The 72,089-nt window shown below is 42.5% G+C and overlaps 2 protein-coding genes and 1 pseudogene across 2 annotated transcripts; 1 reads left to right on the forward strand and 2 right to left on the reverse strand.

Moving 5' to 3' along the window:
- The first annotated feature begins 19,598 nt into the window (after window positions 1–19,598).
- Window positions 19,599–20,527, forward strand: LOC117508915 (annotated as a pseudogene).
- A 379-nt stretch (window positions 20,528–20,906) lies between these two features.
- her13 (hairy-related 13) lies at window positions 20,907–41,799 on the reverse strand. Its single transcript, XM_034167847.1, is given in 5 exon segments — window positions 20,907–21,548; window positions 37,999–38,013; window positions 38,016–38,079; window positions 41,154–41,240; window positions 41,415–41,799. Coding segments are annotated over 5 exon segments (726 nt in total). The 5' UTR covers window positions 41,508–41,799; the 3' UTR covers window positions 20,907–21,081.
- A 12,005-nt stretch (window positions 41,800–53,804) lies between these two features.
- her8.2 (hairy-related 8.2) lies at window positions 53,805–57,773 on the reverse strand. Its single transcript, XM_034167850.1, has 4 exons — window positions 57,602–57,773; window positions 57,418–57,513; window positions 57,245–57,323; window positions 53,805–54,469 (listed from the first exon to the last, which is right to left on the reverse strand). The coding sequence occupies exons 1-4, from the start codon at window positions 57,662–57,664 to the stop codon at window positions 54,108–54,110; spliced, it is 600 nt and encodes a 199-aa protein (XP_034023741.1). The 5' UTR covers window positions 57,665–57,773; the 3' UTR covers window positions 53,805–54,107.
- Between the last annotated feature and the right edge of the window lie 14,316 nt (window positions 57,774–72,089).

Genomic DNA, 72,089 nt, shown 5'->3' on the forward strand with positions numbered 1-72,089 from the left:
CTCAAAGTAGCGTGAATAATAGTCCACCACAATCAGATAGCTCTCCCCGTTTAGCTCACACAGGTCTGCAGCAATCTTCTGCCACGGCCCTTCTGGAAGAGGTGTAGTAATAAGGGGTTCACGTCTTTGCTTTGGCTTGTGTTCTATACAGAACTCACATTGCGTCACTGTTCGCTTAATGTCGCCACTGATGCCCAGCCACCACACTGGCAACTTGGCTCTCGCATGGCATTTCGTTAGCCCCTGATGGCCCCCATGAATTTGGTTGAGGATGTTGGCCTTCAGTGGTGTTGGGACTACAATTCGGTCCTCATACAGTACTAGTCCGTTTGACTCTGAAAGGTGACTCCTAGCGGTGTAGAACCCGGGAGAGGATGGGAACTCAGCCAATTTGCGTGGCCAACCACCCCGGATGCATGTGATAACAGTCTGAGATCCTGGTCATTTTGTGTAGCTTCTCGTATCTCGGAGAGTCTGTCCACTGACACCGGTTTGTTCGTCACCACCCCTCTGATGTACGCCTCCACTTCCAGGTCCATGTCTGACTCTGCTTCCTGACTTAGAGGGCTTCGAGACAGTGTATCGGCCATGATAATTTGTTTCCCAGGAACATGCACAGCCATCACATTGAACCTCATTAGGTGCATTAACAGTCTTTGGCACCACAGTGGTGCTTTGTCCAGATCATACACGTTAATTAGCAGTACGAGTGGTTTGTGGTCTGTCTGGAGGAGGAAGCTCTCCATCCCCTGCACATACCTTGTGAACCGCTTGCAGGCCCACACTGCTGCCAGGCACTCCTTTTCAATTTGCAAGTAGCGTTTTTCTGTCTCTGTTAAAGTACATGAGCAGAAGGCGACAGGTCTCAAAGTGCTGCTGTGGTCTTGCAGCAGTGCTGCTCCCAAGCCATAGCTGCTGGATCCGCACTCACAACTGTCTGGCAGCTTGGGTCATAATATGCAAGCGCAGGAGCAGATAGGAGCATAAGTTTTGCTTTTCCCAGTGCCTGTTCCTGGTGCTCGCTCTACACCCACACGTTCTCCTTCCTGAGCAGCTCATTGAGCGGGTGTAGTTTAGTGGACAGGTTGGGAAGGCACCTCCCCACGTAGTTAATAGCCCCAGCCCCAACAGCTGGCGCAACTCCCCGACATTGGTCGGTCTGGGCTTTTCCGTGATGGCCCTGACCTTGTTAGTGTCCGGCCTGATGCCACTTGCGCTAATTATGTGTCCAAAGTAGTGGAGCTCCTCCTTACCAAAGTGACACTTGGCTTTATTTAACTTCAGGCCTGACTGCTTTATAGTGCGCAGGATGGACTCTAAGCATTGGTCGTGCTCCTCCTCGCTCGATCCACACACCAAGATGTCGTCCATGACTACAACGACTCCATCATGGTCCTTGAGCAGTTCTGACATCAGCCACTAGAAGATCTCCGGCGCTGACGAGATACCCTAAAAAGCCTTCAGTTAATTCAAAATGCTGCAGCTAGAGTACTGACGGGGACTAGAAGGAGAGAGCATATCTCACCTATATTGGCCTCTCTTCATTGGCTTCCTGTTAATTCTAGAATAGAATTTAAAATTCTTCTTCTTACTTATAAGGTTTTGAATAATCAGGTCCCATCTTATCTTAGGGACCTCGTAGTACCATATCACCCCAATAGAGCGCTTCGCTCTCAGACTGCAGGCTTACTTGTAGTTCCTAGGGTTTGTAAGAGTAGAATGGGAGGCAGAGCCTTCAGCTTTCAGGCTCCTCTCCTGTGGAACCAGCTCCCAATTCAGATCAGGGAGACAGAAACCCTCTCTACTTTTAAGATTAGGCTTAAAACTTTCCTTTTTGCTAAAGCTTATAGTTAGGGCTGGATCAGGTGACCCTGAACCATCCCTTAGTTATGCTGCTATAGACGTAGACTGCTGGGGGGTTCCCATGATGCACTGTTTCTTTCTCTTTTTGCTCTGTATGCACCACTCTGCATTTAATCATTAGTGATCGATCTCTGCTCCCCTCCACAGCATGTCTTTTTCCTGGTTCTCTCCCTCAGCCCCAACCAGTCCCAGCAGAAGACTGCCCCTCCCTGAGCCTGGTTCTGCTGGAGGTTTCTTCCTGTTAAAAGGGAGTTTTTCCTTCCCACTGTAGCCAAGTGCTTGCTCACAGGGGGTCGTTTTGACCGTTGGGGTTTTACATAATTATTGTATGGCCTTGCTTTACAATATAAAGCGCCTTGGGGCAACTGTTTGTTGTGATTTGGCGCTATATAAAAAAAAATTGATTGATTGATACCGAATGGCAGGCGGCGGAAACAAAACCTGCCCATTGGTGTGAAGAATGTAGTCAGTAGCTGGCTACCTGGGTCCAAGGGAATCTGCCAGAAGCCACTAGATGCATCCAGCATGGAGAACACCTTGGCTCCGGCCAACTTTGGAGTGATGTCGTCGAATGTCGGCAACATGTAGCACTCCCGCTTAACTGCCTTATTTAAGCGCTTAAGGTCGACACACATGTTCAGCATTCTTTTTAGTTCAGCCTCCACTTTGGGTAGGAGGGGAAATGGCACACGGCGGGGTGTCGCCGTGGCGTAGGGCTCAGCATCAGCCCTCAGTTTAATTTTAACTGGGTCACAGTCCATCAGCCCTATGTCTCCAAACATGTCGCTGAGCACTTCGGTGCTAACTGCCCCAACACGCACTACGAGGCCCATTTGTTTGGCCACGCATCTCCCCAGTAAGTTTTGTGTGAACGGTCCTTGAATGACTATTATCCAAAATGAGTATTTTTGCCCTTTATACTGGTGGCTAGGAATTTACCAATGCACGTCACTTCCCCTCCCGGGCTGCTGGCATTGGGTCTGGTCCTAACCAGTTTCTGGGGCAGGCTGTGGAATGTGCGCTGAGACATTATGATAATGTCAGCCCCAGTGTCAATTTTAAATTCCACCGGGCTGCCATTTACCGGCAGTGTTACATGCCATTCATCGTCTGACCCAGGTTGGTCTATAACTGTGGCCTCCTGATCTACTATGGCGCCCAGGAAGAACGTATCGTCACCCCCTGTGGCTTCTGGTGCTGCTGTTGCCACAAGTTCATTCACCATCTTGGTTTTACATGCAACTTGGAAGTGTCCGATTTTGTTGCATTTACGACATCTTTTATTTTTTGCTGGGCATGTTTCATTCCTCCTGTGCTGCCTGTTACATTGAGTGCACGTTCCTGTACATCATATCTGTTTTTATTTTTGTTTTGCCCCAGCCATCCACTTTTGTTCTTTTTTGTTTTATGTTGCTGCTCCCCTCGTCTCACTGCATCCACTGAGCATTCAGCCCTCATAGCTGTATTTTGTTGTTTTTCTTCTTACTTATAAGGTTTTGAATAATCAGGTCCCATCTTATCTTAGGGACCTCATAGTACCATATCACCCCAATAGAGTGCTTCGCTCTCAGACTGCAGGCTTACTTGTAGTTCCTAGGGTTTGTAAGAGTAGAATGGGAGGCAGAGCCTTCAGCTTTCAGGCTCCTCTCCTCTGGAACCAGCTCCCAATTCGGATCAGGGAGACAGACACCCTCTCTACCTTTAAGATCAGGCTTAAAACTTTCCTTTTTGCTAAAGCTTATAGTTAGGGCTGGATCAGGTGACCCTGAACCATCCCTTAGTTATGCTGCTATAGACTTAGACTGCTGGGGGGTTCCCATGATGCACTGAGTGTTTCTTTCTCTTTTTGCTCTGTATGCACCACTCTGCATTTAATCATTAGTGATTGATCTCTGCTGTCTTCCACAGCATGTCTTTTTCCTGACTCTCTCCCCTCAGCCCCAACCAGTCCCAGCAGAAGACTGCCCCTCCCTGAGCCTGGTTCTGCTGGAGGTTTCTTCCTGTTAAAAGGGAGTTTTTCCTTCCCACTGTCGCCAAGTGCTTGCTCACAGGGGGTTGTTTTGACCATTGGGGTTTTTCCATAATTATTGTATGGCTTTGCCTTACAATATAAAGCGCCTTGGGGCAACTGTTTGTTATGATTTGGCGTTATACGAGGTCTATTAGAAAAGTATCCGACCTTATTATTTTTTTCAAAAACCATATGGATTTGAATCACGTGTGATTACATCAGACATGCTTGAACCCTCGTGGGCATGCGAGAGGTTTTTCATGCCTGTCGGTTACGTCATTCGCCTGTGGGCAGTCTTTGAGTGAGGAGTCGCCCACCCTCTCGTCGATTTTTTTCATTGTTTAGGAATGGCTCAGAGACTGCTGCTTTGTTTGAGAACATTTTTTTCAAAACTGTAAGGCACAACTGAGTGGACACCATTCGATAAATTCAGCTGGTTTTCGGTAAAAATTTTAACGGCTGATGAGAGATTTTGGTCTGGTAGTGTCGCCGTAAAGACGGCCCACGGTGCCTGACGGCGATCTGCGCTTCGAGGCGGCAGCGTCTCACCGTTTCAAGTTGAAAACTTCCACATTTCAGGCTCTGTTGACCCAGTAAGTCGTCAGAGAACAGAGAACTTTCAGAAGAAGTCGGCATGAGGAGTTTATTCGGACATTCCATTGTTAACGGACATTTTGTAATGAAAGAACGTGTGGGCAGAGTCGCATGTCGGGCCGGACCCGACCGCGGGGGGTCGCGACAGGAAAAACACCTCCGTTGGAAACCTTAACGGACAAGTTGGAACATGCCCAAGCTGTTAAACAATTTCTCAGTTACTCACTTGTTGAAAGCCATCAAAAGCCGCCTGAATTTTACAAATGGTTTTCAACACGGAGGTGTTTTTCCTGTCGCGGCGCACACAGATTCACCGAGTCGTCACGGAAACGACTCGGCGAATTTGCGCGCACATCTTTCATTAAAAAACGTCCTTAAACAGTGGAATGTCCGCATAAAGTCCTCATGCCGGCCTCTTCTGAATCTTCTCTGTTCTCTCACGACGTCCTGGGTGAATTAAGCCTTAAATTAGGATGTTTTCAGATCGAAACAGGCCGACGACGGCGCCTGGAAGAGCTGCGCGACGTCCTGCTCCGTGGGAAGTCCTTACACCGACAGAAACACCCCATAATCTCTCATCAGCCGTTAAACTTTTCACAGAAAACAGCTTAATTTCTCGAATAGTGTCCACTCGGATATTCCTCACAGGTCCAGAAAAAATTTTGATAAAGCAGCGCGCTCCGTCTCGAGCAGCATGTGAAACAAAGGAATTCAGCCGAGAGGGCGGGACCACATCTTACTCAAGGCCTGCCCACAGGGAAATGACTTCACCGACACGCGTGAAAAAACTCACGCATGCGCACGAGGGTTCAAGCATGATTGGTGTAATCGCACGTCATTCAAATCCATATAGTTAAAAAAAAATAAAAGGGTCGGTTTATTATCTAATAGACCTCGTATAAATAAAATTGATTTGATCTGATTTGATTTGTTCATTCTGTCTTGCGATCTGAATGGCTTTCTCAAGCGTCAGGTCCGGTTCCATCTGTAACTTTTGAGACACATCACAGTCCAGTATGCCTATGACAATTCTGTCCGGAATGTTCTCATCTTTAGCTTGGCCAAACTCACAATATTGGGCCAGCTCATACAGGCTTCTTACGAACGCCTCCACAGTCTCCCTGGGGTGCTGTGTGCGTCTGTGGAAGCACGCCCGGTCATGAATCACATTGTGTTTTGGCACAAAATGTTCATCAAATTTGCCCATTACCACGTCAAAGTCATTCTCCTCTTCCTCACTCTCGTACGTAAAGGACTCGTAAATGGGCTCCGCTTCCCTCCCCATTGCATAAAGAAGGGAATTTATTTGTACAACATCAGGCTCTTTATCAAGTTTGGTCGCCACACGGAACCTGCTGTAACGCTGCTTCCACGTCGGCCACTCCACCGGCTTTGCGAAGTCAAACTGCTCTGGTGGTCCAAATTTTGCCATCTCCGTCGGGCGTCCTGTTCGTCAGGCTTCTGCCACTATGTCACGTTAATGAAACGCAGAAAGGAACTGCTCAATAACTCCTTTTATTTGTGAACTTCACGGAGGAGTCACATAACATATCCTCTTAGCATGGCACCACTAACAACAACCCCGGGCGAGCCGTGATGTCGTAATCATCGCGACTGCGGTGGTGTCTGTCTAACACACATATACACACACACATCTCTCCACAAACCCTACCACATTTCTCCATGTATTGTGGAGTTGCATCACAAAGGTCATCCAGTGTAAAACTTGTGCCAATTCAACATGCAGATCCACCTTGGATTTGCTGTGGTGACCCCGAGTGCAAACAAGGCAGCCGCCGAAAGGACTTACCATAACACTGAAAGGCCCTTTTGATCTATATTTTAGCTTATGAAAAGTCACTTCTAACAGGACTTGAAAATTTTTTCCAAAGTAAAAATTTGTGGAATTGCAAACTAGTGTTGGTGGAGGTTTGCACAGAGCAAACCTCCTGCTCTAGTTTCTCTTTGTGAGACATGAGCTGAAAAACTCTTAGCCCACGGTGACATGGGTAGATGCAGAAAATTTTAATAATTTGAACAAACAGCTCTTATCATCTGGAACATAGAATGTACATAACAGCAGGAATCCACCAGGACAAACTGGATTGCATTTACAGTTGCATGTAAAAGTTTAGGCACCCCTGATGATTTGACGTGATTTTACTTTATAAATTATTGGTTGTTGGATTAGCAATTTCAGTTAAATATATCATATAGCAGACAAACACAGTGATATTTGAGAAGTGAAATGAAGTTTCTAGGATTTACAGAAAGTGTTCAATAATTCTTTAAACAAAATTAGGCAGGTGCATGAATTTGGGCACCCCAACAGAAAAAATACATCAATATTTAGTAGATCCTCCTTTTGCAGAAATAACAGCCTCTAAACGCTTCCTATAACTTCCAATCAGAGTCTGGATTCTGACTGAAGGTATTTTGGACCATTCTTCTTTCCAAAACATTGTTGGTTTCTCAGCATGGACTGCCCACTTAAAATCACACCACACATTTTCAATTATATTCAGGTCTGGGGACTGAGATGGCCATTCCAGAATGTTGTATTTGTTCCTCTGCATGAATGCCTTACAGACAGCAGAAGGCAGAAAAGTGCTTCAAAAAAACTTTTTTTCGGCATTTTTTGTTACAAGCAGGCATCTATGCTAGATCAAGTCCTTATATAGATGCCAAAATAAAACAAATTTTTTGGCCATTTTTGGGCCAAAACCCCCATTTTTGGGTCAAAATTCAAAAATGGTCCAGTCCTTTTGATATGCATATCAGATTACTCGTCTTGATGAGTAGAGTTCAAAAATATATAGTTTGACCTATTTTTGACCTTGCGTTATGTCACAATGACCAAAAATGTGGAAAGGTCAAGGTCAACGCACTTTCCGTGAAGGATCAAATTCATAAAATCTGTTATGATGGTCTGATTATGACAATTTTGGTGTCTAATTATATGTTTTCTTGCACAGGAAAACCAATAAGACAACTTACATCGACCATTATGCCAGTCTTAGCTATGAAAATACAATTATGTCAGATAAGATGGGTCAATTGATTAATTGATTAATTTTATCCAACTTCAAAATGGTTATGACATCAAAATTGATCATAATTGGCCTCTTTTACATCAAGCATATTAATTAACTATAAAAATTGCATAAGTATGTTTTTTGTGAATATAAAGAAAATCAGAATACAAAAGCAAAGAAGACAGAGACATTTTAGAGTGCACTATGGCTAATTTATTAAAATCATTTTTTTTATGATTCATTGTTTCCATTACACAACATACACTTGATACCTCAAGTATCAGAACCATTCAAAATAAGTTCAATACACCCACTGGCATTATTATTATTATTATTTTTTTGTTATTAGTACCAAATTGACAAATTTTAGTTACCTTAAAGGGGCATTCCATAAAAAATTAAACTGATTACCACCCATGTTATGGAAAAACATATATTAATATGATTTTGGTAAAACTATGATTTGATGTGATTTGACATCATTTGAAGTATATTTGGGTGTAAATAGAGGGAAAAAGGGTACAAACAACAACCAAAACAAGACATCTTAGGGCAAAAAATATCAATTTTCTTAGAATCACATTTTCTGATTCATTAACTTTACACATCATAATTTTCAAGTTCAAGCATCAGAGCCATGAGCTATAAATTGTGTTGTTAATGTAAGTTCCAAGAGGTACCTTTTTTCTCTTGTAATAAATATAGATCCAAAACTGCATAATTCTGAAATTAGATTACAAATAAACGCATTCAAAGGACATTCTATATAAATTCCAAACTGAAAATACTGCATTTTAAGTGTTTTGTTGTATTAGCTACTTAAAGCAATCAACCTGGGTTTAAACAGCCTTCTGCACGGCACCCACAGGCACCCATGCAACACTGACCACTCTTAAAGCACTTACAGGCTGCAGTCTTGCATTTTGCCTCACATTCCTTTTTCCCTCTGTTTACACCCAAATATACTTCAAATGATGTCAAATCATAGTTTTACCAAAATCATATTAATATATGTTTTTCCATAACATGGGTGGTAATCAGTTTAATTTTTTATGGAATGCCCCTTTAAGGTAACTAAAATTTGTCAATTTGGTACTAATAACAAAAAAAAAATAAATAAATAATGCCAGTAGGTGTATTGAACTTATTTTGAATGGTACTGATACTTGAGGTATCAAGTGTATGTTGTGTAATGGAAACAATGAATCATAAAAAATTATTTTAATAAATTAGCCATAGTGCACTCTAAAATGTCTCTGTCTTCTTTGCTTTTGTATTCTGATTTTCTTTATATTCGCAAAAACATACTTATGCAATTTTTATATTAATTAATGTGCCTGATGTAAAAGAGGCCAATTATGATCAATTTTGATGTCATAACCATTTTGAAGTTGGATAAAGTTAATCAACAGACCCATCTTATCTGACATAATTGTATTTTCATAGCTAAGACTGGCATAATGGTCTATGTAAGTTGTCTTATTGGTTTTCCTGTGCAAGAAAACATATAATTAGACACCAAAATTGTCATAATCAGACCATCATAAACAGATTTTATGAATTTGACCCTCATGAAAAGGTCTGGGCAGCTCTGCTGAGCTGCTGCCCCTGCGACCCGACCTCTGGATAAAGCGGAAGAAAATGGATGGATGGATGGATGAAAAGTGCGTTGACCTTTCCACATTTTTCGGTCATTGTGACATAACGCAGGGTCAAAAATAGGTCAAACTATATATTTCTGAACTCTACTCATCAAGACGAGTAATTTGATATGCATATCAAAAGGGATTGGGACCATTTTGAATTTTGACCCAAAAATGGGTTTTTTTGGCCTAAAAATGGCCAAAAATGATTTTTATTTTTGGCATCGCCCTGATGTGAAACCTTACTATATAAGGACTTGATCTAGCATAGATGCCTGCTTGTAACAAAAAAATGCACTTTTCTGCCTTCTGCTGGCTGTCTGTTAGTAGATTTTGAGCAGTGTTTAGGGTCGTCGTCTTATTGAAAGATCCAGCCCTGGCACAACTTCAACTTGTTACTGATTCATGAAACATTGTTCTCAAGAATCTGCTGATATTGAAATCCATGTGACCCTCAACTTTAACAAGATTCCCAGTACCTGCACTGGCCACACAGCCACACAGCATGATGGAACCACCTCCAAATTTTACTGTAGGTAGCAAGTGTTTTTCTTGGAATGCTGTGTTCTTTTTCAGCCATGCATACTGTCCCTTGTTATGTCCAAATAACTCAATTTTAGTTTCATCAGTCCACGGCACCTTATTCCAAAATGAAGCTGGGTGTCCAAATGTGCTTTAGCATAACTCAAGGGACTCTGTTTGTGGCGTGTACACAGAAAAGGCTTCCTCTGCATTACAGCATCATACAGCATCTCTCTGTTCTCACCATCCTTCGCTTCAGCTTATCTGAGATTTTGCTTGGCCTGCCACTTCGGGCCTTAACTAGTACTGTGCCTGTGGGGTTCCATTTCCTCACTATGTTCCTCACAATGGAAACTGACAGCTGAAATCTCTGAGATAGCTTTTTGTATCCTTCCCCTGTCGAGGGCCGAGACACTGCAGGTTTTCCGTGTAACCAATCACCTCAGCAGGTGGGTTGCTGATGAGCTTCTGCTCTGAACATAAACACCTGGTTGTCAATGAAATCACCTGCTGAAACACCTGATCTTTAATGAAATCACCTGCTGAGGCGATTGGTTGCATGGAAAACCTGCAGTGTCTCGGCCCTTTATGGCACATGATTGCCCACCCCTGCCCTAAACCATGATGTTGAACAATCTTTGTTTTCAGGTCATTTGACAGTTGTTTATAGGCTCCCATGTTGCCACTCATTCGAGGAAGATGCAAAGAGGAGAAACATTTGCAAATGACCACCTTAAATACCCTTTCTCATGATTGGATTCACCTGTGTAAGGAGGTCAGGGTCAATGAGCTTACCAAACCAATTTTGTGTTCCAGTAATTAGTGCTAAATGTATTTAAATCAATAAAATGACAAGGGTACCCAAATTTATGCACCTGTCTAATTTTGTTTAAAGAATTATTGCACACTTTCTGTAAATCCTATAAATTTCATTTCACTTCTCAAATATCAGTGTGTTCATCTGCTGTATGAAATATTTAACTGAAATTTCTGATTCAGACAACCAATGATTTATAAAGGAAAATCATGAAAACTATCAGGGGTGCCCAAACTTTTGCATACAACTGTAACTTTGATGCATTGCAGCAATGTATTTTCTTTTGTAAAAGCTTAAATGCAATGTTGCATGAACAACTCCACTGTGAAGAAGCCATTTTTAGAAGCAGCATCATGCAACATCACAAAGGAATGATTCCAGTTAGTTTCACACACTGACCAACCAGCCCAGTCTCACGTTTTATTTTTCATGCCACCATCACAAAAGCACCCAATTTTGTGACCATCACCAATCAGCCATATCATTGTGATCACATGCCTAATATTGTGTTGGCCCCTCCCCCCTTTTGCCACCAAATCAGCTCTTTCCGGTTGAGGCATCGTAGCTAGTAGACTTCTGAAGGTATTCTGTGGCATCTGGCACCAAGATGTCAACAGCAGGTCCTTTAATTCCTGTAAGATGTGAGGTGGGGCCTTCACTGATCGGATTTGTTTTCTCAACATATCCCACAGTTATTTGATTGGATTGTTCACCTGTTTTTCTTCCTTACAACACTAGTGGTAGCTACTGATCAACACAGACTGGAAGCATTCCCTAAAAGCTGCAGTTTTAGCGATGCTCTGACCTTATCGTTTAGCCATCCAAATTTGGCCCTTGTCAAAGTCACACAAATCTTTATGCACCCCCATTTTTCCTGCTTCTAAGTCAGCAGATTTTAAGATAAAATGTTAACTTTTTGATGAATACGTCCCACCTACTGACAGGTGCCACCACAACGAGAAAATTAGTGTTATAGGTGTCAGCTGTCTGTGGTCACGATGTTATGGCTGCTTAGTGTATATTTAATTTAAATTTAATTTTACCAGGTTAGTCCCATTGAGATTGAGACCTCTTTTGCAAGGGAGACCTGGATAAATATAAAGTTTCCAATTCCCCTAACCTGCATGTGTTTTAATGTGGGAGGAAACCAGAGCACCCGGAGAAAACCCACACACACACGGGGAGAACATGCATATGAAGGGTTATATGGAAGGTTTATTATCATAATCATAAAACCTGATGCTGGATCTTTAAATCAAAGTATTCTTAATGATATTTTTATATTCTGCCAACAAAAGTAACATGGGTGGTCATTTTTTGAAGGACTGACATTTTAAACGTTGATTTAATGGAGAACTCAACATTGTTCAGTCTGCTGTCAGACAATCTTTACATTTTGAAGGAGCAAATAACAAGCCGAGGTTGTTGAGAAGGAAGAGCAGGAGGGTGACTGGAGTTGGGTGTGAATGTTGAAGGAAACACATTGAAATTAAAGGAGTGCCAGACACAGAGATCAAAGCTTTTTGTCAGCCATTTGACAGAAGAGTGTCAAAGCCCACAGGACTGAAAGGACCCTTAAATTCTTCAAAGGAGCCAAATGCACTGAGAGCTGCTGGTCCTCGTAGCTCCTGACCAACACCAGAGCCATGTCAGTAACTGCAGCCTGAGGAGAACTTTAGAGTGAGGTCCACACAAAAGAGTTATTGTCCACTATGTTGCTTGTCATGTCCACTCACATCCTACAATGAAAGAACAAGTGGAAAAGATCTTTGGACACAAACAAGGTACAAAGAGGTTGATTATTAAGGCCGTCTGACACTTGCACGACTTTGATTTGCGCACCTGCACGCACTCTGCCATGCGGGAGAGTAAACTCATCTCAAACTTGTAAAGCATTGTAAACTGTGCGTGGCTTCGTGCAAGTGTGCAAAGAAAATTTTGAAATGCTTAAAATCTCCATCACGCATTAATTATGTGAACTTCACGTGAACATTGTGCAAACAATTCAAAAACATTGCACGTGAGTGATTGCGTCAGTGCTCCGCATCACAGCGCAACTTGTCTGTACAATTATAACGAGATGTTATACCTATCATAAACATAATTTTACAGCAGCTCACAAGAAGGAATAAACATGCAACTGTTTTACCAAGCCATTACAGTGTAAACTTTATAAATAATAACCTTTTAGACTGTTCCAAATATGTTCTCCATCTCATGCAGCATACAAGAGAGAAAAAAGCTCCAAATGAAATGGCCCTCTGTGAGTCTGGAAGAAATTAGAGGCATTTTCAACAGCCAAACTCTAAGAGAAAATGATTAATCCACTACGAAATAATTTTATATACGGAGTGTTTATCGCACAAAGCGCAGCGTCCAGTGGAACAAAGCACGGTGTCCAGCTGGAAACACAGCGGGTGGGGTCGTCACGACAAAGTCAATCAATCAATCAATCAATTTTATGTATATAGCGCCAAATCACAACAAACAGTTGCCCCAAGGCGCTTTATATTGTAAGGCAAGGCCATACAATAATTACGTAAAAACCCCAACGGTCAAAACGACCCCCTGTGAGCAAGCACTTGGCGACAGTGGGAAGGAAAAACTCCCTTTTAACAGGAAGAAACCTCCAGGAGAACCAGGCTCAGGGAGGGGCAGTCTTCTGCTGGGACTGGTTGGGGCTGAGGGAGAGAACCAGGAAAAAGACATGCTGTGGAGGGGAGCAGAGATCAATCACTAATGATTAAATGCAGAGTGGTGCATACAGAGCAAAAAGAGAAAGAAACACTCAGTGCATCATGGGAACCCCCCAGCTGTCTATGTCTATAGCAGCATAACTAAGGGATGGTTCAGGGTCACCTGATCCAGCCCTAACTATAAGCTTTAGCAAAAAGGAAAGTTTTAAGCCTAATCTTAAAAGTAGAGAGGGTGTCTGTCTCCCTGATCTGAATTGGGAGCTGGCTCCACAGGAGAGGAGCCTGAAAGCTGAAGGCTCTGCCTCCCATTCTACTCTTACAAATCCTAGGAACTACAAGTAAGCCTGCAGTCTGAGAGCGAAGCGCCCTATTGGGGTGATATGGTACTATGAGGTCCCTAAGATAAGATGGGACCTGATTATTCAAAACCTTATAAGTAAGAAGAAGAATTTTAAATTCTATTCTAGAATTAACAGGAAGCCAATGAAGAGAGGCCAATATGGGTGAGATATGCTCTCTCCTTCTAGTCCCCATTAGTACTCTAGCTGCAGCATTTTGAATTAACTGAAGGCTTTTCAGGGAACTTTTAGGACAACCTGATAATAATGAATTACAATAGTCCAGCCTAGAGGAAATAAATGCATGAATTAGTTTTTCAGCATCACTCTGAGACAAGACCTTTCTAATTTTAGAGATATTGCGTAAATGCAAAAAAGCAGTCTACATATTTGTTTAATATGCGCTTTGAATGACATATCCTGATCAAAAATGACTCCAAGATTTCTCACAGTATTACTAGAGGTCAGGGTAATGCCATCCAGAGTAAGGATCTGGTTAGACACCATGTTCTAAGATTTGTGGGGCCAAATACATAACTTCAGTTTTATCTGAGTTTAAAAGCAGGAAATTAGAGGTCATCCATGTCTTTATGTCTGGTAAGACAATCCTGCAGTTTAGCTAATTGGTGTGTGTCCTCTGCTTCATGGATAGATAAAGCTGGGTATCATCTGCGTAACAATGAAAATTTAAGCAATGCCGTCTAATAATACTGCCTAAGGGAAGCTGTATAAAGTGAATAAAATTGGTCCTAGCACAGAACCTTGTGGAACTCCATAATTAACCTTAGTCTGTGAAGAAGATTCCCCATTTACATGAACAAATTGTAATCTATTAGATAAATATGATTCAAACCACCGCAGCGCAGTGCCTTTATACCTATGGCATGCTCTAATCTCTGTATAAAATTTTATGGTCAACAGTATCAAAAGTAGCACTGAGGTCTAACAGAACAAGCACAGAGATGAGTCCACTGTCTGAGGCCATAAGAAGATCATTTGTAACCTTCACTAATGCTGTTTCTGTACTATGATGAATTCTAAAACCTGACTGAGACTCTTTAAATAGACCATTCCTCTGCAGATGATCAGTTAGCTGTTTTACAACTACCCTTTCAAGAATTTTTGAGAGAAAAGGAAGGTTGGAGATTGGCCTATAATTAGCTAAGATAGCTGGGTCAAGTGATGGCTTTTAAGTAATGGTTTAATTACTGCCACCTTAAAAGCCTGTGGTACATAGCCAACTAATAAAGATAGATTGATCGTATTTAAGATCGCAGCATTACATAATGGTAGGGCTTCCTTGAGCAGCCTGGTAGGAATGGGGTCTAATAGACATGTTGATGGTTTGGATGAAGTAACTAATGAAAATAACTCAGACAGAACAATCTGAGAGAAAGAGTCTTACCAAATACCGGCATCACTGAAAGCAGCCAAAGATAACGATATGTCTTTGGGATGGTTATGAGTAATTTTTTCTCTAATAGTTAAAAATTTATTAGCAAAGAAAGTCATGAAGTCATTACTAGTTAAAGTTAAAGGAATACTCGGCTCAATAGAGCTCTGACTCTTGTCAGCCTGGCTACAGTGCTGAAAAGAAACCTGGGGTGTTGTTCTTATTTTCTTCAATTAGTGATGAGTAGTAAGATGTCCTAGCTTTACGGAGGGCTTTTTTATAGAGCAACAGACTCTTTTTCCAGGCTAAGTGAAGATCTTCTAAATTAGTGAGACGCCATTTCCTCTCCAACTTACGGGTTATCTGCTTTAAGCTGCGAGTTTGTGAGTTATACCACGGAGTCAGGCACTTCTGATTTAAAGCTCTCTTTTTCAGAGGAGCTACAGCATCCAAAGTTGTCTTCAATGAGGATGTAAAACTATTGACGAGATACTCTATCTCACTTACAGAGTTAGGTAGCTACTCTGCACTGTGTTGGTATATGGCATTAGAGAACATAAAGAAGGATCATATCCTTAAACCTAGTTACAGCGCTTTCTGAAAGACTTCTAGTGTAATGAAACTTATTCCCACTGCTGGGTAGTCCATCAGAGTAAATGTAAATGTTATTAAGAAATGATCAGACAGAAGGAGTAGTTTTCAGGGAATACTGTTAAGTCTTCAATTTCCATACCATAAGTCAGAACAAGATCTAAGATATGATTAAAGTGGTGGGTGGACTCATTTACATTTTGAGCAAAGCCAATTGAGTCTAATAATAGATTAAATGCAGTGTTGAGGCTGTCATTCTCAGCATCTGTGTGGATGTTAAATCGCCCACTATAATTATCTTATCTGAGCTAAGCACTAAGTCAGACAAAAGGTCTGAAAATTCACAGAGAAACTCACAGTAACGACCAGGTGGATGATAGATAATAACAAATAAAACTGGTTTTTGGGACTTCCAATTTGGATGGACAAGACTAAGAGTCAGCTCTCAAATGAATTAAAGCTCTGTCTGGGTTTTTGATTAATTAATAAGCTGGAATGGAAGATGCTGCTAATCCTCCGCCTCGGCCCGTGCTACGAGCGTTCTGGCAGTTAGTGTGACTCGGGGGTGTTGACCTCATTTAAACTAACATATTCATCCTGCTGTAACCAGGTTTCTGTAAGGCAGAATAAATCAATATGTTGATCAATTATTATATCATTTACTAACAGGGACTTAGAAGAGAGAGACCTAATGTTTAATAGACCACATTAACTGTTTTAGTCTGTGGTGCAGTGTGAAGGTGCTATATTATTTTTTCTTTTTAATTTTATGCTAAATAGATTTTTGCTGGTTATTGGTGGTCTGGGAGCAGGCACCGTCTCTACGGGGATGGGGTAATGGAGGGGATGGCAGGGGGAGAGAAGCTGCAGAGAGGTGTGTAAGACTACAACTCTGCTTCCTGGTCCCAACCCTGGATAGTCACGGTTTGGAGGATTTAAGAAAATTGGCCAGATTTCTAGAAATGAGAGCTGCTCCATCCAAAGTGGGATGGATGCCGTCTCTCCTAACAAGACCAGGTTTTCCCCAGAAGCTTTGCCAAATATCTATGAAGCCCACCTCATTTTTTGGACACCACTCAGACAGCCAGCAATTCAAGGAGAACATGCGGCTAAACATGTCACTCCTGGTCCGATTGGGGTGCAAAGTGTGTGCAAGTGTGCAGATCAAAGTCGTGCAAGCGTCAGGGCACCTTTATTCTTAATTTTTCAGTCAGGACACAGACTGAAATGTTTAAATGCTTAAGACTGAGACAGTTACACTCATGTAGGATTAAGAACTCAAACCAGGAGCAGTACGTAGGAACCATTTCCAAAGTGGAAGTGACTTAAATGAGACAAGCAGATGAAAGATATTAAAGTCCACTTTAGTGGAGCCTGAAATCATATTACAAGATTCTTACAAGTGTAGTGGGATGAAAGTCCCGGGTCCCAATTGAAAAGACATTCCCGCTAGCTTGGCTAACGGGGAGTTCCCCTTTGGCTGACCTGGTAGAGGAACGGTCTTTTGTGCAAGCCGCGTGGGTTCGACCCCCACCGTCGTCCCGGCCACGAAGGTCCTGCTGCTTCACAAGTATGAATATGGGAAGTATAAAATAATATTTTACAGTCAGGTAAGAAGGAAATCATGAAAGAAGGAAATGCTTAGGACACCACCTTCCTCTAAACTATTGTTTAATACTTTGTTGTGGGGGTCCATGTCTTAATTTAGTGGGTCAGCAGCTCCTCGCCCTCTGCAACCGAAAATTCCATCCATGTATCATCTTTACATGAACATTTGACACGTTTTTCCACCATAATAGCGAGTGATTGTGAACATATGTTCTTGACACATAACGCTTATGTATTTTCCTTTTACCATACCATACCAACTTTATTTGTAAAGCACCTTAAAGCAGTCAGCGCTGACACAAGGTGCTATACACTACAAACATAATACAAATTAAACCACAATATCATAAAAAAGAACCACAAAATAAAACTTACAGGCAATTAAAAAGTATCAAACTAAGCCTTGTTGGTTTCAAAAGCCAAGGAAAAAAGACAAGTTTTAAACAAACTTTAAAAATAACCAATGATGGTGTCTCCCTAACACCCAGAGGCAAGCTGTTCCACAGTTTGGGAGCAACAACAGAAAAAGCCCTGCACCACCACCAAGCTTTCCTTTTTACGACCTTGGCACTCTTCAGAAATTTGTAGAAAAAAAAAAAAAAAGGTTCTCTCATTTTAATGCAATTGTGAAAGATCAGTACACTTTTAATAGAACTAAAGTTGTAAAACACCATAAGAGCTGACCTCCATCATCTATCTGGGCACTTTAAGTTGTAGTTCTCCTACACAGGATCTAACAGCTCTTTGTTAACTTTTGTAGCTGAGGTGAGACCAAAGACACCTGGTGACGCTTTCATGTGCGCACACACACAAGTGTGAACTCTGTGAGGCAGTGTCGACAGAAACAAGGGGAGTAGAGTCTGACACCTCTGCTTTTGTTGAGCAATTGTGCATTTTAAAATCCGTCAGCACATTCTCAGACTGCTGACACACAAGTCTACAAAACTGTGTAACATCAACAATCACAAAAGTCCAGAACAGGTAGATCCTAAGTTTGCAAAGCATTAAGTATTGTTAACTATTCTATATCTTTAAGAATTTGTTTGTTTTCGCTGACTGATGACCATGAAATCACCTCACACAACACATTTATCACTTTATTTTATTTAGCAAATTCAGACATTTAACTAGAAACATTTCTACATTACACAACATGGACATTACGAAGGAGGCTATGAGTCAAACTGCTGCTCTATAACAATAGAAATCTTCAAATGCATCTTATATTAATCAGAAAAATTGCCAAGCTTCTCAGCTTCTAAAAGAGCTTTTTTGTGTCAAATCTCATACAAACCCTATATACACATGATGTTAATGACATGAAAACATAAATGTTTCTGTACGCTTTTCTCATGTCCTTTCTTTTGTTCTAAGTAAATGTTTAAAGGAATGGTTTCTTCTGTCTTTGGGTGCAAGAAAAGGCAAAAAATTTTAATTCAAGAGGACTCAAACTACTTAGAAAGAAGAGGAGAACTTTCAGGAGGCATCAAACCTGCGTCCCCTTTAGGGTAAAGAAAAACACACTGTTCTTGGTGATGCAAGTTGAATAGAACTTCTGAAGAAATGTTTAAATGCATGACCCAAATAACCGGACTCAAGTCATTGAAGGGTTAATTAAAAATATTAAAAAAATAAATAAGAAAAATAATGCAGTGGGAATGATGTCATCTCAGAAACTGCTGATTGTACATACTTAATGTTGTGCCAAATTATTTCCCAGATACAAGTTTCCATACACGCTGCTTCTGATATCATTAGATCGAGAGATCACCATGTTTGGCAAGGAAGGTGCCTTCTGGTTGGCATGATGAGCAAATCATTAATCTCAGTAGTCTTCAATATTCTCTCATTGTCAATGTGCTGCCAAAAAGGACCAACCTTCAGCATGTGGCTGCACAGACTGGCATGGAGAAAAAAAAACAGGAGTATTTCATTTTATAGCTTTCCATCAAACTCAGAAAGGTGAGCTAATGATAATGTGGCAGAACACTGGAACCACCTTCTAAATGCTTAGAATATTTGCCCCCCCCCAAACAAAAAAAAAATAGAGGGCACATTTCTCATTTTAACATCAATTCAGTGGAATAGGATTCCACTGAGTACATTATTGTGTGTATCCATATTCCTGTGTGTTGTTCACATCACTGTTTCTTAGAGAAACTAGTGTCTTCTTCATATGTGATCATTTGTTCTTTCTCTGCTTGCTAAGATTGACCAGATTTCATTAACTTTGACTGGGCCTGTATTTTAGTTTAAAGAAATTCATAAATGCACTTCTGTGTTCCCATAGAAGTTCTTTTGGTTAATTTCAGCTCTGTTTCAAATTGATTTGTGGTATTTGGTCATCTGCTACCTTGACATGGTCACCAATTTTGCTTGTTCATTGTGTAGTTTGTGGAAGAAAAGACAGTTGCTAAATTATTCACAGATTGTACGGATCCTGCATGACCGTCTCAGGTACTGCCTGAACCAGCATCTCCTACTCCCATGGAGATTTCTGGCTGTGAACATGCTGACCTCTGTCAAGCATTTTCACATGTTTTGCTCCACACCCACATAAAAGATGTGGATGCAGATGACTATGACAATCCAATGCTCTACAGTGAATATGTGAAGGAAATCTACAAACATCTCCAGCAGCTTGAGGCTGAGCAGAACATCAGACCAAATTATCTTCAGGGGCAGGAGGTGACTGGCAACATGCGTGCAATTCTCCTTGACTGGCTTGTGGAAGTGAACCTCAAGTTTGCCTGTTGCATGAAACTAATGTACATAACAGTAGGCATGAGTGACCATTTTCATCAGGACCACCCAGTCCCCAAGAAGCAGCTGCAGCTGGTTGGTGGAACCGCCATGTTCCTTGCCTCCAAATATAAGGAAATATATACCCCAGAGATTTCAGAGTTTGTCGATGTTGCTGACAGAGCCAACACCACTGGTCAGATCAGAGACAACTCTTTGTGTGCTGAAGTTCAATCTTGGTCATCCTCTTCCCCTTCACTTCCTGAGAAGGGCTTCAAACATTTATGAGGTGACTGCTGAGGCAACACAACCTGGCAAATACCTCCTGTAACTCACCATGGTGGACTATGACATGGTTCATCTGCCACCTTCCGTGGTTGCAAGTGCTACACTAACACTTGCCCTCAAGGTTTTGGAAGCTGGTTAGTGGGATGCAATGCTGCAGCACTACATGGACTACACTGCAGAGAGTTTGATTCCTGTGATGGCACAAATCACTAAGAACATCATAAAAGTGGATGAGGGCCTGACACAGCATATGGATGTTAATGTAAATACTCCTCTTCAAAGCACATGAGGATCTCCACATCTCACAGCTGAAGTCTCCAACAGTGAAGAATCTTGCAGTGCAGACAACAACATCTAGCTACATGTCCCCTAGTTTTTTTTTTTAATTAACTCATTTTTAAATGTAACTGGAGGCTCAGCACAGTGAGGACCAAGTTGATGGCTTTCATATTTTAATTTTGCACTGTTGCCTCACAGCATAAGGTCATGGGATTGGTTCCCACCTGTAGCCTTTCTGGGGATAGGTTGTATGTTCTCCAACGTGTTTGTGTTGTTTCCTCCGGGTGCTTGGTTTCCTCCCTCATCTAAAGACATGCAGGTTAAGTGAATTGGAAAATTTATAATTGTCCAGGTCTCCCTTGTAAAAGAGGTCTTGATCTCAATTGGACTAAATAAAAAATTAAAATACTCATTGCACTAAACTGTATTCAGAGGTCATAAAGCCAGAGTCAAAGCAACGCAAAATCCAAGTGGAGCTGAACTGAATTTGGTCAAGCGAGGCTTTTGTCAGGGGAAAAGTGTTCTCTATGCTTCCTATACAAACAACAGAAATACAAGCTACATAATTAGATACATTAAAGTGTTCAAACATTTAGAGCGAAGTTTCCTCTTATGGCCCAGAATGGATCCCAGTGTCACATCTTGTTTAAAGCCCAGTCTTCTACCAGGGTCTCCACATGGACCGAGCGAAGGTTGTGGTGGAAGCGCTCGGGTTCTCCCGGCCCTCCGAGCCCTCTGTGGAGCTTTGGTGGTGCTCGCTGTCTGTCTCATCCAGGTCGGAGCACAGGTCCTCGCTGGATATGGCGGAGGGAGCTGGTGAGGGGGCTGAAGATGAACCACCAGACACACTCCTACCTCCAGGTGAAGCTACAGTCTTGCAGAGTGCCTCGCCACCTTCAAGCCAGGTGCTGCCATTGCTCCCAGTTGTGTCCGTGATTAAATCCATCAGCACATCCTGGAGATGGTCCTCGTTCAGGGGCATGCACTCCAGAAGGTGGTTGAGGAGCTCTGCTGCCACTGTGGCATCTATCCCAGGACAGTTAGAGACAAACGTGTGGACCTCGTGCATGCACTGGATGTATCCAGCTGCAAACCTTTCGCTGGCCTCTCGGCTGAGTGTGTCTGTTTCTGTAGAAGGGGAGAAAAATGTTATTAACACTGCTGCAACAATCCTTACTGCAGCAAGATGGGTGTTATTATCAGTTATCCCAATAATGCACGACTGAATAACTTATCTACTTGGTTCTTTTGTCTTAATTTTAAAATTACAAGTTACAAAGTGAGTTCACTCACATGAGAAGCATTGACACTACAGAATGTATGGTTATGATAACATCTGCAGCCTAAAATTACAAGCCTGCAGCCTTCTGGTTATACAACCCCAATTCCAATGAAGTTGTGACATTGTGTAAAATGTAAATAAAAACAGAATACAATGATTTGCAAATCCTCTCCAACCTATGTTCAATTGAATACACCACAAAGACAAGATATTTAATGTTCAAACTGATAAACTTGATTGTTTTGTGCAAAATATTTGCTCATTTTGAAATGGATGCCTGCAACACATTTCTAAAAAGTTGGGACGAGGCAACAAAGACTTGGAAAGTTGATGAATGCTCAAAGAACACCTAATTGGAAACAGGTGAGTGTCATGATTGGGTATAAAAGGAGCATCCCCAAAAGGCTCAGTCGGTCACAAGCAAAGAAAAGCAAAGCAAATCACCACTTTGTGAGCAAACCGCGTGAAAAAACATAGTCCAACAGTTTAAGAACGTTTCTCATGTTCAATTGCAAGGAATTTAGGGATTCCATCATCTATAGTCCATAATGTAATCAGAAGTTTCAGAGAATCTGGAGAACTTTCCATACATAAGCGGCAAGGCCAAAACCAACATTGAATGATCGTGACCTTCGATCCCTCAGTCGGCACTGCATTAAAAAACGACATCATTGTGTAAAGGATCTTACCCAGTGGGCCTCAGGAACCTTCAGAAAACCACTGACAGTTAACACAGTTCGTCGCTGCATCCTACAAAAGCAAGTTAAAACTCTACCATGCAAAAGCGAAAGCCATACATCAGCAACATCCAGAAACACCACCGCCTTCTCTGGGCCCGAGCTCATTTGAAATGGGACAGACGCAAAGTGAAATGTGCTGTGGTCCTGAATGAGTCCACGTTTCAAATTGTTTTTTGGAAATCATGGAGGTCGTGTCCTCCGGACAAAAGAGGAAAATGAACATCCAGATTGTTACCAGCGCAAAGTTCAAAAGCCAGCATCTGTGATGGTATGGGGTGTGTTAGTGCCCATGGCATGGGCAACTTACACATCTGTGATGGCACCATCATGCTGAAAGGTACATCCAGGTTTTGGGAGCAACACATGCTGCCATCCAAGCAACGTCCTTTTTCAGGGACATCCCTGCTTATTTCAGCAAGACAATACCAAGCCACATTCTGCACGTGTTACAACAGCGTGGCTTCATAGTAAAAGAGTGGCGGGTACTAGACTGCCTGCCTGCAGTCCAGACTGTCACCCATTGAAATGTGTGGCGCATTATGAAGCACAAAATATGACAACGGAGACCCCGGACGTTGAACAACTGAAGTCGTACATCAAGCAGAATGGGAAAGAATTCCACCTACAAAGCTTCAACAATTAGTGTCCTCAGTTCCCAAACGTTTATTGAGTGTTGTTAGAAGGAAAGGTGATGTACACAGTGGCAAACATACCACTGTCCCCAGCTTTTTTGAAATGTGTTGCAGGTATCCATTTCAAGTGAGCAAATATTTGCACAAAAATAATAAAGTTTATCAGTTTGAACATTAAATATCTGGTCTTTGTGGGTATTCAATCAAGCAATCAATCAATTTTTTTATATAGCGCCAAATCACAACAAACAGTTGCCCCAAGGCGCTTTATATTGTAAGGCAAGGCCATACAATAAGTATGTAAAACCCCAACGGTCAAAACGACCCCCTGTGAGCAAGCACTTGGCTACAGTGGGAAGGAAAAACTCCCTTTTAACAGGAAGAAACCTCCAGCAGAACCAGGCTCAGGGAGGGGCAGTCTTCTGCTGGGACTGGTTGGGGCTGAGGGAGAGAACCAAGAAAAAGACATGCTGTGGAGGGGAGCAGAGATCGATCACTAATGATTAAATGCAGAGTGGTGCATACAGAGCAAAAGAGAAAGAAACAGTGCATCATGGGAACCCCCCAGCAGTCTACGTCTATAGCAGCATAACTAAGGGATGGTTCAGGGTCACCTGATCCAGCCCTAACTATAAGCTTTAGTAAAAAGGAACGTTTTAAGCCTAATCTTAAAAGTAGAGAGGGTGTCTGTCTCCCTGATCTGAATTGGGAGCTGGTTCCACAGGAGAGGAGCCTGAAAGCTGAAGGCTCTGCCTCCCATTCTACTCTTACAAACCCTAGGAACTACAAGTAAGCCTGCAGTCTGAGAGCGAAGCGCTCTATTGGGGTGATATGGTACTACGAGGTCCCTAAGATAAGATGGGACCTGATTATTCAAAACCTTAAGTAAGAAGAAGAATTTTAAATTCTATTCTAGAATTAACAGGAAGCCAATGAAGAGAGGCCAATATGGGTGAGATATGCTCTCTCCTTCTAGTCCCCGTCAGTACTCTAGCTGCAGCATTTTGAATTAACTGAAGGCTTTTTAGGGAACGTTTTAGGACAACCTGATAATAATGAATTACAATAGTCCAGCCTAGAGGAAATAAATGCATGAATTAGTTTTTCAGCATCACTCTGAGACAAGACCTTTCTGATTTTAGAGATATTGCGTAAATGCAAAAAAGCAGTCCTACATATTTGTTTAATATGCGCTTTGAATGACATATCCTGATCAAAAATGACTCCAAGATTTCTCACAGTATTACTAGAGGTCAGGGTAATGCCATCCAGAGTAAGGATCTGGTTAGACACCATGTTTCTAAGATTTGTGGGGCCAAGTACAATAACTTCAGTTTTATCTGAGTTTAAAAGCAGGAAATTAGAGGTCATCCATGTCTTTATGTCTGTAAGACAATCCTGCAGTTTAGCTAATTGGTGTGTGTCCTCTGGCTTCATGGATAGATAAAGCTGGGTATCATCTGCGTAACAATGAAAATTTAAGCAATACCGTCTAATAATACTGCCTAAGGGAAGCATGTATAAAGTGAATAAAATTGTCCTAGCACAGAACCTTGTGGAACTCCATAATTAACTTTAGTCTGTGAAGAAGATTCCCCATTTACATGAACAAATTGTAATCTATTAGACAAATATGATTCAAACCACCGCAGCGCAGTGCCTTTAATACCTATGGCTGCTCTAATCTCTGTAATAAAATTTTATGGTCAACAGTATCAAAAGCAGCACTGAGGTCTAACAGAACAAGCACAGAGATGAGTCCACTGTCCGAGGCCATAAGAAGATCATTGTAACCTTCACTAATGCTGTTTCTGTACTATGATGAATTCTAAAACCTGACTGAAACTCTTCAAATAGACCATTCCTCTGCAGATGATCAGTTAGCTGTTTTACAACTACCCTTTCAAGAATTTTTGAGAGAAAAGGAAGGTTGGAGATTGGCCTATAATTAGCTAAGATAGCTGGGTCAAGTGATGGCTTTTTAAGTAATGGTTTAATTACTGCCACCTTAAAAGCCTGTGGTACATAGCCAACTAACAAAGATAGATTGATCATATTTAAGATCGAAGCATTAAATAATGGTAGGGCTTCCTTGAGCAGCCTGGTAGGAATGGGGTCTAATAAACATGTTGATGGTTTGGATGAAGTAACTAATGAAATAACTCAGACAGAACAATCGAGAGAAAGAGTCTAACCAAATACCGGCATCACTGAAAGCAGCCAAAGATAACGATACGTCTTTGGGATGGTTATGAGTAATTTTTTCTCTAATAGTTAAAATTTTGTTAGCAAAGAAAGTCATGAAGTCATTACTAGTTAAAGTTAATGGAATACTCAGCTCAGTAGAGCTCTGACTCTTGTCAGCCTGGCTACAGTGCTGAAAAGAAACCTGGGGTTGTTCTTATTTCTTCAATTAGTGATGAGTAGAAAGATGTCCTAGCTTTACGGAGGGCTTTTTTATAGAGCAACAGACTCTTTTTCCAGGCTAAGTGAAGATCTTCTAAATTAGTGAGACGCCATTTCCTCTCCAACTTACGGGTTATCTGCTTTAAGCTACGAGTTTGTGAGTTATACCACGGAGTCAGACACTTCTGATTTAAAGCTCTCTTTTCAGAGAGCTACAGCATCCAAAGTTGTCTTCAATGAGGATGTAAAACTATTGACGAGATACTCTATCTCCCTTACAGAGTTTAGGTAGCTACTCTGCACTGTTTGGTATATGGCATTAGAGAACATAAAGAAGGAATCATATCCTTAACCTAGTTACAGCGCTTTCTGAAAGACTTCTAGTGTAATGAAACTTATTCCCACTGCTGGGTAGTCCATCAGAGTAAATGTAAATGTTATTAAGAAATGATCAGACAGAAGGGAGTTTTCAGGGAATACTGTTCAGTCTTCTATTTCCATACCATAAGTCAGAACAAGATCTAAGATATGATTAAAGTGGTGGGTGGACTCATTTACTTTTGAGCAAAGCCAATAGAGTCTAATAATAGATTAAATGCAGTGTTGAGGCTGTCATTCTCAGCATCTGTGTGGATGTTAAAATTGCCCACTATAATTATCTTATCTGAGCTAAGCACTAAGTCAGACAAAAGGTCTGAAAATTCACAGAGAAACTCACAGTAACGACCAGGTGGACGATAGATAATAACAAATAAAACTGGTTTTTGGGACTTCCAATTTGGATGGACAAGACTAAGAGACAAGCTTTCAAATGAATTAAAGCTCTGTCTGGGTTTTGGATTAATTAATAAGCTGGAATGGAAGATTGCTGCTAATCCTCCACCCCGGCCCGTGCTACGAGCATTCTGACAGTTAGTGTGACTCGGGGGTGTTGACTCATTTAAACTAACATATTCATCCTGCTGTAACCAGGTTTCTGTTAGGCAGAATAAATCAATATGTTGATCAATTATTATATCATTACCAACAGGGACTTAGAAGAGAGAGACCTAATGTTTAATAGACCACATTTAACTGTTTAGTCTGTGGTGCAGTTGAAGGTGCTATATTATTTTTTCTTTTGAATTTTATGCTTAAATAGATTTTGCTGGTTATTGGTAGTCTGGGAGCAGGCACCGTCTCTACTGGGATGGGGTAATGAGGGGATGGCAGGGGGGATAGAAGCTGCAGAGAGGTGTGTAAGACTACAACTCTGCTTCCTGGTCCCAAACCCTGGATGTCACGGTTTGGAGGATTTAAGAAATTTGGCCAGATTTCTAGAATGAGAGCTGCTCCATCCAAAGTGGGATGGATGCCGTCTCTCCTAACAAGACCAGTTTTCCCCAGAAAGCTTTGCCAATTATCTATGAAGCCCACCTCATTTTTTGGACACCACTCAGACAGCCAGCAATTCAAGGAGAACATGCGGCTAAACATGTCACTCCCGGTCCGATTGGGGAGGGGCCCAGAGAAAACTACAGAGTCCGACATTGTTTTTGCAAAGGTTACACACCGATTTAATGTTAATTTTAGTGACCTCCGATTGGCGTAACCGGGTGTCATTACTGCCGACGTGAATTACAATCTACAAATTTACGCTTAGCCTTAGCCAGCAGTTTCAAATTTCCTTCAATGTCGCCTGCTCTGGCCCCCGGAAGACAATTGACTATGGTTGCTGGTGTCGCTAACTTCACATTTTCTCAAAACAGAGTCGCCAATAACCAGAGTTTGATCCTCGGCGGGTGTGTCGTCGAGTGGGAAAAAACGGTTAGAGATGTGAACGGGTTGGCGGTGTACACGGGGCTTCTGTTTAGGGCTACGCTTCCTCCTCACAGTCACCCAGTCGGCCTGCTTTCCCGGCTGCTCGGATCTGCCAGGGGGAACTAACGGCGGCTAAGCTACCCTTGGTCCGCACCGACTACAGGGGCCTTGCTAGCTGTAGAATTTTCCACGGTGCGGAGCCGAGTCCTCCAATTCGCCCAGCCTGGCCTCCAAAGCTACGAATAAGCTACACTTATTACAAGTACCATTACTGCTAAAGGAGGCCGAGGAATAACTAAACATTTCACACCCAGAGCAGAAAAGTGCGGGAGAGACAGGCGAAGCCCGCCATGCTAAATCGGCTAAGAGCTAGTAGCTACGCTAAGGCTAGCGGATTCCTAAAAACACGCAAAGTGAATAATGTGTAAATAATTTAGAGGTGATTCAGCAGAAGGAGTGCTTTAGTTAAGGCACGTAAGATTACACTGGAAACAAATCGTAATCTAGATAACTAGATCAATCTAACTGCGCAGATTAAACAGCTAACAGATACAGAAAACACCGCTGTGCTCCGGAACAGGAAGTGATACAATACCGCAGTGAGAGCCAACCACCAGTAGAGGCAAAGCAAGTATTCAACTGTATATAGGTTGAAGAGGGTTTGCAATCATTGTATTCTGTTTTATTTACATTTATACAACTCCCAACTTCATTGTAATTGGGGTTGTACGATACATATCTGAAATTCCAATACGACATTAACAGGGATTCTGGTGTTTTCAATTTGGGCACTATTTTTACAATATTCTCACTTTTACAACATATTCATTTTTACAACATATTCTCACTCTCAACTCGTCACATATTATGTTTGGTCAGTGCCCCTTTGTGTCATTTCGTCACACAAAGGAAAACATGTTTTGGTCATGGTTATAGTTAGGGGCAGTGGTGGGCACAGTTCAGCTAATCCGATAACAGATAATTATCGAAGCTAATGTTTTTGCTAGCGGATTAACTTTTCAGATAAGTTTTAAAACCATCATTGGACCAATTATTTTGCCGATAAATTTAGTTCCAATAACTTTCACTCCGATAACTTTTTTTGGGCTGGTAAAGTGAACAAAGTTTAACGGTCAAAAACGCTTGTAAACCCTAAAATCAAGCATTTTAGTCTGTCTGTTGTGTATTTGCAGCAGACTGGCTGCCTGTTGCTTGCTGATGATGTCATCATTAAGCGCAAAACATGACTGACCGGTCAACGCAGGGAGCATTGTGGGTAGTGTGGTTCAGGTTCACTTTGGACGTTATAGTGAGTGAGTCTGCTCGACACAAAAACAAAACGGACTAATTTTAACATGATTTTATTTTATTTCGTTGTGGCTGTAATTTAATCACCAAGACTCGGTGGGGGAGAGGAGCTTTCACGGCGCAGCTGTGTGTACAGAGGGACTTTTCTTGATGTTTAGACACTGCTTTGGATTTTTTTTAAAAGGACTCTTATGTAGATTATTTATTCAGATGAATCCCACTGAAACTAACATGTAAGAATTTATATTTCCTACCTGTATTTTACTCTGCCGATCAATGCATTAATGGACGTATTTTGGTTGTTTAAGCCTCAGGGTTCAAAGCGTGTGAAAAAAGCAGCACCTTTTTAGTTCATAAATGACGGTGTATCTAATACTGAGATAAACTGTGACTTCTAATACTGTGTTTTACTGCTTTTGAAAGATGATGACAGTGTTTGGGGTTTTATTTTTTTATTCATTCATTTTTCATTGTGTTCTTATGTGTTTGTGAGCCTTGAATTTACCCAGCAGTGAAAAGTGAAAGTGAAACTGTTTTATCAGAAGCCGACAGTGTAATCTGATGTGGCCGAGTCCAAATCAATACTAAAAGTTATCGGTTATCTGTATAAAGATCAATTTTTTAGTAGTTTATGTTGTGTGGGCCGCTGAAGAGGAGGTACTGCTGGCCCACCACCACCAGAGGGCGCCCTGCCTGGAGTGCGGGCTCCAGGCACCAGAGGGCGCTGCCGCCTCACAGGAGCAGCCAGGGTGACAGCTGTCACCCATCACCTGAGACAGCTGACAGCAATCATCAGAGGGGTATATCAGCAGGACGGCATCTCCACCTCATTGCCGAGATATCGTTTCTACCGAGGAGGTAACGTATCCAGCCGACTATATCAACCTTGAATACTTTTTGCCTTTATACAGAGAGAGAGAAGAGCAGCAGGAGACAGTGTTGGATAAGTACTCACACTCCTGCACTTCAGTGTTTACTTGACGAGAGGGGGAGGTGGTGTTACCACCGTCCGTGTTGCTGGGTGCAGCGCACCCACCTCTGACTGTTTTTGTTCCTCGCCAGCAGTACCAGATCCGACAAGCGGGGCAGTGGTCACCTGGGAGTTCGGGACTTGGCGGCTCCAGTATTCCCGGGGTTCGGTGGCGGTGGAAATCGAGTGGTTCCGGTTCGACTTGGACAGACATCTCCTACCTTCGAGCCTGCCCACACGACACCATTGGAATTCGGCTTGTTCCCGAAATTGTAATCTGTTGTGTTTGTTGTGCGAGTTTCACAACAGTAAAGCTTTGTTATTTGACTTACTCCTTGTCCATTCATTTGCGCCCCCTGTTGTGGGTCCGTGTTCCTACACTTTCACAACAGGATATCTCGGCCACGTCATGGATCCCGAGGGGCGTCAACCGGCTGTTGAACGGCTAATGGAAGAACAGGGCGCACAGGCGTCCGCAGGAGGGGTGATCGGTGAGTTGCAGCGGATCCTCACCGCTTTCATGACTCGGTTGGATTTGATGACCGAGCAGAACGTCCTCCTGAACCGCAGGGTGGAGGCTCTCGCTGCGCAGGTGGAAGCGCGCCCTCCGGGCGCCGCTGCGGCTCTCCCTCCCGTCGACCCTGTGCGTAACAGTGACGTTCCACTGGTCGTTCAACGACCCCTCCCACCTTCCCCTGAAGCATACATAAGCCCCCCAGAGCCGTACGGAGGCTGTGTGGAGACGTGCGCGGATTTCCTTATGCAGTGGTCGCTCGTCTTCGCACAGCGTCCCGTCATGTACGCGACCGACGCTAGCAAAGTAGCTTATGTGATAAATCTGCTTCGTGGTGAGGCACGCGCTTGGACTACAGCGCTCTGGGAGCAAAATTCACAGCTCCTTCAGACATATGATGGGTTTGTGAGGGAGTTCAGAACAGTGTTCAATCACCCAAATAGAGGAGAGACCGCTTCAGCCGTGCTGCTGTCAATGAGACAGGGGCGCTGGAGCGCAGCTGCCTATGCAGTCGACTTCCGCATCGCGGCTGCGAGGTCCGGCTGGAATAGCACTGCCCTCCGCGCCGCCTTTGTAAACGGACTGTCGTTGGTCCTCAAGGAGCACCTGGTGGCTAATGACGAACCGCGGGATTTAGATGGGCTCATCGATCTTGTCATACGATTAGACAATCGGTTAGAAGAGCGCCGTCGGGAACGAGACGAAGGGCGTGGCCGGGCACGCGTCGTCCCTCTCCCTTCCGGTTCCGACCGCGTTCCGCCCTCCCCACGCTCCACGGCCCCTGCGCTCCGTGCGGTTACAGCCCCCCCTGCTGACGAAGCTATGGACACGAGTAGGGCAACATTTAGGGCACCGGTTACACAAAGGAGGCTGGCCCACGGGGCGTGTTTTGTTTGTGGCTCGATTGAGCATCAATTAAGAGACTGCCCCGAGCGGTTAAACACCAACGCCCGCCCCTAGAAACTGGGCTAGGGGTGGGCCGAGACATTCACGTGGGACACACCCACATCGCCACACGACTCCCAGTTACCATCCTGTATGAGGATTTAACCCTGAAGGCCCCAGCACTGGTGGACACGGGCTCAGAAGGGAATTTGCTAGACAGCAAATGGGCCAGGGAGATAGGGTTCCCTCTGGTGGCGCTTACCTCGCCTGTGCAGGTACGGGCGCTAGATGGCTCCCTACTCCCTCCAATCACTCACAAGACACCACCAGTAACTCTGGTGGTGTCGGGGAATCACCGGGAGGAGATCGAGCTTTTGTGACTCCGGCCACCTCCCGTGTGATTTAGGGTTCCTTTGGATGTTGAAACACAATCCCCGGATCGATTGGCCGTCCGGGGTAGTGGTTCAGTGGAGCGAGACCTGCCATCGGGTATGTTTAGGTTCCTCGGTTCCTCCCGGTTCCCAGGCCAGGGAGGAGGTCAGAGCCCCGCCCAATCTAGGGACGGTTTCCGGTGCAGTACCATGACCTTGCGGAGGTGTTTAGCAAGGATCTGGCGCTCACCCTTCCCCCGCACCACCCGTATGATTGTGCCATTGATTTGGTTCCAGGTGTTGAGTTCCCGTCCAGTAGGCTGTACAACCTCTCACGACCTGAACGCGAATCAATGGAGACCTACATCCGGGACTCTTTGGCTGCCGGGTTGATCCGGAATTCCACCTCCCCGATGGGTGCGGGTTTCTTTTTTGTGGGGAAAAAGGATGGCGGATTACGTCCATGCATCGATTACAGGGGGCTGAATGAAATCACGGTTCGTAACCGATACCCCTTACCCTTGTTGGATTCGGTGTTCACGCCCCTGCATGGAGCTAAGATATTCACCAAGCTTGATCTTAGGAATGCGTATCACCTGGTTCGGATCCGGAAGGGAGACGAGTGGAAGACGGCATTTAACACCCCGTTAGGTCATTTGAGTACCTGGTCATGCCGTTCGGTCCTTACAAACGCTCCCGCGACGTTCCAAGCATTGGTTTAATGATGTCTTGCGGGACTTCCTGCACCGATTCGTCTTTGTATATCTTGACGACATACTCATCTTTTCTCCGGATCCTGAGACCCATGTTCGACATGTACGTCAGGTCCTGCAGCGGTTATTGGAGAACCGGCTGTTTGTTAAGGGCGAGAAGTGTGAGTTTCACCGCACCTCTTTGTCCTTCCTGGGGTTCATCATCTCCTCCAACTCCGTCGCTCCTGATCCGGCCAAGGTTGCGGCGGTGAGAGACTGGCCCCAACCCACAAGCCGTAGGAAGCTGCAACAGTTCCTCGGCTTTGCTAATTTCTACAGGAGGTTCATTAAGGGCTACAGTCAGGTAGTTAGCCCCCTGACAGCCCTGACCTCACCAAAAGTCCCCTTCACCTGGTCGGATCGTTGCGATGCCGCGTTCAAGGAGTTGAAACGGCGCTTCTCGTCTGCACCCGTTCTGGTGCAGCCCAATCCTAGTCGCCAGTTAGTGGTTGAAGTGGACGCCTCGGACTCAGGGATAGGAGCTGTGCTGTCCCAGAGCGGGAAGACCGATAAGGTCCTTCATCCGTGTGCCTATTTTTCCCGCAGGTTGACCCCGGCCGAACGGAACTATGACGTCGGCAATCGAGAGCTCCTTGTGGTGAAAGAGGCTCTTGAAGAGTGGAGACATCTGTTGGAGGGAACGTCTGTGCCATTCACGGTTTTCACTGACCACCGGAACCTGGAGTATATCAGGACCGCCAAGCGGCTGAATCCCAGGCAAGCCCGCTGGTCACTGTTCTTCGGTCGTTTTGACTTCCGCATCACCTACTGGCCCGGGACCAAGAACCAGAGATCGGATGCCTTGTCCCGGGTACACGAAGACGAAGTCAAAACGGAGTTGTCGGATCCACCGGAACCCATCATCCCGGAGTCCACTATCGTGGCCACCCTCACCTGGGACGTAGAGAGAACCGTCCGGGAGGCCCTGGCACGAAGCCTGGACCCCGGGACTGGACCGAAGAACAGACTTTACGTCCCACCAGAAGCTAGGGCTGCAGTCCTGGACTTCTGTCACGGCTCTAAGCTCTCCTGTCATCCAGGGGTGCGAAGAACCGTGGCAGTTGTCCGGCAGCGCTTCTGGTGGGCGTCCCTGGAGGCCGACGTCCGGGATTATATCCAGGCCTGTACCACCTGCGCCAGGGGCAAGGCCGACCATCGCAAGGCTCCGGGACTGCTACAGCCGCTGCCCGTGCCTCATCGCCCCTGGTCCCACATCGGCCTGGATTTGTCACGGGCCTCCCGCCGTCCCAGGGAAACACCGTCATCCTCACGATAGTGGACCGATTCTCCAAGGCGGCCCACTTCGTGGCCCTCCCGAAGCTCCCAACAGCCCAGGAGACGGCAGACCTCCTGGTCCACCACGTCGTCCGGCTGCATGGGATTCCATCAGACATCGTCTCCGATCGCGGTCCCCAGTTCTCCTCGCATGTCTGGAGGAGCTTCTGCCGGGAACTGGGGGCCACGGTCAGTCTCTCGTCCGGATACCACCCCCAAACCAACGGGCAAGCAGAGCGGGCCAATCAAGAGATGGAGCAAACCCTGCGCTGCGTGACAGCCGCGCACCCGGCGGCCTGGAGTACCCATCTGGCCTGGATCGAGTACGCCCACAACAGCCAAGTGTCGTCAGCCACCGGCCTCTCCCCCTTTGAGGTGTGTTTGGGGTATCAGCCCCCGTTGTTTCCGGTGGTTGAGGGAGAGGTCGGTGTGCCCTCGGTCCAGGCCCACCTACGGAAGTGCCGTCGGGTGTGGTGTGCCGCCCGCTCTGCTTTGCTGAAGGCCCGGATGAGGACAAAGGCCCATGCAGACCGTCGGCGAACCCCGGCCCCTACATATCGTCCCGGGCAGGAAGTGTGGTTGTCCACCAAGGACATCCCACTACAAGTGGCCTCCCCGAAATTGCAAGATAGATACATAGGTCCTTTCAAGATCCTCAAGGTCATCAATCCCGCCGCAGTGAGGCTTCAGCTTCCGGCCTCACTGCAGATCCATCCAGTGTTCCACGTGTCGAAGATCAAGCCCCATCACACCTCGCCCCTATGTACACCCGGTCCGGCACCACCTCCTGCCCGGATCATCGATGGCGAGCCGGCTTGGACTGTGCGCCGGCTTTTGGATGTCCGACGGATGGGCCGGGGCTTTCAATATTTGGTGGACTGGGAGGGGTACGGTCCTGAAGAACGCTCCTGGGTGAAGAGGAGCTTCATCCTGGACCCGGCCCTCCTGGCCGACTTCTACCGCCGCCACCCGGACAAGCCCGGTCGAGCGCCAGGAGGCGCCCGTTGAGGGGGGGGTCCTGTTGTGTGGGCCGCTGAAGAGGAGGTACTGCTGGCCCACCACCACCAGAGGGCGCCCTGCCTGGAGTGCGGGCTCCAGGCACCAGAGGGCGCTGCCGCCTCACAGGAGCAGCCAGGGTGACAGCTGTCACCCATCACCTGAGACAGCTGACAGCAATCATCAGAGGGGTATATCAGCAGGACGGCATCTCCACCTCATTGCCGAGATATCGTTTCTACCGAGGAGGTAACGTATCCAGCCGACTATATCAACCTTGAATACTTTTTGCCTTTATACAGAGAGAGAGAAGAGCAGCAGGAGACAGTGTTGGATAAGTACTCACACTCCTGCACTTCAGTGTTTACTTGACGAGAGGGGGAGGTGGTGTTACCACCGTCCGTGTTGCTGGTGCAGCGCACCCACCTCTGACTGTTTTTGTTCCTCGCCAGCAGTACCAGATCCGACAAGCGGAGGCAGTGGTCACCTGGGAGTTCGGGACTTGGCGGCTCCAGTATTCCCGGGGTTCGGTGGCGGTGGAAATCGAGTGGTTCCGGTTCGACTTGGACAGACGTCTCCTACCTTCGAGCCTGCCCACACGACACCATTGGAATTCGGCTTGTTCCCGAAATTGTAATCTGTTGTGTTTGTTGTACGAGTTTCACAACAGTAAAGCTTTGTTATTTGACTTACTCCATTGTCCGTTCATTTGCGCCCCCTGTTGTGGGTCCGTGTTCCTACACTTTCACAACAGTTTATCAATTTAGCGTCATAAAAGTTAACTTTTCAGTTATCGGATTAATGGTTATCAAAGCTAACTTTTGGTTAGCTGTGCCCACCACTGGTTAGGGGTAGCAATTCCCCCATGTGTCACATAGTGAGGCAGCGGGGCTACCCAACTCACCACATGTTAATGTTTAGTCCAACTTAACCTTTTGCATCAAAATGTGATGAGGTGTGTTTCAGACTGCATGATTTTTATATGTTTTAGATTTGATCTTTTTAATCAGGACAAAAACCATTTTAATTGGTTCAGTGTTGATTTAGAAAGCAAACACAGTCTGGTTACATAATGCTGTGCTATCGTACAAGGCAAACTACAACCCCAAAAACAGAAAAAGTTATGGGAAATGCAAATAAATAAAAAAAAAAAATGAATAAAGTGATTCTTATATTTCCTTTGGTTTCTATGTATTTAATGTCAAACTTTCATGGTTATGGTCATACGAGTAATGGGTGAATTGTGTTGAGTTCAGCAATTACTATGGCAACACACCCTAAATGTCCAAGTATCTTACAAATAATTTGGCACTGAAATGAAGACTGTACAACCAGCAGACAGACATGTAGATGGTTGAAATATGATACACTGGATGTAATTTTGTTGAGTTGAATTTAGTTTCAACACTTGAATTGGAAACGCCAGTTTTTACTTTTGCAGTGCTACAAGTCAGCGTTTGGAGACGATTGGGTAGATCTTTGCCGTTACAGTTCTATATCGCCAATATAAAGCCTGGATTGGAAACAGAGTTCACCCTGTTGGCCAAGAATGGTATTCATCCTATTGAGGTGTCAAATCCCACAAAATCTAACAAAATTTCAGAGTTCGCTGCTCTGCGAGATGTCAATAACATTGAGAAATGCATTGAAAAGCTCTGACAAGGCTGCACTCTAACCGCTGCACACGGACAACAGCATTAACATTGCAACATAAACCTCTTTGTATATAGTGCTTAAAGCTCTTGTGAATATATTATCTGGGTCTTTACACTTTGTTATTGTTTATTTTATGTAGCCATGCATGAATCTCACATTGGTTCTACTTTATTTTCAATGGGGATCGCTGTGAGGTGCGACCACTTCCTGTTCATGTCATTCTGGGGGAAAGTAAAGCTTGTATATATATATATATATATATATATTATTTATATAGCACCAAATCACAACAAACAGTTGCCCCAAGGCGCTTTATATTGTAAGGCAAAAGCCATACAATAATTACAGAAAAACCCCAACGGTCAAAACGACCCCCTGTGAGCAAGCACTTGGCGACAGTGGGAAGGAAAACCTCCCTTTTAACATGAGAAACCTCCAGCAGAACCAGGCTCAGGGAGGGGCAGTCTTCTGCTGGACTGGTTGGGGCTGAGGGAGAGAATCAGAAAAAGACATGCTGTGGAAGAGAGCAGAGATCAATCACTAATGATTAAATGCAGAGTGGTGCATACAGAGCAAAAAGAGAAAGAAACATTCAGTGCATCATGGGAAACCCCCAGCAGTCTAAGTCTATAGCAGCATAACTAAGGGATGGTTCAGGGTCACCTGATCCAGCTTTTTCAAAAAGGAAAGTTTTAAGCCTAATCTTAAAAGTAGAGAGGGTGTATGTCTCCCTGATCCGAATTGGGAGCTGGTTCCAGAGGAGAGGAGCCTGAAAGCTGAAGGCTCTGCCTCCCATTCTACTCTTACAAACCCTAGGAACTACAAGTAAGCCTGCAGTCTGAGAGCGAAGCGCTCTATTGGGGTGATATGGTACTATGAGGTCCCTAAGATAAGATGGGACCTGATTATTCAAAACCTTATAAGTAAGAAGAAGAATTTTAAATTCTATTCTAGAATTAACAGGAAGCCAATGAAGAGAGGCCAATATGGGTGAGATATGCTCCCTCCTTCTAGTCCCTGTCAGTACTCTAGCTGCAGCATTTTGAATTAACTGAAGGCTTTTCAGGGAACTTTTAGGACAACCTGATAATAATGAATTACAATAGTCCAGCCTAGAGGAAATAAATGCATGAATTAGTTCAGCATCACTCTGAGACAAGACCTTTCTAATTTTAGAGATATTGCACAAATGCAAAAAAGCAGTCCTACATATTGCTTAATATTCGCATTGAAGGACATATCCTGATCAAAAATGACTCCAAGATTTCTCACAGTATTACTAGAGGTCAGGGTAATGCCATCCAGAGTAAGGATCTGGTTAGACACCATGTTTCTAAGATTTGTGGGGCCAAGTACAATAACTTCAGTTTTATCTGAATTTAAAAGCAGGAAATTAGAGGTCATCCATGTCTTTATATAAAAGAGGGTCTGAAATTCAGTTTGCTTTTATTAAATTCCACGCAGCTTGAAGGTAGCAAACACGGAATATTGTTTTAGCAAGCTTTTCAGCGTCTCATGCATGCAGTCGCTTACAAATGTTATGAAAGGCATAAAAATTTGCATTTTGATAGTATATTCATTTGCTGCTGTCGTGATGTGATTTCTCTATGTTGTTTTGAATGTAGTGCCTCTCTGGCGCACAACGGATTGGGTTGAGCTGGATCATCTCCTGACATCAACACATAATCATCAGCAACAGATACCAGGAATACTGGAAAATATATCTGTTTAAATCCTTCAGGATAGAGAGTGTTCTTGAGCAAGACCCTTCCTAGCCCCCACCCCACTACACACACACACACACACACACACACACACACACACACACACACACACACACACACACACACACACACACACACACACACACACACGTGGTGAAAAAAAGCAGTAGAAAGATGTTGTCTCAGCCTGCATCCAAATGTGGACATAACAGTGTCAGGTTCAAAAGGCAAAAACACGAGCAGCAGAATGTTAGAAACTGTGCACACCTTGGGTCCGGTTCTCAGGATGTCCTCCACTTTTTTCACCGTCATCTCCAACACCTCTGCATTCTCCATCTTAGAATGAAGCTGTGGACATGACAAATGGAGCTCCATCAGTATACAGCAGGCTTACTCACCACTGACAGCACACTGGGCTCACACCGACCTCCTCGTCCACCTGCAGGCTGATGCAACACTTGGTTTGGTTGCAAAGTTAAAAAAAAAAAAAAAAGCAACAATTTTCTTAAAACAAAATGTCAAATCTAGGATTGCATCTCAGATGTACCTTCTGGCAATTTGTAGCTGAACTTTCAGGTCATCTTTTTAATAAGGTCCTCCTCTATACAACTTCATCGTGAAGATGTATAACTGGTGATACAAACTGCAAAGCTTGCACTATGCACAATTTCTCCAATCACAGCCAGAGAAGCCTATAACTTATTCTGGGTTGTCTGGGTGTCTTGGTGGCTTTCCTCACTCTTTTCCTTCTTGCACAGTCACTCAGTTTTTGAGAAATGTCTACTCCACACAGATTTATCATAGAGTCCCATACTGTTTGTATTTCTTAATAACTGATGCCAGAGGCTGTTCACCTTGGAGACTTGCTGCGGATATGGGTACGGCCTGGTGCAAGATTTACACCCTCTCCCCCGGATTTTCAAGGGCCAGCGAGAGTTCACCAGACTCCGCCAGAACCGCGACGCTTTCCAGGGCACAGGCCCCTCTCTCAGGGTGAACCCATTCCAGGTCACCCTGCCTTTCACAAAGAAAAGAGAATTCTCCCCGGTGCTCCCGCCAGCTTCTCCGGGATCGCTTGCATCGGCGCACTGACACCTCGCGGCGCGCCTCTCCGCCACCTCCAGATTTGGGGATCTGAACCCAACTCCCTTCGAATCGGCCGGGGGCGACATAAGGCCATGTGCCCCCGCCCTGTCCGAACTGCGTTCGCTCAGCTCGTAAGGGACCGACTGATCCCATGTGCAACTGCTGTTCAACAGGAAACCGTTCTCCACTATTGTTGCCTTCAAAGTTCTCGGTTGAATAGTTGCGTACTGTACCGGACCAGATATGCACCCAGCGGCGGCTCCCTCGGCCCGCCGCGCCTGGCTTTCCGTGCGCACCCGCGCGACCCTCCTACTCATCGCAGGCGTAGCCCTCGCGGCCCCGGTCGCCGGCGATATGTATGACTGTTATGTGTATAGGTATTGTGTCATATGTGTATGCGTGTAGGTAGGTATATGTAGGTGTATGTATATGTGTATACACACAGCACACACACATATATATATATATATATATATATATATATATATATATATATATATATATATATGTATACACACACACACACACAAACATATATATATATATATATATATATGCAGGTATGTGTGTGTGTATATACGTATACATACATATTCTATTCTACCTCATTTCTTATGTTATTATACTGTTAAAAGTATTATTATTATTATTGCGTATCCTCGCACACAGCTGTTGATGAACATTTCCTCTACTTGCACCCATCTGGTGTTTTTTAAGAGCTGAAGTAACGTGAATTTCTCCTCTGTGAGATAATAGTTTATCTTATCTTATCTTCAGTGACATGGAAATGTTCATGTATCCATCCTCTGACTTGTCTGAAGAAAACTGTCAATAAAACTGATTATTTACAGGTATTATACCAAAGTGTTCCATTACTTATGCAACCCATCATCTTGGCTTTTATATTTTTAAGAAATTTATATCAAGTTGTAGAGTTTTGCTTTCAGTTTGAGTTTAAGATGAATAATTTTAGAAATTGTATTTATTTATTTATTTATTTATTTTGTATTTGAAATGGCATAAAACAAATTAAAATGTTGAAATACTAAGTGTTCCAATGCTTTGGAGGGCACTGTATAGTGTCCTGAGGCCCATTCGTGTGGGTGCCTCTCTGTGGATTCTGGAGCGTGAAGCTAATGAGAATCTATGAGAGCCTTTGGATGGCACGACGGTCCAGTACAGGTCACTTCTCCAGCCAAGGCTGGTACCATTTATAGCTGGGTGGACTGGGACGATGCAGTTAAAGTGTCTTGTCCAAGGACACAGACAGATAATGTGACCGGGAATCCAACACATGTCTACATATTTGTAGCTCAACTTCTTATCCCACTCAGCTGTCACCTTATAAAGGTTGTGGGTGAATCCCAACCTCAGGTCTTTGTCTATGGTATCCCTATAAAGAAGAATAAGTCCTGAGGCCCATTGGTGCCGCTGCTTATCTGTGGATTCTGGTGCGTGAAGTGGACGAGAGTCACAGGACATCGATCTAATGCAGGTTACCTTCCCAGCCGAGGCAGGTACCCATGTACAGCTGGGTGGACTGCAACAATCCAGATGAAATGTCTTGTGCAAGAACGCATACATGCAGCATAACCAGGGACTGAACCCAGACCTACATATATGCAGCCCAACTTGTTGTCCTATAAGATGTCGAGTGACGGATCCAGAGGGAGGATTGAAAAGGTTGCAAACCCCCCCAACAAGCAAATAATAAAATAATAAAATAAGACAAATGTCTTGCATGAACAAAGGCTGATTGATGAACGCTCCTGCATGCAGAATTAGTTACGGCAGTGCTCAGGTCAGCTCATCTGACTAAAATCACTGTGTCTAAAGTAAAAGTTTGTGTATTAAAAAGATGGCTTGAGAGTCAGTATTTAGCTTCCTAGATTTGATTAGAATGCAGAAAAAAGTCAGATGCCCCCCCCAGCAGGTGTGTGCATTCACCACCCGTCCCTGCTGTCCCCTTTATAACCTTAAGGTTGTGGTTTCAAACCCAACTTGACGACTTTATCTGCTCCGATAAAGAATGCCTCTTAAAATGACGCTTTTAAATGCCATCAGTCTTAAAGAACTCTCTGCAGTGTTGAAAACTGCAACTTTCATGTGAAGACATGAAATTAACACAGAGAATGACTAACATTTTAACTATTAAAAGTGTAACTTTTGAATTCTTATGTTTGTCACATTTGTGTTTTTATATTTTCATTGCACCTTTGTAATGTTATTTATTTTGATGCCAGATCAATTTATTTTTTTAATTTCAGAGATGCTTTTCGCAATAAACGCAGATTCTTTATCAAGTCAAACAGGTGAATTTAGGGAAGTGCACTCACGTCTGTGTCTGCCAGCAAAGAGCGCAGCTCCTGCAAACTGTCATTGATGCGCGCTCTCCTCTTCTTCTCCACCAAAGGCTTCCTGATCTGCAGGAAAACACCAACAAACAGCTGTGCGTAAATCACCACATGTGCACGCTATGAACCGCTTCCATAACCGACGGTAAAGGATCAAATGCACCCTCCAGTTCTAGTGTGCAGCCGTTGCAAATGGCGCAAGTGCGTCACGGTGGAGTGCGCCTTTTAATAAAACGCTCTCACTGCTGTACCTTCTGTCCAGTTCTGGATCCCGTAGCAGGATTCGTCTTCATCCAAGCCGAGTCCGTCCTTGCTGGGCCGAGCCGAGGGGGCCATGTTGGGTGGATCGCCGCCGCTTCTCCCGCTGATGCTTTTCCTCTCGATGCGTCAGCGATCAGGAGCAGCTGGCAAACGGAACCGGTGCGAAGAGGAAAAAAAAACGCACAGTCTATGGTGCCCGTGTTTATTGTCGAATCCCAGTGAGAGCTGCTGCAGGCGCTGAGTGTCTGTTGTTAGTATTTATAGGCGCTGATTAACATGTGAATAGGGGCCGCGCTGCTCGCGCTGCGGGACAGCAGAGCGCACACGGCCGCAGCCAATGAACGCAAACTCCCTTTGTCTGCGGCTTGCGCCCCGAGGAGCTGGATGGGCTATAATTAATCACCTTTTTAGGTTTAGGGGACCGACTGCTCTGTTTTATTTTGTTTGTTTTTTTTCTCCATGCACCGCGGGTCAGTCAGCGTTCCAAAATCTTGCCTGATGCACTCTGAGATGCAACATTTCTGTGCAGTTTTTTAAAAATTACTTTTACTTGAATGTGCAGCCTGATTACAGTTATGTTCAGTAGATGTGCAAAATTTGATCTTGCATTTTTAGTTGTGATGTTTAAATGTGTAACAATGTGCCACGGCATCTTTAGTACAGTGGTCCTGAAGTGCAAAACACATAGTGGTTGGAAAAAAAGGCGATAAGCAATTGAGAAAGCATAACATTTTGGAAAGCATGCTAACACTTTGTGAGTCAAGTCTGAACCAAGAAGACCTGTACCTGAGTCAGTGATAAAAATCGATGAAAAGAATGATTTGAAAATGAGTAGTCTTGATTTTTATTTATTTATTTATTTTTGGTGAAGGTAATTTTTTTTTCACTGACACCGTTCTATGTTACCACACAATGATGTTATGTCCTTTAGCAACTTTTTTGGAACAAACAGCTGTGAAAAAGTGGAGCTGGATATTCTGGGCCACATATGGCAGTCATTTCTCAAATGGCAAGGCAAGGCAAGTTTATTTATAGAGCACAATTCGTACACAAGGCAATTCAAAGTGCTTCACAGCTTCATAAAAATTACAAGATACAGATAAAATCACAAAACACACAAAATCATAAAAACATAAATATCATTTCAAAACTACATTTAAAAAGAAGAGGGCAAATAGATGACTCTCAGTTCTCGTACGCCAAGCCTGGATGGATTGGATCCAATTGCTCCTCACATTTAAATGATCTAACTATTCCCTCATGACTTCACTTCTTCTTCATTCGTTAAAAAAACAAAAAACAAATTTGCCTTCGTGACAGTTATGGACTCACTGTGGACTTTACAGGACTGCTCTAGGCTGCCTTCCTAATTATTGGTTTCAAAACATTACTGAGATAATTAATCACACCTCTGCACAGAAATGATCCATCCTTCCTGACACATTTGACATTTTAGTCCATTCAGTCATCAAGAGAAGGATTTTACAACAGTTTTTCCGTTTCCTCGATTTTAACAATCAAGCTAAATACTGGACCATAGGGATGGGATCAAGAGGCGGGGGTGGTGGCCAAGCCGTTAAGTGCACTTGTTTTCCAGAGCAGAAGGTGTCTGGAGTTGCATCAAGAAGGACATCTGGTGTAAAAATACTGAGAAAAACAAGGATGAAGAGGAAAAAGACTTTACTATGGGGACAAGACCACCTACACTGAATCTGAATCAACACAGAGACCTTATTGTGTCAAGTGTGACATTTGGATTTTGGAGTGGTTGAGACTGAGTCCTTGGAGGAGGTGAGACTGAACTGACTGAGACCTAAAAACCAAAAGTCGGGTTTCAAGAGCATGAATTTAATTAGGCTTAAAGTCACCCCTGTTAATATACAAATTTCTGTAGGGGAGATGGACTCAGCAGATAAGCTGGGGTCAACCTAAAAATTGTATGATCCAGAAAAAAGAGCCAAAACTGAACATATTGGAAGCCTCTCTGAGCAATGCAGCCTCACACCAAAGTAGTCAAATTTTGACATAAATGGCTCATTTTGACAGAACATCAATCTGTGATGAGTCAGTTACCTCTGTGTGACACGTGGGGAAACTGCTAAGCATAACCAGAACCTTAACAAAACCAAACCATAGTTCCCTAATGATGACGCGGAGGTGAAGCAGATAGTTCAGTCCGCTGTTATAAAGAAATGATGGGTCTCACGTCACGTCATGTCACGTTTATTACCTCCGCCAAGGAGGTTATGTTTTCGGTCGTGTTTGGTTGTTTGTCTGTCTGTCAGCAGGATAACTCAAAAAGTTTTGAATGGATTTTGATGGAATTTTGTGGAGTGGTTGGAAATGTCAAGAGGAACAAGTGATTAAATTTTAGTGGTGATCTGGATTACGATCCGGATCCAGGAATTTTTTAAAGGATTCTTCACCATTGCGGGATAGGGGGAATTTTGACATTCTAGTTTCTAACTCCACAAAAACAAGGCAGAAAGGCTTGAAAAAAATTAGGGTGTAACATAGTCAAATGTTCTATCAAACAACAAAGTCTGGTGATGATCGGATCTGGATTCCGGATCTGGTGATCCAGAATATGCAAAAATATAGGGAAAATAGAAAATGTGTCAGTGTGAGGTGACAAATGAAGCTAGAGATGCACAACTAACACCAAATTGTAGCTGAATCTGTACTGATTCAGTAAGGTGTCATCAGATTTGATGTAGCTTCAAATGTTATAGAGCTAGATCCAGAAGAAAACCGCCATTACTGAAAAATCGTTTTTATACAATAACTTTTGAACTAATAAAGACATAAAAGTGTTTCCAAGTTCTAGTGGTATGTTTTCGTGGTCAAGGATGTCAAATATAAAGGAAAGAAAAGTGTATGTATCATAGTTTTGGTTGTAACACTGAACTGTTGAATAGATCACTGCGCCAAGGAGGGAATCTCTTTAGGGTCAGTGACCCTATGGCCTTGTTTAGAGAAGTGTTTCACAAATGTTAAAAAAAATTCATATATTTGCAGTTTAGTTGAATAATAAATTGAATTTTGTCTCTTATTTGTTTTTGTCTATAAGCACATGCAATATCAATATCAGTGCTCAGATGACAGTAGCTTCTGGGAAAGGTGCAAGTTGCAATAAACTGTGATGCCAAGCGCTAAGGATACATGCTATCCAGTCACAGCAGATGAAACTTTTTTTTTACTACTGAGCAAACGTCATTGTTAGACTTTTTTAGGTTCAATGATTCCACGGTGTGTAGATGTTATGGCGTCAGTGACCCCATGGCCTTGGTGGTGGTTTGCACTCTCTGAGTGCTTCTAGTTTGAAATGGGACAATGCATATTAATGAACATAGTTACATGTAAATATGCCGGATTATAGCAGGATGCTAATTTCTAACTCATCACATCGAGATGGAATTGCGCACTGACCAAGAATCACAATGTGATGACTTGGGAGTGAGAATCTGTTTCTGACAGATAGATATTGAGCTCTTTTGATGGCTCACATTAGAGTATGTTCATAATTAAAATGTCCAAGGATTTCAGAAGTGTGAGGCACTGAACACCATGCAACACAATCAAAATATAACACCAGTCAATACAATGTCAATTAATTTACCAATTGTGTTATTATAATTTTTAAACAAGACTTATATAATTATTCTAGTCTGAGTTCAAGTCCAGACCGAGTAAAACTGCTTCAGATTTTGAGACAAGATCAAATAATTGACAAGGTGGTCTCAAGACCAGACTCAAGTTCAGTAGTCCTGGACTGAATCAATCCTTTTTAGTCCTGATTGAAATCTTTAACTCAAAGCAATCTAAAACCAATTCCAAGATAAAAAATTACTAGTCAACTCCTGCAAAAAAGGGTTCGCGTTCAGTCACGTACAAGGTTGGGTAGGATTACTTTGAAATGTAATCCAAAAGTAATCAGATTACAAGTAATCCAAATGTATGTACATACATACATGTAATCCACATGTATCCACATGACCAACCTTGGTCACGTAGTACCTCTCCAACATAAATTAGTACAAGTTGGGTACTGCTTAACCTGCTATGGTGAAAACACATCATTTACACATTAACAAATTATAAAGTGTAACAACATTTAGAAAAACAAGCTCAAGGACATCTTCACATTTTTATAAAACTGAATGCGGCCCTCTGCGTTGTGATTTTTTTTACTCCTTCCACGCTGCCCTCAGGATGCAACTCACAATCGCCGCATGGGAAGTGGACTCTCCAACCCAGAAGGCTGAAACCCAGGCTCTGCCCTTGTGGCCAGTGAATCCTTTTAAACTGTTGGGAGCGAACGATACTGACTACTATTGCACAGTGACTCCTTCTGGCCTCCACTACATCAGCAATCAACCTGTTAATCCTGTTAATGTTTTATTCACATTTGATGTTTGCATCAGGCAGGAGAAAACCAGTGTTAAACCCCCCCCCCCCCCCCCCCCCCCCAAAAAAAAGCGCTTTAAAAGAAAGACATGGGTAACAGCAGGCCACTGTTGTACCATAAATAGTTATATGTTGTACAATTCTAAATAAACTCAACTGATTTTCTTTTCTCACCTTAAGATTGCATTGCAATCATTATTAATGTATTCATGCACTTTCTGATTAAAAGACGTGTTGCTGGTGATGTTAAATTTCTATCGGAAGTATTTACTATGCATGACATCAGTGATAAACAAATTGGGTGAAACTAATTCCTAAGAGCAAGGCAGCAATGATATAAACTGGGATATACACTCAACAAAAATATAATGCAACACTTTGGTTTTGCTCCCATTTTGTATGAGATGGACTCAAAGATCTAAAACTTTTTCCACATACACAATATCACCATTTCTCTCAAATATTGTTCACAAACCAGTCTAAATCTGTGATAGTGAGCATTTCTCCTTTGCTGAGATAATCCATCCCACCTCACAGGTGTGCCATATCAAGATGCTGATTAGACACCATGATTAGTGCACAGGTGTGCCTTAGACTGCCCACAATAAAAGGCCACTCTGAAAGGTGCAGTTTTATGACCACAGCACAATGCCACAGATGTCGCAAGATTTTGAGGGAGCGTGCAATTGGCATGCTGACAGCAGGAATGTCAACCAGAGCTGTTGCTCGTGTATTGAATGTTCATGTCTCTACCATAAGCCGTCTCCAAAGTCGTTTCAGAGAATTTGGCAGTACATCCAACCAGCCTCACAACCGCAGACCACGTGTAACCACACCAGCCCAGGACCTCCACATCCAGCATGTTCACCTCCAAGATCGTCTGAGACCAGCCACTCGGACAGCTGCTGAACAATCGGTTTGCATAACCAAAGAATTTCTGCACAAACTGTCAGAAATCGTCTCAGGGAAGCTCATCTGCATGCTCGTCGTCCTCATCGGGGTCTCGACCTGACTCCAGTTCGTCGTCGTAACCGACTTGAGTGGGCAAATGCTCACATTCGCTGGCATTTGGCCTGTTGGAGAGGTGTTTCTCTTCACGGATGATGCGAAGGAGATGTGTTGCACTGTATGAGGCAAATGGTGGTCACACCAGATACTGACTGGTATCCCCCCCCAATAAAACAAAACTGCACCTTTCAGAGTGGCCTTTTATTGTGGGCAGTCTAAGGCACACCTGTGCACTAATCATGGTGGTCTAATCAGCATCTTGATATGGCACACCTGTGAGGTGGGATGGATTATCTCAGCAAAGGAGAAGTGCTCACTATCACAGATTTAGACTGGTTTGTGAACAATATTTGAGGGAAATGGTGATATTGTGTATGTGGAAAAAGTTTTAGATCTTTGAGTTCATCTCATACAAAATGGGGAGCAAAACCAAAAGTGTTGCGTTTATATTTTTGTTGAGTATATATATATATATATATATATATATAGAGAGAGAGAGAGAGAGAGAGAGAGAGAGAGAGAGAGAGAGAGAGAGATTTGTGCATTGTTGTAGTGTAGTTTTTATTTTTGGCATTTATTTTATTATTAGAGTTTATTTTGTTTAGTACTTTGATTCCTGGGAAAGTCTATATTATGATTATTATTGTTAATAAAAATGTGTCTCTTTTTTTTTTTTGTATATACTGTACGTTCAGAAAGTATTCACAGCGCTTCACTTTTCTCACCTTTTGTTATGCTACAGCCTTATTCCAAAATGAAACAAATTCATTTTTTCCCTCAAAATCCTTCTCACAACACCCCATAATGACGATTTTTTTTTTTTTTTACTTTTTGCAAATTTATTAAAATAAATATCCACGTTCTTTGCTCAATACGTTGTTGGTGCTTTTTGGCAGCAGTTACAGCCTGTCTTCTTAAATATGATGCCACATGCTTGGTGCACCTATCATTTGGCAGTTATGCCCATTCCTCTTTGCAGCACCTCTCAAGCTCCATCAGGTGCACAGCTATTTTCAGATCTCTCCACAGATGTTCAGTCGGATTCAGGTCTGGGCTCTGACTGGGCCACTCAAGGACATTAATAATAGTGAGTTAAAAAAAAAAAAAAACCCTGTCACGAAAATTTGACTCATTTCGTGATGGGAGCACGAAAAACCGTGACTTGGCTGTGTGTTTTGCACTTCAAGGCCACCGTCTACAAATTTAAGAATCTCTCTGCTGATGTATTTTTTTTCTTTGCCCCACTCGTTGCTACTTCTGTGGGCTTTGTGCCTCTGCAGATTTACCCGCTGTTTAGCGGATGTAACGCGATGCCTGCAGTCGGCAGCTGGTGCTGGCGGCCCCTCGGCCCCATACTGAATCAGCCGAGGGAATTAAGGGCTCTTCTCCAAAGAAAGCGACAGGTGTTGCCCTGCGCCTCGTTTGTTCTCCTCCTTGTTTAGCGCCTTCTGATTTGTGTGCAACTGCGTTTTCACGTTCCCTGCTGTACGGGGCACTTTAATATTCCGCTAATTTGCTTGAAAACGCGCACCACGCACGTGCAAAGAGTTTTTTTTTTTTTTTTCTGAGATGACATCATTTAATGATGCTGTCCTGTTTTGTTTTGTTTTATTTTGCCCTCATTTGCTTCTAAAAGCGCTCAGCCCTCGTTATTACAGAGCTGTACAGCAGCATTATCATGCAAATGACCGTTACAACGGCGCAGTTGTGTCTGCGTCAAAAGCGGCGGTTCCGTGCGTCACGATCTCTCTCCAGGTAAAAGCGCAGACAGTGTGGTGCGCGCTTCTTTTCCATGATTGCCCAGTAAAAGCGGCAGTGAACTCTGACGCCCCGGACGAATGGGAGAGGTTTGGAGCTTTTGAAGTGCGCTTTTTGGCACCTCGCCACCTTGGCCTCCTTCTTGTTCCAGACCTTAATGGTGCGGACTGTGTGTGCACAGAGCAGCTGTCCCGGCTCGCTTTTGTTGGAGAACTCGCTGAGGGACCAGGCGCCCCCCCCTCTGTGGAGCACATCATAACAGCAATGAAAGCGCCATATGCGCCCTTCTCTTTTCATCTGCATTAAAACGAAAATGTGTATGTGTGTGTAGTCAGTGCGCTGTTCTTTAAATACGGAAACACCCCGAAAGTTAAAATGAAGTGTTACTAAATATTAAAGCAATGCAACACTGATCATTTCTATTCTGGATTTGATTCAAGTTTTAAGTTCAAGTTTCACAGCTTCAGCTTTCAAAGTTTGATTTAAGTTACACTTCTTACATTTCAATAGACAGGGGAGCACATAACTAGTACTGGTGGTGCTCCTGTGTGCTAAACATCACTGATGCACAGCAGAGGGAAACACACTTCCTACAATCTGTCACTGCTTTCCTCTTATGAAGCGCTTTCCTTGTGTTTTCTGTTGCGCATCATTTACTTTTAGCATGCACAATAAGCACCATGAGTACCAGTTATGTGCATGCCTGTCAATAGATATGGATCACATTTAACCTGCAGAGTGGGAAGCGATCCCACAACTTTCTTGCTGTGCGTGCCACCCAAACCATATTTGGAGCCTATGCTTTGCCAGCAGCCACAGAATGTAGACAGGATGCTAGTTTGTCACAGGGCCGCTGATCTTCTTTTACAGACTTGATATTGTCCAAGTCATTCAAAAGTGAAGTTAGAGCTCTTTCAAATAATCAGCATGAGATAAATGGTTTCGATTACCCAGACCTGTTTTCGGCTGAGAGGTAAATAAATGGCAAATGAGAGAGAGAGAGATTCATCATCAGCCATCCTGTCTATGGCTGATGATGAGACTTTGATTCATGCATTTGTCTCCTCTAGATTGATCTATTGTAATGCTCTATTTTCTGGTTTACCACAGTCCAGGATTAAGGGTCTTCAACTGGTTCAAAATGCTGCTGCCAGACGTTTGACACAAAGCAGAAAGTTCAACCACATTACACCCATTTGGGCATCCCTGCACTGGCTCCCAGTCGCTGCAAGATCGGATTTTAAGGTACTGTTATTAGTTTATAAGATTGTTCATGGACTTGTACCTCCCTATCTGGCTGACCTGGTAAGGCCCTATATATCATCTTGGGCCCTGCGTTCTCAGGGTACAGGACTTCTATGTGTTCCCAGGGTGAATAAAAAGTCTGCCGGTCACAGAGCTTTCTCCTACCGTGCCCCAGCTCTGTAGAACGATTTCCCAGCACACGTACGGCAGTCAGATACTGTGGAAACTTTTAAATCATGTTTAAAGACTCATTTGTTTTCCTTGTTTTATCATTAGTGTTATGATGTGTTTTTATTTTTGTATTCTGTTATGGTTTTGTCTTTTAATTGTGTTTTTAAATTTTTAATTCAGTTTTTTCTGTTTTTATTATGTTGTGTGAAGCGCGTTGAGATGATTTCATCGTGAATTGGCGCTATATAAATTAATAAATTTGATTTGATTTTAAATGGACTGCATTTATATAGCGCTTTTCCATCTGCAGCAGACACTCAAAGCGCTTTACACATCAATCAGACATGAAAACCATCAAGGCCCTCCTCTATTTATTATAATACTTTTGGCTTGTCACTAGGGATAAATGATGTCTGGCTTCTTATTGACCATGGGACATGTTGCTTAATGCATTTTTATCCATAACCCCAGAAGGGGGGTATTGAGTTGCACTCAGTCAGTGCATCTCTCCATCAATCACATTTTCTCATGCCCATGATAATCTGAATAAAATGTATTGGATTTTCACCAAATTTGAACTGGACATCCCAAATGAGGACTTCTTGGATGAGTTCAAATTTGCAAATTATAATGTTTCACCAAGACCCCTGAAGCACCACCCACTTTACTGAGGAGGGTATTGATTCTTGTGCCCATGAACAAAATTAATCTGATTTTCCAACAGCATTCTTCTGATGAATTAACATGACCGTGCTGCTGTTAATCTGGTCATTTTGGTAAATTTGACATGCAGTTGTCACTTATTCTAGATTGAATCCCATTAATATAGTTTATCTTGGTTTCTCACATTTTGCTTTGCAGATATGGCACAAATACACGTGTTTATTTTGCACACATTTTACACCGTCTTTCCAACCTGACTCCAGATGTTGAAGGAGAACGGGACACGGGTGACCTTGAAACGGGACCTTCTTGATGGGAAGTAATTTCAGTAGACCACTGTGCTGTCACAGACTGTGGGTGAAGGACTCCTGTCATTTGAAATTGGAATAACTGTTTGCAGTACTTTTGCAAGAATTTAAACGTTACTTTGAACATGGCTTTTCTTTAAAGTATTATAAACATAACCAAATGAATGTATTAATTTTTTTAGACTCTTGATTCAAACAGCATTTAACACACAATTTGGTCATGCACTTTCAAGATGTATTTTTCACATGGCACTGTAATGTGCAATGAAGAAATGCAATCTTTAATTCAGTTTGAATTATTGCAGTTAAAAATTACAATGAAAATTTAATGAACTGCATATCACATGACCACAACCTTTTTGTCTCTATTCAAATTGCAATCCATTAATTTATCAGGCAACATAACTAATCTGTTTTGTTTGATTCTTTACTTTCACTGAAAGAGGACACGTCTTCTTTTAGCAGTGTGATGTTGCGTGAGTAAAACTAGGTAATAGTAGCTGGAAGCTTGAAGACAATAACAGCTACGACAATCTGACATTTGATCCCAATGACCTTGATCTTCACCCAATTGATTGACCTCTGGTTGACTCTGCCAGGGCATTTCTGGAAACCAACTATGTGTGTGCCACATTTGGTCCAAATGAGATTGAAAGTCATATTCCTTGATCTTGACCTTTGTTAAAACAAATTCTTTAAGGGCAGTTATGGGAGTCAACTGTCACTGACATATCAAGTTTGAAATAGAAATGTGAGAAATCAGCAAAAGAACCTGGGAGAAGTAGGCCAGCATACGTACAGACAGGTGGCTCCATTGATTGAGCTTTAACAAATTTGACCTTGTTGGACAATTCCAGAACTCAGTTTCATATATGTGCCAAATTTGGTGCATATCAGCGCAAAAAGCTTAAATATTCACCTTTGACCCCAATGGACGTATCCCCAATGATTGACCTTTGTCACTTTTGACCTTGCCTGGACAATTCTACTGGCTACTTCCATATGTGTGCTAGGTTTGTTGTAAATCGGAGTGAAAAACTGGATGTTTGACTCCAATGACAGTGACCCCAGTGATCAATTTTTTGTAAATTTGATCTAGCCTGGGCAGTTGCAGAACCCACTTATATATATGTGCCAAGTATGGTGGACATCACAATGAACCAAAGAAATATGAATTTTGAACTTTGACCTCAGTGACCTGTTATGTGCAGACGCGGGTTGAGGAGCGGACCAGCGTCTGACTGAACCCAGCACTAAAATAACCAGAAAGCGGTTCCAAAAACAAAACATTTATTTCCCTTCTGTGCAATAATTGTGTACAACATAAATGTGCGGTTTGTCTGGCGAGGTGAAGGACAGCGCGCTCTCCAGCGCCTAAATGGATCGAAGCCCGACGCTTCTGGACCCAGACTCACTGCCGAAAACCCCCCAGGTGGATACAACAAACTGACTCTGTGAAGGATGGAAAAGGTGAGGTAAGTCAACAGCTACAACAAATATCTTTCAGAGGCACACACTATCAGCAACACATTCAGGTCTGAATTTAAGCTTTATGTAATTGAGCAGCTTCTCACAACAGGTGGAGGATCATCAGTCCGTACGCCACGGCAGTGAGAAGCAAACTGCACAATTCTCATCAATGTTCAAATATACTGCGTAACAAAATGCCAAATTACTATTAACGATCATTCAGACAATAATCACCTCTGATGTGTGCTGAGAGCATGTGTCCCTCACCCGTCCTTCACAGGCACGATGTGTCAAACCCAGGCGCGGTCGTCAGCGTCTCACAAACGAACGTCACAAGGTCGAGTTCCCGGCAATTCTGCTCAAATCACTCATGACTTAAATGCAGAACGCCATCTCATTATCTGCTCAGCTGAAAGTCTTTAAGTTTGCACGTGAGCATCATCCACAGGTGCTGCAAGTCATTAGGCCTGCACGTGCACATCCTCCACAAGTGCAGCCAATAATGCTGATGAGGGTGAAGGACTCTTCTGCCAGCACCTTCTCCACAGACAAAAACCAGTTTGCATACCACCTGGAGAGCAAAGAAAAGAAAACAACACCAAAATGTCCAGCCAAACCCCCCAACACACAACATGACCTTGACCTTTGACCCTATCAACTTTGATCTTTGCCAAAATAATCCCTTTAAGGGCAATTCTGGAGTTGACTGTCAACCACATATCCAGTTTTCTTTTGTAACTGGCCAAATCTCCTGAGAGGAGGGGAGAAAAGAGACAAACTTTTCTCAAATTATATCATGAATGATATTGTGTCAACATCTGACTGAAGTCCCAGTAGAGTTCCAAGCAACTTTTATGAGCAGGAATCTAATAATAGTTTGATGCTTTTTCCACAATGTAATCCTTGAAACAGTTGAAGTTTCTTCAGAGAAGAAACAAACACAAAATTAACACAAAACTACTTATGTTTTAATATAAGCATGGGTTCTCCATGCTTATGTTAAAACATAAATAGTTTTGTGTTATGTAATTATTATTGTTGTTGGGTGCGTGGGTGAATGTAACTGTATTATCCCTTTACATTTATGCAATTTCATGAAGCAATAATCCTGTAAAAATAACCATTTTGCTCTGAGATTAAAGAAAACTCTCAGTCATTCAGTGTGCCACTGGATGTCAGAAAAAAATTATATATATATATATATATATATATATATATATATATATATATATATATATATATATATATATATATATATATGAATCAGATGGTTAAAAATGAATACAATCTTGTGTATAATTTTTTTATTAAATTTTGTGTTAATTATAAAGTAAAAACAAGAAGATATAAAAACCTATTCAGTGCAGAGGAAGTGGTCTAAGAAACAAAGTTATGTCTTACAATATTAAATAAATAAAGCTGTTAATATAATATAAATACGTGAAAGATTAATAAAAGCCTTCTATAATGCAGGCTACAAGAAAGTCGACTTCTGAGGGGAAGTACTGTGAAAAGGTCTGAAGCAGCCCTAAAATATCACTGGAACAAAAGCGCCCCGTGTGCGTCGTCTGAATGGCATATCTATAAGATACATAATAGAGGGTTGACTAACAAAATGAATCGAGATCTTTAAAATTCCACCAGTTCACCAGGGCCTCCACATCTGCACTGTTCCCAGGTGGAAGCTGTGAAGTGGGGGTCTCTCCTGATGTCTGTGGGAAGGAGGGCTCTCCTCTTTCTGGAGATGGGGATCTCCTCTGAGGGGTGTGCCAAGGAGATCTGGCCCTTTGCAATCAGGAGGTATGATGTCATGTCTGGGTGTAGCCTGGAGGAGGCGCTCATCATTAGATGTGGGAAGAGACTTGAGTAAATGGTTGAGCAGGCGGGAGCCAAGAGTTTTGTCCATCCAATCACAGGTGAGGAGCATGTTGTGGACTTCGTGCATGCACTGGATGTAACCAGTGCTGTACCTCTGCTGGGCCTCCAGACCCAACATGGGCTCTGCTGGAGAGAAAGGAGGAGAGTGAGGACATCATAATATATGATTTTGTCTGGTCTTGACACTGAGTTTGACTTTTCAACATCACTCATGTGGCCAAGAGAAAGTTATGACTTCAAATTTATGTCTCACAGTAATGACATTGAGTTCATCCAATTCCTGAAAATATCCATTCTAAATGAATTTGACCTTTCAAGGTCACCTGGGGTCAAATGGTGAAAAAGGTGCATTTCAACTACAGAAGCCTATAACTCCTTCAGATTTATCTGTGTGTCTTGGTGGCTTCCTTCACTCATGTCCTTCTCGCATGGTCACTCAGTTTTTTTGAGAACTGCCTTCTTGATGAAGACTAACAACATAGTATCATACTGTAGTATTTCTTAATGACTGATGTAAATGACATCTAAGACATACTCAGTGGCTTCAAAATGTTCATGTACCCATCAACTGACTCGACTACAGAAAACTGGCAGCAAGAGTGGTGTTTTTTACTAAAACATAATACTTGTATTTCTTTTGTCCAAATATTTTTTTCAACAATATCTTTATTAGACTTTCTGAGTTAGAAAAAAAAATAAGGAAAACAAAACAAAAAGTGAACAAAAAAGACCAAAATCTGACATAGTATTTATATAGAGTGGAGGTTCCTGTATGACAGGTACAATCGTTAGAGCATTAAATGTTAAAATGTCAAAAAACAAAAGCCTTACACTAAGTTTTCCCTTTTAACACACATTTGGTCAATATAACAGTCCAAACAAAACAAACATGGCGGTTATGATAAGATAAGATAAGAAAAACTTTATTGATCCCACAGTGGGGAAAACCACTTGTTGCAGCAGCAAGAGCTGTACAGTTGAAAGGAAAAAGAAAAAGAAAAATACTTTAAAGAAAGATGCCTATGGTATATTGTGATGTTTGCTGGTGGGTGCATAAATACTGATGTGAACAGATTATGTGAAAAATAGAATGTAGCAAGTATAATTATGTATAGATATGGTAAAATTATTGCACAGGATAAATTGTACAGTTGTGCATGTAATAAAGCACAAAAGGTGAAGGTACACATAGTTAATAGTGCACAATCAGCAGGTGATTATGGTACTAGAAACATTTTGAGGTATTATACAGTCTGACTGCAGTTGGAATAAATGAACTGCAGAGGTGTTCTGTGTTGCACCGAGGGTGCAGCAATCTATTACTGAAGGAGCTGCTTAAGGCTCCCACAATCAGCTAACAGCCTCCTCTCATTCATCACCTCTATGGGGTCCCAAGTGCATTCCAGGACAGAGCCAGCTCTTCTGGCCTCAGCGGGTTAAGGGACAGAGTTATGCACAGGGTATAGATATTCTGCTCCAGATTCACTCATTAGATGAGATAAGTCATTGTTTTTTATATAGTGGATGAATCGATCCCACTTTGTCCAAACATTTGATGAAGTTTTTCTGATGTTATCTTTGAAGTGTCACTAAATTAGTTTTGCCTTGTACTGGTTATTGCTACAACTGATCCTGGCTACTGTTATGCCCCAGACAGCAAATCTGATCCACATCTGGGCCACATGTGTAAGTTCTGAACCAGATCTGTAGTCTGGACCCCAATCCTGTATGCTGTATGGGATCCTATATCCCAGAAGAATATAGTCTTTACACTTAAATGCAAATCAGAAATATTCAGAAACTGCACCTAGAACATACTGGAATTCTGCTGCTACACAAGACTTCCATAAGTAAGCAAAGTGTGTGTTAACCAAAAATTAAACCATAACTCTTATCCTTATCCTAACCCTAAGTCTAAAGCACTTAAGATAAAATCATTTGCAAGGTTGCTAGGCAGCTGTGACACCAGGTATCAGGTCTCATTTGAAGATTGTCCACATGCATAGTGCCCTTCCAGAAATGCTGGTCAGATTCAGGAGTGTAAATCAATCAGTTTATCCCTGTTCACAAACTGTGTGGAACATTTATTTGTACAATAGATGTTCTGCACAGTTTACAAAACTGGAACAAACACAGCTATCCCCACTTCTGAAATTGACTGCCATTTCTGGAAGTGCACTGTACGCTTCCTATGTCGAAACAATCCTCTAAACCTGATTTAGATAAGGCTTAGGCTTTACTATTTTGTGAAACTGATTTCAAAAAATATAGACATTTGAACATTACTTCAATTTCTGGACCACAGACGCCTTACACAGTTGCAGAATTGCAATTTGGTTCAAGTTCAGTTCTGGAATATTTCCAATTTGCAAACTATGTGTAACAAAAATACAGGCTGAAATTCTGCTTGATATAGTAAAAAAACATGGGTATTTTGTGCTCAAAATTTGAGAATTCTAAGAGAAAAACTCTGAGCTACAGAAAGTAAAGCAAAAATGTTTTGTAATTGTTCCCGTTCTCCCTTCTTCTTTTTTGACAAGCTTAATCAAATTAAAGCATTGGTCATAATCGAGTGTTCTATCTGCATTTAATAGCTGTTTTGTTAATGTGGGAAATGCTTGTTGAAATTTGTAAGCTTTGTAAAAATAGTTTGTTTTGTGATCTGCTACAGGTTCTCTGGAGATTGTCTTTTTAGCAGTTTGTGGGAAAAATGATTTTTACCACGTGATTGATTGATAAAATTGTTTAAATGTGACAAAGATTGTTAAAAAGAAAAGGAGCAAAAAAAAAAAAAAATAGTTAACAGGTCCTTTAACAGGTGGCGTGAACTGGAATGAAGTGAGTGTTGTTGCTGCCCTCTGCTGATGTAACACCACAATTGCAAGGCATCCTACACTTTCTTACCGGTGACTTTACTGTTCTGGATGTTTTGCAAATGCTTCACAGTCATTTCCAGAATATCCGCTTTCTCCAGTTTGGATTGCTGTGAGAAAACAGAAGGATTAAACTTCACACTTTGGCTCAGTTAAATTCGGAACAGACAGAAATAAAGTGCGCTGAAGGAAGAAGCCGCTCACATCCAGTCTGAAGGCTCCGATCACGGCTTCTTTCAGCTGATCCAAACAGTTGTTTATCCTCTCTCGTCGTTTCCGCTCGATCAGAGGCTTTCTCAGCTGCGAAGAAAATAAAAACAGTTAAAGGAGAATTCTAAAAGATTTTTTTTTTTTTTTTTTGGTTAAAAAAATAAAACAGATAGAGTACCTTCCTCTCCTCTTTGGCGCTGGCGTTTTTGTGCGCACTGTGCGCCACGGATGAAGCGGTCATGTTGTGCGTGTCTCTAGGGCCCTCGGCGCGCCGCGACCCTCTTATTTATACTCCACGATTAGCATGTGAATGGAAGAATTATTTGGCTGTGGGATTTTCCCACACACGGGATCACATCAGTCAACCATGACAGGTCAGTGGCTCCATTCAATAACCAGAGAGAGAGAGAGAGAGAGAGAGAGAGAGAGAGAGAGAGAGAGAGAGAGAGAGAGAGAGAGAGACCCACACAAGCGACAGATGTCCGGCCTGAAACCACACACTGCCTCCTCCATCCATCCAAAAAGTGCACTTTCCTGGTCTCCCTGGGACGCACAAGAGTGTGCAGTTACTGCGCTCTGCTCCACAGAGCCTCTGAGCCATTCAACAACAGCAACATGACACCTGCAAACCTGCGGAATCAAAGCAAACAACAGCCTGACAAATCACCTAGAAAAAAAAAAAAAAATCCCCTCAGAACACCATCCAAGGTTTTAAACATTGAACTCTCTGTCGGGGTTTAGACTTTAACTCTGTATGTTTTAACACCAAAGAGCGTACTTTAACACTGTCGAGATATAAAGGTGTTTAGCAGGTGAGAGTAAATTATGAACCCGCAATATCGTTTCCTGATTTCACCCTGGCAGGTTGGTATACGTCACAGATTGGGAAATTTCAATTCAATGTAATTTTCAATTTATTTTCATTTATATAGCGCCAAATCACAACAGAGTTGCCTCAAAGAGCTTCACACAGGTAAGGTCTAACCTTACCAACCCCCAGAGCAACAGTGGTAAGAAAAAACTCCCTCTGAGGGAGAAACCTCAAGCAGACCAGACTCAAAGGGGTGACCCTCTACTTGGGCCATGCTACAAACATAAATTACAGAACAATTCACGGACGAATATACAAGAAATGCAATTGGCGCACAGGACAGGAGGGTCGCCAACACGAACACAACTCCCATTTCTGGATGGAGCTGCACCTTAAACAGAGAAAAAAAACAGAATCAGGCATCAGAAAGACAAGAAATACTGTATAATTTGTCAGCATTAAACAACAAGAAAAACAGAGCAATACTAAGGTGATCGCCGGCCACTAGCCATAAACTTCACTAAAAGACCCAGAATTTAGGTAAAGTTGAGGCCACGGCCCGCTCCAATTACTAATAAAATGAATTAAAAGAGTAAAAAGCGTAAAACAAAACTGTACCAGTATGCTAGCCATATGAAAGGGAAAATAAGTGCGTCTTAAGTCTGGACTTGAAAATCTCCACAGAATCTGATTGTTTTATTGATGCAGGGACATCATTCCACAGAACAGGGCCACAATGGGCCTCATGTATCAACGCTGCTTACGGTGATATTTGAGTGTATATGGGGTGTACGCCAAAATGGCTGTGCTACTTGGCATTTATCAATGTGGTCGTTGGCGTACGGTGCACTGAAAATATACACCAAGTCGAGAGGTGGTGTAAATTATACACCAAAATGAACCAGCGCTGGAATCCACATAAAAATGAAAATGATCAACATGATAAACAGTGCCATTATACAAATCAATGCATATGTTACATAAATAACACTTTCTTGGTTATACTACATAATAATTAATACAAATCCCGCTTTTGCGGGATTGTTGGTCTATCGAGCACGATCCGTGGTCACAGCGCTGACTGCAAAGAAAGCGCTGCTCGCCTTTTTCTCCAGACTTCGAGCCTGGAGCCAGAGCAGCGCTGAGCTTAACTTTATGTGGTGTGATCATTTTAGACTATGGAATTGATAATTACAACTGTAGTGTTGTCATTTCCTTCGCCCGTGCTGCAATCAGGTTTTGTCTTCTCCATTCATTTCTTACAATAAAATAAATAAAGAAATAAAATTTAAAAATAAAGAAATCTGAAAAATTAGGCGTGTCTTATTAATTGAGCAAGCAAATATCCACATGTCAAGAATTATTGACGTGAAAAGAGAATACAGTGGTCCCTCGCTATAACGCGGTTCACCTTTCGCGGCCTCGCCGTTTCGCGGAGTTTTTAGTCCAATTTTGCATGCTTTTTTTTTTTTTTTTACAGTGCATTGTGGTCTGCGTGTTTGTTTATAAGAATCTTCTTGCCCAGAAGAAAAAGTGCGCCAACAACTACTCATAACTGTGTTCTTCACTCGGAAACAGACACCTGCAGCGAGGTTTGACTCAGTGGAAAAAGGCGCAGCGTCAGGACGCAGAGGCACGATCTGTGAAATACTGGTCAGTCACTATTAATAATTTCTTATGTGTCCAACCTCATAGGTTGATCGTTAAAATTAAATTTGTCAGTTCTAAAAGCCATCATAATTATTTATAGGAAAACGTTCTATTTTTATTTCTCAAACAAATGTTTGGGCCTGAAAACAGGTTGGTCTTATTTCTCTACTAAGGTTTGAACTTTGAGAGTGTTTACACACGAGAGAAAAGTGAAAAAATGTTCATGCCTGATTGAGTAAAGTGTATAAAGTGGTTTTACAGGGTTTTTACAGCTTTAAAACGTCTATAATAATTGTAAAAAATAACGCTGACTACTTCGCGGATTTCGCTTATCGCGGGCTATTTTTAGAACGTAACTCCCGCGATAAACAAAGGACCACTGTAACACTTTTTTGATTATACTACAAAACAGTTAATACGACGGCCGCTTTTGATGCTCTATTGGCACGCGTCGTGATTGGTGGAGTTATTTTTCTTTGCCGTCTTCCTGGCTTCCATGTCGTAAAATAAGGGTGTGTCTGAAGCGGAGTCTGAATATTTATGGGTGTGTTCATTATAATTACAATTGTTTTCACCCGCCGCATTTATCAAGGTCACGTCGGGCATACGCCGGAAATGGGCAGGTGCGCACTGCTTGATACATGTCACGGCAACTTTGGTGTACTTCAAATTTACACCGTAAATTTACGCCACAAGTGTGCAACGTTGATACATGAGGCCCAATAAGAGAAAGTTCTGTGACCCGCAGACTTCTTATTCACCCTTGGGACACAAAGTAGTCCTGCACCCTGAGAACGTAAAGCCCGGGCGGTACGTAAGGTTTAATTAGGTCAGCTAGGTAGGGAGGTGCCAGTCCGTGAACAATTTTATAGGTTAGTAGCAGAACCTTAAAATCTGATCTCACTGGGACAGGAAGCCAGTGAAGGGATGCCAAAATGGGTGTAACATGGTCAAACTTTCTGCTTTGTGTCAGAAGTCTGGCTGCAGCATTTTGAACCAATTGGAGACCCCTAATGCTAGACTGCGGTAAACCAGAAAATAGAACATTGCAACTTTTTGAATTTTACTGTTCATTATCATATAAAATCTGGGCAGCATGGTTGCTTAGTGGTTAGCACTGTTGCCTCACAGCGAGAAGGTTGTGGGTTCAATTCCAGTGGCCTTTCTGTGTGGAGTTTGCATGTTCTCCCCGTGTTTGCGTGGGTTTCCTCCGGGTGCTCCTGTTTCCTCCCACATCCAAAGACATGCGGGTTAGGTGGATTGGCATCTTGAAATTGTCCTTAGGGGTGTGTGGGTGTGTCTGTGTTTGTTTGTCTATTTGTGGCCCTGTGACAGACTAGCGTCCTGTCCTGGGTGTACCCTGCCTCGCGCCATATGACTGCTGGGATAGGCTCCAGCCCCCCGCGACCCTTAATTGGACTAAGCGGTAGAAGAGGAATGGATGAATTATCATATAAAATCTGCCATGTTTTATCATATAGGAGAGCAACAATAATCTAGAAAGAAATAAACTACTGTATTTCCCAGAATTCACACCTGTTAAAAATGCCTCTTCAAGAGGAAAAAACCCATATACTATATGTTGCACCATTTTTCTGTATTATCAGCTCTTTAATTTGAGGGTTTTTTTGTGCATTGCTGTAGTGTGCTTTTTTTATTTTTGGCATCTGTTCTTTTATTATTAGAGTTTATTTTGTCTATTGTTTTGATTCTTGGGAAAGTTCTATATAAGTAGTCATTATTATTGTTAATAACAAATGTGTATTTTTTTAGTATGTACCCTGCGTTCAGAAAGTATTCACAGCGCTTCACTTTCCCACATTTTGTTATGTTATAGCTTTATTCCAAAATGAAGCAAATTCACTTTACCCCTCAAAATTGTACTCACAACACCCCATAATGATAACATGAAAAAGTTGTATTTATTTATTTATTTATCTATTTTTAATTTTTTTGCAAATTTATAAAACGAGTATTCACACCCTTTTCTCACTACTTTGTTGATGCATCTTTGGCAGCAATTGCAGCCTCAAGTTTTCTTGAATATGAAGCCACAAGCTTGGTACACCTATCTTCGGGCAGTTTTGTCCATTCCTCTTTGCAGCACCTCTCAAGCTCCATCAGGTTGGATGGGGGGCATCAGCCATTTGGATGCACAGCCATTTTCAGATTTCTCCAGAGATGTTCAATCAGATTCAGGTCTGGGCCACTCAAGAACATTCACAGAGTTGTCCTAAAGCTGTTCCTTTGATATCTTGGCTGGGTGCTTAGGGTCATTGTTCTGCTGAGAGATGAACCATCACCCCAGTCTGAGGTCAAGAGCACTCTGGAGCAGGTTTTCATCCAGGATGTCTCTGTACATTGTTGCATTAATCTTTCCCTCAATCCTGACTAGTCTCTCAGTTCCTGCTGATGAAAAACATCCCCACAGCATGATGCTGCCACCACCATGCTTCACTGCAGGGATGGTGCCTGGTTTCCTCCAAACATGACACCTGGCATTCACACCAAAGAGTTCAATCTTTGTCTCGTCAGACCAGAGAATTTTGTTTCTCATGGTCTGAGAGTCCTTCAGATGCCTTTTGTCAGACTCCAGGTGGGCTGCCATGTGCCTTTTACTAAGGAGTGGCTTCTGTCTGGTCACTCTACCAAATAGGCCTGATTGGTGGATTGCTGCAGAGATGGTTGTCCTTCTGGAAGGGTTTCCTCTCTCCACAGAGGAATGCTGGAGCTCTGACAGAGTGACCATCAGGTTTTTGGTCACCTCCCTGACTAAGGCCCTTCTCCCCCGATCAGCTCTAGGAAGAGTCCTGGTGGATCTGAACTTCTTCCATTTATGGATGATGGAGGCCACTGTGCTCATTGGGACCTTTAAAGCAGCAGAAATGTCCTTGTACCATTCCCCAGATTTGTGTCTCAAGACAATCCTGTCTCAGAGCTCTACAGGCAATTCCTTTGACTTCATGCTTGGTTTGTGATTTGACATACACGGTAGCACTGTGGCTTAGTGGCTAGCATTGTTGCCTCACAGCAAGAAGGTCATGAATCGATTCCCACCTGTGGCATTCCTGTGTGGAATTTACATGGTCTCCCCATGTTTACGTGGGTTTCCTCTGGTTTCCTCCCACATTTAGACATGCAGGTTAGGTGGACTGGAAACATTAAAATTGTCCAGGTCTCCCTTGCAAAAGATATCTCTCAATGGGACTAACCTGGTTAAATTACACTGTCAACTGTGGGACCTTATATGTAGACAGGTGTGTGTCTTTCCAAATCATGTCCAATCAACTGAATTTACCTCAGGTGGACTCCAATTAAGCTGTAGAAACATCTCAAGGATGATCAGTGGAAACAGGATGAGTTTAATTTTGAGCTTCATGGCAAAGGCTGTAAATACATGCATGTGATTTCTTAGGTATTTATTTTTAATACATTTTCAAAAATATCAAAAAACTTTTTCACATTGTTATTATGGGATATTGTGTATAGAATTATGAGGGGAAAAATGAATTCCATCCATTTTAGAATAAGTCTTTGACATAAAAAAATGTGGAAAAAGTGCAACGCCCCAGAGTATTAGTCACAACACCTCCCAAACTTGTAAAAAATGAATAAATACTTGTAAAAATACTACTTATACTCAAGAAAATATAAGTAAGAAAAAGACAGATCACTCATCACTCATCTTCAACTGCTTTTCCAGGTTCGGGGCACAGGGGAAACAGCTCCAGTAGGGAACCCCAGACTTCCCTTTCCAGACAGATATTCACCTAACTCCATTTTGGCAATCCCTCAGTGGCAAGGACGATTGCCTCTGGATAGATTCTTGAATGTGATGGTGGACCTGGAAATGTCTTGACACACACTGTTTCTGACAGATGCTGCAGGTGGTTGCTGCTGCTGCTGGAAGCTTCTGCCTGTCAGGATCTTGCTTTCCTCTTTCTCCTCTGTGTTGTTCGTCAGTATTTTTCAAAGACTTCCACATCATTGCTCCCCAGCTGGCTTGGTCCCTCACTGGTTCTTCCCAGGTCTTCCAGTCGATGGAGTAGTAGTTTTCATTCACTCAGCTGGGAGTAGAAGATCTGCTTGAGAAGTCCGCCTTCATCCATCTGAACGGCATGATGCTCTGGAGTTTGGCAGGATGTTAATGTTGGTACAGTAATCTTCCCACCTGATGGGGAGGATACTCCTCAGGCAGCATTGTTGGAATTGGTCAAAGGTCTTCAGGTGGCGGCCTTAGGTGGTCCATGTTTCAGATCCATACAGCAGGGTTGGGATAACAACAGCTTTGTCTACAAGGATATTCATCTTGTGTCAAAGGTCTGTTGTTGAAAACACCAGTATGAAGCTGGCCGAAGACCGTTCCTACACATTAGATCTCATCATCGATGTCACCGTGTGATGACACACGACTGCCCGGGTACAGAAAGTGGTCACGTTCTCCAGGACCTAGCTGTCCGTGCAGTTTCACAGCAGGAAGCTGGAATAATAATAGCTAATGCTGTTTCTACCTCTGCCAACCCACAGAGGAGGTATGGGTGCCAAAAGACCTCTGTGACTTCACAAACTGGGATCTTGAAAACTGAGGTAAAAGAAAAAAAGTTGATGTTTGTTCAGATCAACACCAAAACTGAATGAAGTCTGGACCAAAGAAACATTTCTCAGAGAAATTTTATCATAATCTGTAAATTACTTTTTGAGTTATATCATCTGCAAACAGACATATAGACAAAAGCAATCACATGACCTTCACCCTCCTGTGTCAGAAAGAAGAGGTAAGTAACATCTCCATCAATTCTCATTCAATTGATTCAGCTGCTGCTTCACTGACCAGCAGAGAAGCAGCAGGCATCAAAACACCTTTGTGATGTCATAATATAAGTTACTGGGGGGATCAAGATTTTAAGACAAATCCAGACAATCACCAAAATATAATGAACTCGAGCTCTTCCAGGACCTGAACTTGGATTTGCCTCAAAGATCTGAGCGGAATCCTCCAAACCTGAGACATAGACAGTCATGATTTACTTAACCTTTGCCCTCTTTTTTGCACAGCCTGTCAGTCTTTTCAAATCTTTAACATAATGGTAAGTGTTTGAGTTTTGGGCTGAGTTTCCTCTGTCTTACAGTGACTGTTGATCGTGTCCCATGTGGCAGGATGAGGACAGCCGGGCATCTGTGTGAGAAGCAGACTGTTTGTCTCCTCAGGGCACGTGCACCTCAGTGCACCAAAATAATTTGGCTGCCTCTGATCATACTTGACGTTTTTCAAATAGCGGACATCTGCTCTGAACTGTTAGCAGGCAGATGCCACGGTGACCAGATGCCCCCACCCTTTGGGACCCTTAAGGGGAAGGAGGGGCCTGTTCAGTGCCACGCGACTTCCAGGCGAATGCTGGGTCGTGGGAACTGGAGACGAACAAAGACGCTTATTCATGCAAACCTAATCAGCACGAAGAGAGTAGTAACCTCCAGAGAGGTGGACAGTCCGGGTCAAAGAGGAGGAGCACCCCAAGCTCCGCCCCCAGCAGGTGACCACATGATTGTCAGTGCTGCAGGTGTTTTGTCCCCAGCCCTCAAAAACACACAAAGTCAGTACAGCAGGAAATTAATATTTAGCGCTAAATTCCTCAGAAATTAAATTTATTCAGACAAATTTCATATCTGTATTGTCTGCAGTCATTTGTGGGGTACAACTAACATTTTTGCATTTTTGTTGTCTTTTTTTACTGATTGATCTCTTAGTAATTTTTATTATTAAGGCATTTATCTTTACCTTATATCAAATGTGTGTGTTGGGGGGTGTCACGTACACAATTTCTCAGAACAAGATATTTTTTGCTTAGATTTGTTCAGTCATTAACCAACAATACAAAGTACATTTTGTTTGGTTTGCAAAATCCAGACAAAACCAGTTCTGCCAAACTGGCTTTGAGCTGTTTATATCAGTCGTGCCTGGTTTTAAAGCACTTTTGTGTGGCGTAAAAGTACTTTAAACCAGTTTATCATTGATGTGAAACAGTTAAAAACAAGTGATGACCGGCTCACCTTTAATTTGGGCAGATTTAAACCATCTTAAGACATTTTATCTTTCTTGTGGAGCAATTTCAGGTGCCACATAAGTCGTTATCTGGTTTAATCAGGTTTAACTATGGTGTGAAGTGGTTTTAAACCAGCTCAGATCAGCATATATCCTTTGTGCATGCCAGCTGGAAGTCGGTCCAAGCTACTTAAGCCTAGTGTCCAGGTGTTCCTATCAGTTTCCAGGTGGGCTCCAGGTATAACTCGGAAAACAAACAGTATCTGAAGCATCAAAAAGGGGCGGAGCTGAAGCTGGCAGCGACCTTGCCATTGGTGATACCCATTCACTGGATGGAATATTTTGTTGCCTGCTTGAGCTTTAGGATAACAAATTAGATACTGCTCTGCATCAGTGTTTGGTGCAAATCTAATGCCGTCAGCTTGTCACAGGGTTCCCGGGAAGTTGCAGACATCTGGTTAAGCTGCTGCGAGTTTGCTGGTGGCCCAGTCAGGCTCCGGCTGATTCCTAAAGGCATAGAAATATCGAACCAAAATTTTGTTCCCAATTATCCCGATGAATCCAGCACTCCAGATGGTGGGCAATACACTCCGGGATGACCATATATGCCTGTAGATGGATTGCGGCAGGGTTGGCAATTGTCACGTGAGTTTGCTGTTTTGAAAGTTTTCTATCAGGAAGCCAAATGCAACCTAATGGGACGCATGTGGACAGGGGCTTTTAATCTCAAATAAACAGAAAAGAATGAAATCTTTACATTTACTGTTTTTCATGTTTGAAACACATCTGGAGAAAGTTCCGGCACTATCCCCAGCCACACGTTCTATCTATTGTTTGATTCTGCTTTTAGTTTCCCATTGTTTTGTGTATTTTGTCCACATATTGAGCATCATGTTTCTCCAGGCAGTTACAAGCTTCTGAGCTAGGCGAACACAGGGATTAACACATAGCGTGGCCAGGAGGCAGGCAAACTATGCACTACGTTTTAATTACAACTGTTCATAAGTTTTGATAATTTATTCAGCATCTACTGGTGCATCAAAGTTTACCAGATAAAATAGGGTTTGTCATCATTACATTTTGTTTTAATTTGGCGACTTACAAGATGATAGCATTTATTGTTTTGGAATTACTGTCTCCGCAAGTTTGCTGGCATGGATGAACCCACCCATCTATGTTTGCTGTCAAAGCCCAACACTGTTACCAACAAAAGAAACCCTAAAATTTTAAATAAATAATCTTCCATATTTTAAGACATTATGGTTGATTTTCTTTTAACTTTGTTAAAAAATAAATAAAAATTGGTTTTAGGGAATTATATTTGTTGGGAAAGTGTAATGACACGGCCCCACAACAGGGGGCGTAAATGAACGGACAATAGATGAGCCAAAATACAACACTTTACTGTTGTGAAATGTGCACAACGAGAATATAGACAAACACGGAATTTGGGTTACAATCGAAATATACAAGGTGACGTGTGGGCAGGCTCGAGGATAGAAGACATCTATCCAGAGAGGAGTTGGCACCCACACAATTTCCACCGCCACCGAACCCGGAGAATACTGGAGCCGCTAAGTCCCGAGTCCCCAGGTGGTCACCGTCTCCGGCTATCGGATCTGGTACTGCTGGCAGGAAGCAGAAACAATCAAGGGTGGGTGTGAGCACACACCCAGCAAACAGTCAGCAAGACGTTATTCCAGGTGGGAAACAACACCTCCACCTTTTAACACAGAACACAGGTAAGCAGAGCCAAAGTGCTACTTAGCGTTTTGGCGTGAGGGTGAAGAACGTCACTCTTTCACGGAACCACAAAACACTGCACCCAGCTGACAGCAGCTACAGCAACTCCTGCAAACACTCAGAAAAGGAATTCACGTGCGTAACGGCACAGTCAAATGGCTGAGAATTTACCTTCTCGGTTTGAAGATATCTCGGCAAGGAGGTGGAGTTGCTGTCTGGCTTTTATGATGATGTGGTGATGAGTGACAGCTGTCAGGTGGTGATGAGAGACAGATGTCACTCCCGGCTGCTCCCGTGAGGCGGCTGCGCCCTCTTGTGCCTGAAGCCCGCACTTCAAGCAGGGCGCCCTCTGGTGGTGGGCCAGCAGTACCTCCCCTTCAGCGGCCCACACAACAATATTATGCAGTGTAATGAAAAAGAAAGGAGTGCCAGACAGACAAATAAAGGATAATATAAATAAATATAGCAAATCGCATGTCTACAAGATACAGCAGTGCAGCAGTGCAGTGCGGCGGCACAGGAAAAACACCTCCGTGTTGATAACCATTTGTAAAATCCAGGCGGCTTTTGATGGCTTTCAGTGGAGTGAGTATATGAGAAATTGTTTAACAGCTGGACCTGTTCCAACTTGTCCTTAAGGTTTCCAACGGAGGTGTTTTTCCTGTGGCGGAGCGTCGCGGCGGCTGCGAGCCGACGCTGCAATCCGCCCACACGTCTTTCATTAAAAAAAATCTTTAACAGTGGAATATCCTGATAAAATGCTGAAACCGACTTCTTCTGAAACTTCTCTGTTCTCTCACGACGTCCTGGATCAATAGAGCCTGAAATGTGGAGGTTTTCAGCTTGAAACAGGCTGATGACGGCGCCTGGGACTGCTGCGCGACGTCTTGCACCGTGGGAAGTCCTTAAAGCGACAGTATCACCTCAAAATCTCTCATCAGCCGTTAAAATTTTCACCGAAAACCAGCTTAATTTTTCGAACCGTGTCCACTTCGATGTGTCTCACAGGTTTAGAAAAAATTTTGATCAAACAAAGCGCCAGTCTCTCAGCAACTTCTCAGACAAAGGAATTCCGACGAGGGGGCTGGACGACTCCTCCCACAAGGAGTGCTCACAGGCGAATGACGTCACCGACAGGCGTGGAAAAACTCACGCATGCGCACGAGGGTTCAAGCATGTCTGACGTAAAAACATATGAATGAAATCCATATAGTTTTTGAAAAAAATAAAAAGGACCTATACTTTATGGACAGACCTCGTATATATATATATATATTCTGTGAATATTGATTGGATTTAATTTTAAATAAAATAAAAAAGTAGTTGGTGCATACCAACTTTACATTTCAAAGCTACAGTTAATGAAAGATATATAGCAGTGTGAAATAGAATTCCTGGGGATGTGCCGGTGTGGGTATCAGACTGCAAATCATTATCATATTGACAGGGTTTTCTATATATATATATCAGCAATATGATTATCAAATATTAATGTCTTTACTTTGATGTACTGTCTTTGATCTGTTCTCTATTTTCATATATACATATATACATGTGTGAGAGTTCATGTATCATTACTCTTTTAATTAATCACTTATTGTTAAAGCAATCATATACACTGAACTGTTCAAATAATCATTACAACTGCTTACACGGGAAAGTGAACAGATGATCTTTGGCTTAGTGAATGTGCAGACTGTTTTGCTGAAGCTATGTTTTTGCCAAGTGTAGATGTGCGTCTTTAATTAACGGGTCAGCCTTGAGGGAAGAGCGGTGTGACCGGCACACTGGTTCAGGGCTGAACATTGTTATGGGAACGCTAGGAGACTGAAGGCTTAAAGCCATAATACTTTTCATATTGACGTGAGACCAGACTCTGTGTCTTTTTCTTGTTTTGTGATATTGTCGCCCCTATATGCTTGTATGTAACTTTATTTCAATAAATATGAGAGGCAGGTGGGCGGGGCTCTTCAGAGCTGATGAGACGGTTGGTGGCGAGGGGTCACGCTCATTTGCTCTCTCCTGATCAGGAAAAGAAATTCAGCGTCTCCTGCGTGATTATTTTCTGTGTTAACTGAGTTGTTCTTTTCAGGTCCAACTCTGAACAACTCTGACACATGTCTTTTGGGATTGTCCAAAAATATAAAATTATTGGAAAGACATACATAATGCAATACAGGAAGTTCTTAATACATGGATATCATTTGACTTCAAAACCATGTACTTAGGACTCATCCCACCAAAACCGATGGCTAAAGATAAGTATCTGATAGGGGTGTTGCTGGCAGCAGGGAAAAAAGCTCTAACTCAGAGATGGATGTTGCAGACTGGACCTACAATTAATAATTGGATAGATGTGACAATGGAAATATACATTTTGGAAAAGTTACCTTTTCTTTGAATCTAAAGATGGACATATTTATGAAACACTGGAAAAGATGGGTGCAATTTATTAGACCTCGAAGACCAGATTTTGTCAAGATAGCGAATTAAGGGAACAGCAATCTCTCATCTCCTAGACAGGATTTTTGTTTTTAAGTCTTCAACAGTATCTCAATGATTAACACAACTGAATGAAACTAGAATGCTGCGGATACTCTCTAAAAAGTATTTTTATGTATTCTTGACTGTTGTTTCATAACCCCTTTGGATGTAAAAAGTTCAAATGTACATGTCCTGTAACCCCCCCCCCCTTTCTTTCTTTGTCTCACCCTCTTTTATGGTGTTAAAATAAAAGGACATGGACCAGCCACACGGCCGCTTCAAACCTTTGGAACAAGAAATTCCATTGCAACTACAAGAAAATTGGATCTATATAACATAATAGTTAAAACGTGTAGTTGTATTTGTATTTGGATGTATTATAACATGTATTTCCAAATAAAAAGATAATTTAAAAAAAAAGAAAAAAAGAAAAAGAAATAGAATTCCTGTTGTGCAATGACATACATGCATGGGGAGACTGCCCTCTTGTGGACATCTGCAGTACTGCCGGAGGACTTAAAAAATGTATTCAGACATTGCACTGTCATGCTACCGGACGGCCAGGGAGGGCGGTAGTGTTCATGTAGCGCGACCATAGAGATGCATAAACACTAGAACAGACATCGTCAGATAGTAACCAGCAGCTCGGGCCGCCATTTTGGGAGAGGAAATGATTATGATCCACAATGTAAACATAGAAAGATGTTCACTGTTTATACCACGAAAGTAGCAGAAATGTTTGGGGACTAAGATCTTGTCTATAAACTGTTGTTGTCATTTAATATAAGCAATCGAATTTGCTATAATGTGCTATAGAATGTGTTTTTTGTTTTTGTTTCAATTGGAGATTACATTTGATTGGATTAGATTAGATTAGTTTAGATAAAACATTTATTGATCCCTTGGGAAGACTCCCTCGGGGAATTTGAGGAACAGCTGTTACCATTAACCTGGTGTCAGTCCTGTTACTCACATTGTGATCTTGTAATGTGTTCATTTTGATAAATGCATGAATAACAATAGAATTTCGATTTACTTCATTCATATAGTGCCAAATCACAACAAAGCTGCCTCAAGGTGCATCACACGATATAAGGTCTAACCGTACCAATCCCTAGAGCAAACACACCGGTGACAATGGGCAGGAAAAACTCCCTCTGGTTAGGAAGAAACCTCAACCAGACCAGACTCAGAGGGGTGACCCACTGTTTAGGCCATTCTAAACAGTGGGTCACCCCTCTGAGTCTAGGCAATGTAATATATTCTGAGTTTCGGCCATTCTATTGGTTACAATGTTTTTACAAAGTTGTTAGAAATGGAAATACGTCTTCTACTACTACTGCTACTACTTTTTCCAACCATGTATACAAGTTGCTTCCCAAAATAAAATGCAAAAAAAAAAAAAAAAGAAAGAAAGAAAGAAAAGAAAAGAATGAATTGCAATGAATTGGGGATGATTTTAAGGAATTAATGAGAATCTATCTATCTATCTATCTATCTATCTATCTATCTATCTATCTATCTATCTATCTATCTATCTATCTATCTATCTATCTATCTATCTATCTATCTATCTATCTATCTATCTATCTATCTATCTATCTATCTATCTATCTCACACTTCAGTTCAGATACAATTATATTTGGATTAATTACAACTTTTATCACATGTGATAAAAGTATTTAATGTAATTGATTACCTGTGATATATTTTTTTGAGAATGAGGTTGAGAATAGTTTATAAAAAAAAATAAATCAGTTATTATTACTTAAGAATCGCAAGCCAACAAGCTCAATCCTTTAAACCTTCTACCTAACCTTAATTAACATCTCTTTTGTGGGAAATATTTTCTTGAGTGGTGCACAATGATGGTATTTGTTTGTTTTTTTACTCACTGGCAAACATGTTGATGGAACCTGTGGTTTGGAAGTTTGTAG

Source organism: Thalassophryne amazonica, chromosome 4, assembly GCF_902500255.1.
Source record: "Thalassophryne amazonica chromosome 4, fThaAma1.1, whole genome shotgun sequence".
NCBI lineage: Eukaryota > Metazoa > Chordata > Actinopteri > Batrachoidiformes > Batrachoididae > Thalassophryne > Thalassophryne amazonica.

Excerpts from the sequence above, each read along its gene's own strand:
- her8.2 (XM_034167850.1), bottom strand. The coding sequence starts at position 57,664 with ATGACCGCTTCATCCGTGGCGCACAGTGCGCACAAAAACGCCAGCGCC. Across the intron at positions 57,324-57,417 it reads TCGGAGCCTTCAGACTGGAT|CAATCCAAACTGGAGAAAGC; the intron begins GTGAGCGGCTTC and ends GTTTTCTCACAG. Across the intron at positions 54,470-57,244 it reads CCAGAACAGTAAAGTCACCG|CAGCAGAGCCCATGTTGGGT; the intron begins GTAAGAAAGTGT and ends CTCCTTTCTCTC.